We start from the raw sequence: 64,257 nt of genomic DNA on the forward strand, positions 1-64,257 counted from the left end.
TAGGTTTCAGTTTTGCGTCACAGCTTGGTACATAGAACATATAGATTTCCAATGAGGGCATGCTGTACTTATCACTTTGAATGAGACTGTATGATCTGTAATAATGATTATTTTTCTGTTTCTCCTTCAACAAAATGAAATGTTAGCCCCCATGTAATTTAGTTAGCTTACCTTCATTCTTTGCTATAAAAGATAGCAGAGAAAATATTGTTTTTAATTTCATCAACAACAACTTTCCCGGATATTCAAACGGAAAGCGTTTCTGATACACAATCTTTCTCGTTAATTCGAGTGTCACTGTTGACAATTTAGGGGATTTTCTTAGATGTCTTCTTAGAGATTCCCTATGGAAGAATTGCTATATTTCTATACATCCTTCCAGCAAGAAAACTAGTAAGCAGATTGCGGTGCCATCTGCAGACCATTTAGGAAATTGAGTTCTCAAAGGGTGTGCCAAATTTTGTTATTTACTGACGAGGGTAATCTCTCCTCCTTCAGGCTTCTTCTTCTTCTTTGGACTTTATATTGGGTTTGGCAATATACCACCACCAACTGGACTGGAGTGTGTCTTTCAATCGCCCACGTGGGTATATGCTCCTAAAAACCAATGAGGAGATTGGAGAGGTGGAACTTGCAGCGCGTCGAGCTTCACAAATCGAACCAAGTTATATTTTAGTGCCTGGCCATGCAGACGCTCGCTAACGCGCAATTAACTTGTTTCTATTTGTGGGGGAGGAGAATTAACGATGAGGCAGATCAAATGAACTTTGAACGCTTTTATTCAAATTCTTAAATTGCAAAAAAATAAAATAATCATAATCATGCCGCAAAAGGTACCGGATCCGGCCAAATAGGAATGAAACAGTGAGGATCCTGCTCAAATTAAGTACTGCTACTGACTCTGTAACAGTATTGCTTCCATCCCTCTCCTTGCCTCAACCTGGGCTCAAACCACAAACCCCACTTAACACATCGAGAACTTGTCACCTACAAAGCATCTTCTTCTTCTTCTTCTTCTTCTGTGGGCTTTATGGCAGACTACATCCAAAAGTTGTATTGCCACCAGCAACTGGACGATTTGAAACCAAAAATAAAATTAGAATAACTAAATCGATACTTAATAGTGATTCTAACAATCCACCCTAATAAAACTCCTTTGCTGTGAAATCTTTCAGCCCCAGGAACCGCTTGGCCACAATCACAATGATTTCAATCTTCCTAGATCTTTTCTCCACCTTAGCAGCACCATTTATCACCATTGCAATAAAGGCCACAAAGTCCACCTTTTTAACCTTTAAAATGTCAGGATCATCTTGGTGAAAGGCAACCCCTGCAGACTGCATTGAAGGCCTATCCACCACCATGCTCTTCAGGAGCACCATTCAAACCCTTTTAACCGCTGCTGCATAAGAAATGCTCTGTACAACCCTAACTTTGGCCACCTCATTTTCTTTCACGCTTGTCGGGCGTTCGAAAGACATGGCTTCATGGTTCCCACCACAATTGCAACATTTCACTTTTCTTCACTTTTATAACACATTAAATGATATTTTCCACAACTTGGACATCTCGGTTTCTCCCTTCTGCAAACCCCTGACACATGTCTTGGGATAAATGCTCTGACTTGTAGTTTATATACACCAACTGAACTTGAGTAGGGAGAGACTCCATATCAAAAAACAAAAGAACAGATCAACTCTTCACTTTTTCATCATTCACCACTCAATTCATCCTACGTGCATCAATCACTCCAGGAATATTTTTTGGATCTTTAACATTGACTTCCCACGAGACGCCAGATATTATCCCCTTGAGGGGTGCCCTGTTCTGAAGAGACACACATGTCAAACTTTTCAAATCGGGAGAGCAGCAACACACGTTCCTTCTGATCCTCAGAAGTACAAAAAATCTAAACAAACTCGCCTCTCGTGATCCTCACATCCTTCACTTTACACATCACTCTCTCCAACAGTTTGGATAGCTCAAATGGATTCTTCAAGATTGGTATTTCTATAAGCTGCTCCTCATTAATAAAGCTTACTCCTACAAGAGATAAAGGAACATTCTCATCACTGTACCCTACTTTGCTCCTTTTTCCATTCTTTTGAACAATATTCCAATCCTCCTTGATTCTACCGCCATTATATTCACAATCCACTTCATCGTCCGCCATCTTTTCCATCCTCGTCTCTAGTTACCCACCTGTCGTCGGGCTCTTCCCGACCCATCCTTACAAAGCATCGTTACCTATCACTCTACAAACGTCACGGCCCTTGCACCCTCATGCGCACGTACGCACGTTAATTCACTCACCACCATTCCTGCTGCTTATATTTATTACTATTTATTTGTATTGCTCACTTTAACTACTTGTTGATATAGCACATTTCATAGTAAATACCATTACTACTAGTTGTACCTTTTAAACCTTTTAATAGTTGTTTACCACTTGCCTTATTGTGTTAATGCTGTTATTTAGATATTTCACTAAACTGTTGGGAGGTAGCCCAATAATGGACCAAAGGAGCCTAATGTTACTCCTTATAGTCCAAGGACCTTACATGTTCTGTTAAAGACGAATTGGCTCTTTAATGAATCGATTCTCAATAGCAGTATGGTTATAGAAACATAAATCCCTCTACTTTCATATCACATCAAAATAATTTCACAAATGCAAAATATACACTTTTAACGTGTTTCTAACACAGTTGCAGCCGACAATATTTTTCAGTGACAACACGTTTGTGGTGTCCGTCTTCCGTTTACTCAGGTGTTAATAGACGCAGATATCTAATTAGAACATTATTTCTTGCTTATATGAAAGATAAGGTCCTTTTGCTTCCAAAACTGTAACACAAGCGATGCGTGTTAATGTTCAGACCGAGTGTCGGGGCTCTTAACAAAACTCCCCCGTACAGAAGACGCCTTCGTCCAATGGCTCTTATGTGTAATGCAATGGAACTGAGAGTCATGATCAAGGGCTATGTTGAGAAGTAGCTTGCAAGTAAGCATTTCATTGTACTGTTTATACCCCACTGTATCCTGAGTATATGAGAAAAAAACGTGGATTTGATTTAATTAAATTTTATTCGGTTTTTGAAGGTACAGATGCTTGCCATTTCAGGAGACAGTTCTAAAAGTAGAGTGCACCAGGGCTATGTCTCCAGTTAAATTCAGCCAGGAGGGATATACTCCTCAGACATGGCAAGCCAGCAAGCAGGGCACAGGTCAACACGGAATGCAGTTTAGCCTTTATAGGGAGCAGAAGTGGGTGGTTGAATATGCTCTGGCGTATGCTGGTGGCATTGATGCAGAGAGACTCGAGAATCTACCTCTCAGCCAGCTAGGAGTGATGCAAAAAAGCATTCTGCCAATAAGATGACTTTCAAGGAGTACCTGGAGCTCCCACCCCATCTGACAACATCCAGTCCTCACCTCTAACCGCATCAGTCAGTCTGCATTCCTACGGACCTCTACGTGCTACTCCACCACCTGGACCTCTGTCCTCCACACCTGTGCTATCCTCCACACCTGTGCTATCCTCCACACCTGTGATTTCCCACAGCCAGATGTCTGCCACTCCTAAATAATAATAGTACTAATTAAAATGGGATTTACAGCGACATCAAATCAAATCTAATTTTATTGGTCACATACACATATTTAGCAGATGTTATTGCGGGTGTAGCGAAATGCTTGTGTTCCTAGCTCCAACAGTGCAGTTGTATCTCCCGAGTGGCACAGTGGTCTAATGCACTGCATCGCAGTGCTAGCTGTGCCACTAGAGATCCTGGTTTGAATCAAGGCTCTGTCGTAGCCGGACGCGACCGGGAGACCCCCATGGGGCAGCGCACAATTGGCCCAGGGTAGGGGAGGGAATGGCAGGCAGGTATGTAGCTCAGTTGGTAGAGCATGGCGTTTGCAACGCCAGGGTTGTGGGTTCGATTCCCACGGGGGGCCAGTATGATTTTTTTTATTTTTTTATAAATGAATAAAACATTTTTTTTTAACAATAATAAAAAATATAATAATGTACCACTAACTGTAAGTCGCTCTGGATAAGAGCGTCTGCTAAATGACTAAAATGTAAATGTATCTAACAATTCACAACAATACACACAAATCTAAAGTCAAATAATGGAATTAAGAAATATATAAATATTAGGACGAGCAATGTCGGAGTGGCATTGACTAAAATACAGTATATACATATGAATACAGTATATACATATGAAATGAGTAAAGCAGTATGTAAACCTTATTAAAGTGACTTGTGTTCCATTATTAAAGTGACCAGTGATTCCATGTCTATGTATATAGGGCAGCAGCCTCTAAGGTGCAGGTTTGCGTAACCGGGTGGTAGCCGGATAGTGATGGCTATTTAACTGTCTGATGGCCTTGAAATAGAAGCTGTTTTTTCAGTCTCTCGCCATTCAAAAAACCCAAATACACTGTACAGTAAAGACTATAAAACAAGAATAATACAATAAAAGGAATAAAAGCTTCACCCCAACATGATTTGAACATGCAACCTTCTAATCTGGAGTCAGGCCCACTACTGTTGCAGCACGAGGTCTTGGTTGACCACCAGGTCTGCAGGGGAAGCATGGTTTCATGGAACTGTTCCATCAGACGATTCCTCCCCATCAGAACGGGCTTCCGCCTTGGCTTCCCCCCCTGATTAATGTCCTGAACTGGGCAAAGAAGGCAGAGTTTGCATGTGTAAAAAACTTTGCAGACAGCAAAGCGCTTAGTCAGAGTATGCTGTGCATATGCCACCCTTCAACCATGATCGCAACTTAGGCAGTGATTGTATTCAAGGAACTTATAAGCACTTAACTCCTTTTGAACAATTGATGGCGCAGCTACAGAAACGCCAGTACAAAAAAGTTAACCTGATTGTGACTCTGTAATGAAAAAAATAAACATTATTTTCTGACAATTGTTTTTTTTTGACATTGTGGATAAATCATAATTATTAGTAATAATAACAGATTCCAATAAACTAAAACTAATATGGTACCACTGTGGTAACACACTGAAATGTACACTTGATTTCTTAATAATTACTTTTTAAATGGCTGCATTGTAATACATTATTACTGTTAACAATTATCCTATTGCAAGTACCAAAACTTTTGCTCGGCAGACCATGAGGTTATACAGGTCTGTCTCAATTTTAAATAGACCCTTTGTCCCTTATCCTCTAGTCACACCTCGTACCCCTATCCCCTAGGCACTTCCCCCCAACCTTCAGCCCACTAATATTAGAACTGAAACATAAGATATGAAATATGGGGACAGCTCAACCTTGAGCTTGACTTGGTAGAATGGTCACCACATTCTTTACATCTATCCCATTTCAAGGTCAATCTCCACAAGTATATAGGGTTTTGGTGGTAGGAGAAAGGTGCTAGCTAGGGTGTAGGGGCTAGTTGTAGGGGCTATACTGAATAGGTTAAGGGGGGACTAACGTACCCATCTCTATGCTTGTCAATTTCACCAAATTATTACAACCGAAAAACAGACATGCTTTTTTTAATTGTCAGCATATCTAATAAACAAGGACATATGAAGTTCATCAGTGTTTTAGTTAAGGCAGTGGAAACCCTTGTTCAAACAAGTGACTGAGGTTGATTGTGTTTTGCTGTGGAATGGGAAAGCCATAGAGATATGAGAGCGATAGTAGTGTTCGTTGAGAGTATAAAAGAGTCCAGCAGCCTATGGAGCGATGTACAGAGTAACCATGGGCAAACTACTCATCTGCATCGGTAAGTGGAATTACTTTTAGGCTAATTTAGCTTATAACTGCACTAATGCTCTTTCTATCTGTCAAAGATTTTATTTTAATTTTCATTGTAATGGCAATTACCAACATTCAAACATACAAGGCTCTGTACTACAGCTTTGGCTCCCTGTGGAGAGAATAGGCCACTGACGAATGTCCTCTAGCTATGCATTTTGTCAATGCTACTGTGGTCAATGTTTCTAAGGACTGAGGTTGCCAGCCCCATTACCAGCCTATATTCATGTCTGAGGGGAAGAACTGCACTTTATATAATTATCATTACAGTTCTAAGTAATGCTGACTTTTTTAAAGTTTGATGTAACATAAACTCTCTCTCTTTCTCTTTCTCTTCCTCCCTTCTTTATTTCTGTCTCTCTCTTCCCCTCTTTCTCTCTCTCTAGGACTGGCTCTCCTGCTGCATGTGCAGCTAGGTATGTTTCAAGTACATTTATTTTACATGTAGCCAATCAGAGAACAATAACTCGACTTACAGAGCATGACAACCATGACTTTAAAACTGCCTCTCCTAACTCTACCATTACTACTACCGTTACATAGGGTCCTCCTACATCCTCTCCTGTTATTTCACTAACTGGGGCCAGTACCGGCCAGGAGCAGGCAAGTATTTCCCCACCAACGTGGACCCCTGTCTCTGTGACCATCTGATCTATGCCTTTGCCGGCATGGCCAACAACGAGATCAAGACCTACGAATGGGACGATGAGAAACTCTATGGACAGTTCCAGGCTCTCAAGAACCAGTGAGAGAGAGAGAGACACACACACACACAAACACATGCACAAACACACACTCAAGCAGGCATGCACACATGCACATACACATGCACGCATGCATGCAGGCACGCACAAAAATACACAAATGCAGTCAAACACATTCTCATTCAGGCATGTTCACACCACAGGAGTTTGGTGGCACTTTAATTGGGGAGGGCGTGCTCTTGGTAATGGCTGGAGCGGAATTAGTGGAATGTTATCAAATATATGAAACACATGGTTTCCATGTGTTTGATGCCATTCCATTTGCTCCATTCCAGACATTATTATGAGCTGTCCTCCCCTCAGCAGCCTCTGGTGGTACACACACATGCAAAAATAAGCCAGGACTAACCCTAAATCTTGTATTTGCTAACAGGAACAGCAACCTGAAGACTCTGTTGGCCATTGGAGGATGGAATTTTGGCACTCAGCCGTAAGTGGAGATACACACACACAAGTGCACACACACATGCCCACACATACCCTGTGTCTGAGCCGTGTGTGTGTACACAGGTTCACAGCGATGGTGTCCAGTGCAGCCAACCGCCAGACGTTCATCAACAGCGTGATCAAGTTCCTGAGGCAGTACCAGTTTGACGGCCTGGACATTGACTGGGAGTATCCCGGATCCAGAGGATCCCCGCCCGCAGACAAGGCCAGATTCACCACCCTGCTGCAGGTTAGACTCAAACACCCATACACACAAACACACACGTGAATGAACAAACACGGATGAACACACATTAATAAACACACACACACACACACACACAGATGAACACACGCACATACAGATACACAAATAAACATACGGACAAGAATGAACACATGAAGACCAAAATGAACACACACAACCCTCTGTGCGCGGTCTCCTTCTAGGAGCTGATGGCTGCCTTTGATGCTGAAGGAAAGAACACCAACCGTCCTCGTCTGATGCTGACTGCAGCTGTGGCTGCTGGAAAGGGAACCATTGACACTGGATACCAGATCGCCGAGATTGGATCGTCAGTACACACACACTGGGCATCATTCATATATTAGTTCTTATGAAGATTGTGTACACAAAAACATGCATGATCTATCAAATACTTATTGGCATATTGGAAACTCTCTCTCTGCCCCTCCCTTCCTCTCTCTCACTCCCTCTCAGGGTGTTGGACTACCTGCATGTGATGACCTATGACTTACATGGAGCTTGGGAACACAGCACTGGAGAAAACAGCCCTCTCTACAAAGGACCAGCTGATCAGGGAGACTACATTTACTTCAATGTGGTGAGTATCTCTCTCTCTCTCTCTCTCTCTCTACCTCTCTCTCTCTACCTCTCTCTCTCTACCTCTCTCTCTCTATCTCTTCCTCTGCTTATCTATCTGTCTCTTCCTGCCTATTTAGTTTTCAGTTGAGAATGAGTAGCACATATTTAAGTGATAATGCCCTCGAAGCCGGTGTTTGAAGGATATATTGGCATGGGTGTTGCCAATAAATCCTCCAAACACCGGCTTCGAGGGCATTATCACTTTTTTATTCTGTATCTATGGACGTGACACAATCATTTGTTCTAAATGTTCCATTGCCATACTGGCTGGCAAACGTTCTGATCCCTTGCTTGCTAGCTAGCCAATTACGGCTAATTTACAGTCACGTCAAAGAGTGCAGCCAGACTAACAGCAAAGTAGTGCATTTGCATTTGTTTAAGCTGTTTTCTAGTGACATTTATTTGGATACATCCATAACAATGAGCTAATGAGGTGTGATTTCGCCTGGCATAGAAAATGTGCTCTCTCGTCAGGACACTGATGTTCAGAAGAGCTAGCCAACAACACAGCTACAGTAACACAATCACTTCAATCTGAAGCTGGAAAGACTGCAAATTAGCTGTGTTTCGTTTAACCTTTTTTCAATTGAATTTTTTTTGTATATATTCATAAAAATTATGCCAGCTGATTCATGATTTCGACTGGCTGAGAAACGCTGCCTGCCTGTCTCGTCCCAACTCCTGACACATTCATTACTATGGGACAGCAGGAGATCGAATTTGAATATTGAAAATTGAAAATTGTTGCAGATGTCGGAGAGACAGACAGCAAGGTTTATATGAATCTCCGCTGTTGAAAAGGAAATGCTACTCTAAAAGAAATGACTACATGCTTTTTATAGTGGAGATCAAATGTATAAGTTGGCTGGCTGGGCTGATGAGACAGTGGATTGCGCAGTCAGATGGAACAGAGTAAATAGACATTTTAACATCATAGATTTAGCCGGTGGCAACTTGTGAAATAGACACCGGCTGGAATGCGGTTTTAACTAATTAGCATTCAGGATTAGACCCACCAGTTAAATAAATCTTAATAATTTTTCTCTCTCCAGTGTTCTCACTACCACATACTGTGTGTGTTCTCAGGACTATGCTATGAAGTACTGGAAGAGCAATGGTGCCCCCGCTGAGAAGCTCCTGGTTGGATTCCCCACCTACGGCCACACCTTCCAGCTGGCCAGTGGCTCTAACACTGGAGTGGGCGCTCCCGCCACCGGCCCCGGCCCCGCCGGACCATTCACCAGGCAGTCTGGGTTCCTGGCCTACTACGAGGTAACTGACAGGATTAGGATAGGTCTGAAATTACACCCTATTAAATTCCCAACACAGTGCGCTACATGTTTGCTCTGGTCAAAGGTAGTGTCCTATATGGGGAACAGGGTGTCAATTTGGATGCAAATCCAGTGTATGTTTTTGAGTGTTTTAAATCTACAGCTTCCTGAATCATGCAACTCCCAACCCTAACATAAGTGTGTGTGTGTCATTAGATCTGCACCTTCCTGAAGCAGGGAGCTACCCAGGCCTGGGACTCTACCCAGATGGTGCCCTACGCCTACAACCAGCAGAACCTGTGGGTCGGATATGACAACGTCAAGAGCTTCCAGGACAAGGTCTGTGTTTGTGTGGGTGTGTGTCTGTTGGGGGAAAGATATGACTAGGGGGTAATGGAGTAGCATCCTACTCTGTTTCAATGAGCCTAATAATATATGGAATTAAGCAGAAGCTTTTATCTACATGATTTACAGTAGTGAGTGCAAGCCTTTCTTATGGGTGACCACAGCGGGAATCAAATCCACGATCCTGGCATTGCATGCGCCATTCCCTACCAACTGAGCAACATGGAACAAATGATAACACTCTATCACCAACACAAATGTGTCCAATTTCACCCCCTTAAGTAAACCTTCCACTCCCCTACAGATCGAGTGGCTGAAGAACACTGGCTACGGAGGAGCCATGGTGTGGAGTCTGGATCTGGATGACTTCTCTGGAACCTTCTGTGGACAGGGCAGATACCCGCTGATCAACACTATCAAGTCTGGACTGGGAACTGGAGCCGGTGAGAGACACAGACACAAACGCAAGCCTGCATGCACACACAATCGTTCAACAACAACCCTCTCCAACACTCTCTCAAATAGTAGTAGAAATGTAGTTGAAAAGATCTCAACCCACTCTCTCTTCTATCTCCCCCCCCCACTCCTATGTCTTCCGTCTCTCCCAGGTTGTGCAGCCCGTAGTAACCCCATCGCCCCAGTGACTCCTACCCAGCACCCACTCAACCCCCCACAGCCCAGCGGTCAAGGTGGCAGCAGCGGGGGTGGCAGCAGCAGCGGTGGCAGTAGTAGCAACGGATCTGGCTTCTGCGCCGGGAAGGCTGACGGCATATACCCTGACCCCACCAATAACAACCACTTCTACAACTGTAGCAAGGGCGTGACCTACGACGAGCAATGTCCTGCCGGCCTGGTGTTTGACACCAGCTGCAAGTGCTGCAACTGGGCCTAAGAAACCATGCATCCCCCCGATTAATGAAGGAGCTGGGTCTAAAGGTTGTGTGGTTGTTAGGGCCACTGTTGTCATGGCCTATTTTAACATCAGCTCCATGTAACATGTCAAATCCACTCCAATAAACTTCCAACATTTGAACGCATCCTGCTGTCTCTGGAACATTAATTAATCTGCTCTGTTTGGGTTTGAGGTCAATTTCATTGCACTTTGAGCAGAATCACTGATCTACAAATAACCTTGCATCCCACATAACTAATCATTATGTGAACAAGATAAGCAATTCTGCTCTTCGCCTTTCTCAAACTGATTCCCTCAAACACCTTTTTTTAAAGTTTCGTTTTTATACAATTCATTCCACCACAGAGAATCGCAGTAAAAGATAAGTCCTTTATTGCTGTCAAACTTTACCAGGCTGACAGACACGGTATAAAGCACACAGAGCTTAGACTGACTCATCATTACCATGACATAATGATAGGCTCACCATTTAGTCTTTTTAACTACCATTTAATCCAATAGCAAAAATACAAAATACACATTTCAAAACTGTTCTTTTTGAGGTGCTGAATAGAAAGAATAGATGGTAAATATTATTTTCGATACAGTATTTGATTATTACTTGACATGCACCATTTTTTATAATTTGTATCCAATGGCAGGTTGTGAGCATGTTGAGAAATATGTCCGTCTTACAGTTTCATTATCCTTATACAGTACATACTGTCATGAATCCCGCTTCCTGAGTCTGTTTCCGCCTGAGTTGCCTGTTTTCTGTTCTGAAGTCTGTTTCCTGAGGTGACCTGAATGCTCCCTATCTGGTTGCCAGGCGACGAAGCTAGGCGGGAGATCTCTCTATTACCCGCACCTGCATCTCATCATCTATCTGCACACCTGGTCCTGATCATCACCTCTCCACTTCATAAGCTCTGACCTGACATCCTTTCCCTGCCGGATCGTTAGCCATGAACAGTATGTTGTGTCAGCGTATCAGCCTCAAGTTTACTAGAGTTAGTTTTGTTGTTCTGTACTTTTTGCTTGCCGTGTACTCTCCTCCGTTTACTCTGTCTACCGTCATTCTCCCGGAACAATCACCCCACCCCTGTCTGGTCGTCGGTGGCTTCTGTGACACCATTGGATCTGCCTATTCACTCCCACCAACTCACCTCTGCTGCCCGCGCCGTCTCCTGGATTATTCTGTTTCCACACTTGAGTCTGTAAATAAATACTCACCTTCGTTCTACTCACCTTGTCCTGGTCTGCTTCTGGGATCTGCTTTAGAGAATCGTGACACATACAGTACCAGTCAGAAGTTTGGACACACCTACTCATTCCAGGGTTTTTCTTTAATATTTTTTACATTGTAGAATAGTAGCGAAGACATCAAAACTATGAAATAACACATATGGAATCATGTAGTAACCAAAAAAGTGTTAAACAAATCAAAATATATTTGAGATTTGAGATTCTTCAAATAGCCACCCTTTGCCTTGATGACAGCTTTGCACACTTTGCTTTCTCTTTCCACTTTGTCCTATGATTTAGTATTTACAGACACTTCCATATATGATTTGGTTTTACCTTCCAACATTTTGGGGGGTAAAAATATAGAAATGTACAGTGTACAGCAGTTATCAAACTATATATGTTAACTAGGCACTATGTAATTGTGGTTCAGTAGTTATCAGTTTTGAGCAGTTTGATTAAGTGATAGTTAATTGTATTGTTAACAAATGACAAGAAAATCATATGTGTATGAATGAAATTCAGATAATGAGTGTAATATATTGTTATATATAATCCAGGTATTTCAGCTGTGCATTGTACACTTAATGAATCCTTCACAACCAACCTGCTCCGGGACAGGCTAACTCAGGGCTAACTCCATTTATCCTGAATGAAGTGTCTGAGCCACGAGTTGAGGACCAATGAAATCAGATACCCTCCCTCTCACAAAAATAGTCATGTTAAAATACCTATCATATTACACATTTAGCAAGGACAGCATTTGCTTTCCAAACTGTACATTTGTAGCACGATTGTATTTTGAAATTTGCAAAAGGCAAACTGACAGCCACAACCAACCATAGACAGATAAACTCTTCACTTTTTCTTCATTCACCACTCAATTCATCCTACGTGCATCAATCACTCCAGGAATATTTTTTGTATCTTTAACATCGACATCCCACGAGACGCCAGATATTATCCCGTTGAGGGGTGCCCTGTTCCGAAGAGACACACACGACACGTCAAACTGTTCAAATCGGGAGAGCCGCAACACACGTTCCTTCTGATCCTCAGAAGTACAAAAAATCTAAACAAACTCGCCTCTCGTGATCCTCACATCCTTCACTATACACATCACTCTCTCCACCAGTTTGGATAGCTCAAATGGATTCTTCAAGATTTGTATTTCTATAAGCTGCTCCTCACTAATAAACCTTACTCCTACTGTACCTTACTTTGCTCCTTTTTCCATTCTTTTGAACAATATTCCAATCCTCCTTGATTCTACCGCCATTATATTCACAATCCACTTCATCGTCCGCCATCTTTTCCATCCTCGTTTCTAGTTACCCACCTGTCGTCGGGCTCTTCCCGACCCATCCTTACAAAGCATCGTTACCTATCACTCTACAAACGTCACGGCCCTTGCACACTCATGCGCACGTACGCACGTTCATTCACTCACCACCATTCCTGCTGCTTATATTTATTACTATTTATTTGTATTGCTCACTTTAACTACTTGTTGATATAGCACATTTCATAGTACATACCATTACTACTAGTTGTACTCTTCGTTTTAAACCTTTTAATATTTGTTTACCACTTGCCTTATTGTGTTAATGTTGTTATTTAGATATTTCACTAAACTGTTGGGAGGTAGCCCAAAAATGGACCAAAGGAGCCTAATGTTACTCCTTATAGTCCAAGGACCTTACATGTTCTGTTAAAGATGAATTGGCTCTTTAATGAATCGATTCTCAATAGCAGTATGGTTATAGAAACATAAACCCCTCTAATTTCATATCACATCAAAATAATTTCACGAATGCAAAATACACACTTTTAACGTGTTTCTAACACAGTTGCAGCCGACAATATTTTTCAGTGACAACACGTTTGTGGCGTCCGTCTTCCATTTACACACAGGTGTTAGGAGACGCAGATATCTAATTAGAAAATTATTTCTTGCTTATATGAAAGATAAGGTTATTTTGCTTCCAAAATTGTAACACAAGCAATGCGTGTTAATGTTCAGACCGAGTGTCGGGGCTCTTACCAAAACTCCTCCGTACAGAAGACGCCTTCGTCCAATGGCTCTTATGTGTAATGCAATGGAACAGAGAGTCATGATCAAGGGCTATGTTGAGAAGTAGCTTGCAAGTAAGCATTTCATTGTACTGTTTATACCCCACTGTATCCTGAGTATATGATAAATATTGTGGATTTGATTTCATTACATTTGATTCTGTTTTTGAAGGTACAGATGCTTGCCATTTCAGGAGACAGTTCTAAAAGAGAGTGCACCAGGGCTATGTCTCCAAGTAAATTCAGCCAGGAGAGCTATACTTCTCAGACATGGCAAGCCAGCAAGAAGGGCACACTTGGTGGGTCAACACGGAATGCAGTTTAGCCTTTATAGGGAGCAGATCTTCAAGTGGGTGGTTGAATATGCTCTGGCGTATGCTGTTGGCATCGATGCAGAGAGATTCGAGAATCTACCTCTCAGCCAGCTAGGAGTGATGCAAAAAAGCATTCTGCCAATAAAATGACTTTCAAGGAGTACCTGGAGCTCCCACCCCATCTGACTGCATCCAGTCCTCACCTCTAACCGCATCAGTCAGTCTGCTGTCCTTCGAACCTCTACGTGCTACTCCACCACCTGGACCTCTGTCCTCCACAACTGTGCTATCCTCCACACCTGTGCTATCCTCCACACCTGCGCTGTCCTCCACACCTGTGATTTCCCACAGCCAGATGTCTGCCACTCCTAAATAATAGTCATAATAATAAAAATGGGATTTACAGCGCCTTCAAATCAAATCCAATTGTATTGGTCACATACACATATTTAGCATATGTTATTGTGGATGTAGCGAAATGCTTGTGTTCCTAGCTCCAACAGTGCAGTAGTATCATCAATACACACAAATCTAAAGTCAAATAATGGAATTAAGAAATATATAAATATTAGGACGAGCAATGTCGGAGTGGCATTGACTAAAATACAGTATATACATATGAATACAGTATATACATATGAAATGAGTAAAGCAGTATGTAAACCTTATTAAAGTGACTTGTGTTCCATTATTAAAGTGACCAGTGATTCCATGTCTATGTATATAGGGCAGCAGCCTCTAAGGTGCAGGTTTGCGTAACCAGGTGGTAGCCGGATAGTGATGGCTATTTAACTGTCTGATGGCCTTGAGATAGAAGCTGTTTTTTCAGTCTCTCGCCATTCAGAAAACCCAAGGACACTGTACAGTAAAGACTATAAAACAAGAATAATACAATAAAAGGAATAAAAGCTTCATCCCAACATGATTTGAACATGCAACCTTCTAATCTGGAGTCAGGCCCACTACTGTTGCAGCACGAGGTCTTGGTTGACCACCAGGTCTGCAGGGGAGCATGGTTTCATGGAACTGTTCCATCAGACGATTCCTCCCCATCAGAACGGGCTTCCCCCTTGGCTTCCCCCCCTGATTAATGTCCTGAACTGGGCAAAGAAGGCAGAGTTTGCATGTGTAAAAAACTTTGCAGACAGCAAAGCGCTTAGTCAGAGTATGCTGTGCATATGCCACCCTTCAACCATGATCGCAATTTAGGCAGTGATTGTATTCAAGGAACTTATAAGGACTGATACACTGTTTTAAATGTGATAAGGTAGATATCAGAGCACTTAACTCCTTTTGAACAATTGATGGCGCAGCTACAGAAACTCCAGTACAAAAAAGTTAACCTGATTGTGACTCTGTAATGAAAAAAAAAAAACATTATTTTCAGACAATAGTTTTTTTTGACATTGTGGAGAAATCATAATTATTAGTAATAATAACAGATACCAATAAACTAAAACTAATATGGTACCACTGTGGTAACACACTGAAATGTACACTTGATTTCTTAATAATTACTTTTTATACGGCTGCATTGTAATACATTATTACTGTTAACAATTATCCTATTGCAAGTACCAAAACTTTTGCTCGGCAGACCAATGAGTTTTTACAGGTCTGTCTCAATTTTAAATAGACCCTTTGTCCCTTATCCTCTAGTCACACCTCGTACCCCTATCCCCTAGGCACTTCCCCCCAACCTTCAGCCCACTAATATTAGAACTGAAACATAAGATATGAAATATGGGGACAGCTCAACCTTGAGCTTGACTTGGTAGAATGGTCACCACATTCTTTACATCTATCCCATTTCAAGGTCAATCTCCACAAGTATATAGGGTTTTGGTGGTAGGAGAAAGGTGCTAGCTAGGGTGTAGGGGCTAGTTGTAGGGGCTATACTGAAGAGGTTAAGGGGGGACTAACGTACCCATCTCTATGCTTATCAATTTCACCAAATTATTACAACCGAAAAACAGACATGCTTTTTTAAATTGTCAGCATATCTAAAAAACAAGGACATATTAACTTTATCAGTGTTTTAGTTAAGGCAGTGGAAACCCTTGTTCAAACAAGTGACTGAGGTTGATTGTGTTTTGCTGTGGAATGGGAAAGCCATAGAGATATGAGAGCGATAGTAGTGTTCGTTGAGAGTATAAAAGAGTCCAGCAGCCTATGGAGCGATGTACAGAGTAACCATGGGCAAACTACTCATCTGCATCGGTAAGTGGAATTACTTTTAGGCTAATTTAGCTTATAACTGCACTAATGCTCTTTCTATCTTTCAAAGATTTTATTTTAATTTTCATTGTAATGGCAATTACCAACATTCAAACATACAAGGCTCTGTACTACAGCTTTGGCTCCCTGTGGAGAGAATAGGCCACTGACGAATGTCCTCTAGCTATGCATTTTGTCAATGCTACTGTGGTCAATGTTTCTAAGGACTGAGGTTGCCAGCCCCATGACCAGCCTATATTCATGTCTGAGGGGAAGAATTGCACTTTCTATAATTATCATTACAGTTCTAAGTAATGCTGAGTTTTTTCAAGTTTTTCTCTTTCTCTTTCTCTTCCTCCCTTCTTTATTTATGTCTCTCTCTTCCCCTCTTTCTCTCTCTCTAGGACTGGCTCTCCTGCTGCATGTGCAGCTAGGTATGTTTTAAGTACATTTACTTTACATGTAGCCAATCAGAGAACAATAACTTGACTTACAGAGCATGACAACCATGACTCCAAAACTGCCTCTCCTAACTCTACCATTACTACTACCGTTCCATAGGGTCCTCCTACATCCTCTCCTGTTATTTCACTAACTGGGGCCAGTACCGGCCAGGAGCAGGCAAGTATTTCCCCACCAACGTGGACCCCTGTCTCTGTGATCATCTGATCTATGCCTTTGCCGGCATGGCCAACAACGAGATCAAGACCTACGAATGGGACGATGAGAAACTCTATGGACAGTTCCAGGCTCTCAAGAACCAGTGAGAGAGAGAGAGACACACACACACAAACACATGCACAAACACACACTCAAGCAGGCATGCACACATGCACATACACATGCATGCATGCATGCATGCAGGCACGCACACAAATACACAAATGCAGGCAAACACATTCTCATTCAGGCATGTTCACACCACAGGAGTTTGGTGGCACTTTAATTGGGGAGGGCGTGCTCTTGGTAATGGCTGGAGCGGAATTAGTGGAATGTTATCAAATATATGAAACACATGGTTTCCATGTGTTTGATGCCATTCCATTTGCTCCAATCCAGACATTATTATGAGCTGTCCTCCCCTCAGCAGCCTCCGGTGGTACACACACATGCACACATAAGCCAGGACTAACCCTAAATCTTGTATTTGCTAACAGGAACAGCAACCTGAAGACTCTGTTGGCCATTGGAGGATGGAATTTTGGCACTCAGCCGTAAGTGGAGATACACACACACAAGTGCACACACACATGCCCACACATACCCTGTGTCTGAGCCGTGTGGGTGTACACAGGTTCACAGCGATGGTGTCCAGTGCAGCCAACCGCCAGACGTTCATCAACAGCGTGATCAAGTTCCTGAGGCAGTACCAGTTTGACGGCCTGGACATTGACTGGGAGTACCCCGGATCCAGAGGATCCCCGCCCGCAGACAAGGCCAGATTCACCACCCTGCTGCAGGTTAGACTCAAACACCCATACACACAAACACACACGTGAATGAACAAACACGGATGAACACACATTAATAAACACACGCACACACACACACACACACAGATGAACACACGCACATACAGATACACAAATGAACATACGGACAAGAATGAACACATGAAGACCAAAATGAACACACACAACCCTCTGTGCGCGGTCTCCTTCTAGGAGCTGATGGCTGCCTTTGATGCTGAAGGAAAGAACACCAACCGTCCTCGTCTGATGCTTACTGCAGCTGTGGCTGCTGGAAAGGGAACCATCGACACTGGATACCAGATCGCCGAGATTGGATCGTCAGTACACACACACTGGGCATCATTCATATATTAGTTCTTATGAAGAATGTGTACACAAAAACATGCATGATCTATCAAATACTTATTGGCATATTGGAAACTCTCTCTCTCCCCCTCCCTTCCTCTCTCTCACTCACTCTCAGGGTGTTGGACTACTTGCATGTGATGACCTATGACTTACATGGAGCTTGGGAACACAGCACTGGAGAAAACAGCCCTCTCTACAAAGGACCAGCTGATCAGGGAGACTACATTTACTTCAATGTGGTGAGTATCTCTCTCTCTCTCTCTCTCTCTCTCTCTCTCTCTCTATCTCTACCTCTCTTCCTCTGCTTATCTATCTGTCTCTTCCTGCCTATTTAGTTTTCAGTTGAGAATGAGTAGCACATATTTAAGTGAAAATGCCCTCGAAGCCGGTGTTTGAAGGATATATTGGCATGGGTGTTGCCAATAAATCCTCCAAACACCGGCTTCGAGGGCATTATCACTTTTATACAACGGGTTACAAACATATTCAAATAATGATTGACATATAAAAAAACAAACATTATTTTGATTAATTTATTCATACTATTTCATCCTTCCACAAGATATAGTCCCGACACAAATCTAGGGTTGCTAGAGATGCGACCCAGTCGTTCAGTGTTTTTATTCTGTATCTATGGACGTGATACAATCATTTGTCTAAATGTTCCATTGCCATACTGGCTGGCAACGTTCTGATCCCTTGCTTGCTAGCTAGTCAACTACGGCTAATTTACAGTCCTGTCAAACAGTGCAGCCAGACTAACAGCAAAGTAGTGCATTTGCATTTGTTTAAGCTGTTTTCTAGTGACATTTATTTGGATACATCCAGAACAATGAGCTAATGAGTGGCATAGTGGTCTAAGGCACTGTGCCACTAGAGATCCTGGTTCGAATCCAGGCTCTGTCGCAGCCGGCCGCGACCGGGAGACTCATGGGCGGTGCACAATTGGCCCAGCGTCGTCCAGGGTAGGGGAGGGAATGGCCGGCAGGGATGTAGCTCAGTTGATAGAGCATGGCGTTTGCAACGCCAGGGTTGTGGGTTCGATTCCCATGGGGGGCCAGAATAATACAATAAAAATAACAATATGTATTCACTAACTGTAAGTCGCTCTGGATAAGAGCGTCTGCTAAATGACTAAAATGTAAATGTGTGATATCGCCTGGCATAGAAAATGTGCTCACTTGTCAGGACACTGATGTTCAGAGGAGCTAGCCAACAACACAGCTACAGTAACACAATCACTTCAATCTGAAGCTGGAAAGACTGCAAATTAGCTGTGTTTCGTTTAACCTTTTTTCAATTGAATTTTTTTTGTATATATTCAAAAAAATTATGCCAGCTGATTCATGATTTCGACTGGCTGAGAAACGCTGCCTGCCTGTCTCGTCCCAACTCCTGACACATTCATTACTATGGGACAGCAGGAGATCGAATTTGAATATTGAAAATTGTTGTAGATGTCGGAGAGACAGACAGCAAGGTTTATATGAATCTCCGCTGTTGAAAACCAAATGCTACTCTAAAAGAAATGACTACATGCTTTTTATGGTGGAGATCAAATGTATAAGTTGGCTGGCTGGGCTGATGAGACAGTGGATTGCGCAGTCAGATGGAACAGAGTAAATAGACATTTTAACATCATAGATTTAGCCGGTGGCAACTTGTGAAATAGACACCGGCTGGAATGCGGTTTTAACTAATTAGCATTCAGGATTAGACCCACCAGTTATATAAATCTTAATAATTTTTCTCTCTCCAGTGTTTTCACTACCACATACTGTGTGTGTTCTCAGGACTATGCTATGAAGTACTGGAAGAGCAATGGTGCCCCCGCTGAGAAGCTCCTGGTTGGATTCCCCACCTACGGCCACACCTTCCAGCTGGCCAGTGGCTCTAACACTGGAGTGGGCGCTCCCGCCACCGGCCCCGGCCCCGCCGGACCATTCACCAGGCAGTCTGGCTTCCTGGCCTATTACGAGGTAACTGACAGGATTAGGATAGGTCTGAAATTACACCCTATTCCATTCCCTACACAGTGCGCTACTTGTTTGCTAGTGTCCTATATGGGGAACAGGGTGTCAATTTGGATGCAAATCCAGTGTATGTTTTTGAGTGATTACATCTACAGCTTCCTGAATCATGCAACTCCCAACCCTAACATAAGTGTGTGTGTGTCATTAGATCTGCACCTTCCTGAAGCAGGGAGCTACCCAGGCCTGGGACTCTACCCAGATGGTGCCCTACGCCTACAACCAGCAGAACCTGTGGGTCGGATATGACAACGTCAAGAGCTTCCAGGACAAGGTCTGTGTTTGTGTGGGTGTGTGTCTGTTGGGGGAAAGATATGACTAGGGGGTAATGGAGTAGCATCCTACTCTGTTTCAATAAGCCTAATAATATATGGAATTAAGCAGAAGCTTTTATCTACATGATTTACAGTAGTGAGTGCAAGCCTTTCTTATGGGTGACCACAGCGGGAATCAAATCCACGATCCTGGCATTGCATGCGCCATTCCCTGCCAACTGAGCAACATGGAACAAATGATAACACTCTATCACCAACACAAATGTGTCCAATTTCACCCCCTTAAGTAAACCTTCCACTCCCCTACAGATCGAGTGGCTGAAGAACACTGGCTACGGAGGAGCCATGGTGTGGAGTCTGGATCTGGATGACTTCTCTGGAACCTTCTGTGGACAGGGCAGATACCCGCTGATCAACACTATCAAGTCTGGACTGGGAACTGGAGCCGGTGAGAGACACAGACACAAACGCAAGCCTGCATGCACACACAAACGTTCAACAACAACCCTCTCCAACACTCTCTCAAATAGTAGTAGAAATGTAGTTGAAAAGATCTCAACCCACTCTCTCTTCTATCTCCCCCCCGCCCACTCCTATGTCTTCCGTCTCTCCCAGGTTGTGCAGCCCGTAGTAACCCCATCGCCCCAGTGACTCCTACCCAGCACCCACTCAACCCCCCACAGCCCAGCGGTCAAGGTGGCAGCAGCGGGGGTGGCAGCAGCAGCGGTGGCAGTAGTAGCAATGGATCTGGCTTCTGCGCCGGGAAGGCTGACGGCATATACCCTGACCCCACCAATAACAACCACTTCTACAACTGTAGCAAGGGCGTGACCTACGACGAGCAATGTCCTGCCGGCCTGGTGTTTGACACCAGCTGCAAGTGCTGCAACTGGGCCTAAGAAACCATGCATCCCCCCGATTAATGAAGGAGCTGGGTCTAAAGGTTGTGTGGTTGTTAGGGCCACTGTTGTCATGGCCTATTTTAACATCAGCTCCATGTAACATGTCAAATCCACTCCAATAAACTTCCAACATTTGAACGCATCCTGCTGTCTCTGGAACATTAATTAATCTGCTCTGTTTGGGTTTGAGGTCAATTTCATTGCACTTTGAGCAGAATCACTGATCTACAAATAACCTTGCATCCCACATAACTAATCATTATGTGAACAAGATAAGCAATTCTGCTCTTCGCCTTTCTCAAACTGATTCCCTCAAACACCTTTTTTTAAAGTTTCGTTTTTATACAATTCATTCCACCACAGAGAATCGCAGTAAAAGATAAGTCCTTTATTGCTGTCAAACTTTACCAGGCTGACAGACACGGTATAAAGCACACAGAGCTTAGACTGACTCATCATTACCATGACATAAAGATAGTCTCACCATTTAGTCTTTTTAACTACCATTTAATTCAATAGCAAAAATACAAGATACACATTTCAAAACTGTTCTTTTTGAGGTGCTGAATAGAAAGAATAGATGGTAAATATTATTTTCGATACAGTATTTGATTATTACTTGACATGCACCATTTTTTATAATTTGTATCCAATGGCAGGTTGTGAGCATGTTGAGAAATATGTCCGTCTTACAGTTTCATTATCCTTATACAGTACATACTGTCATGAATCCCGCTTCCTGAGTCTGTTTCCGCCTGAGTTGCCTGTTTTCTGTTCTGAAGTCTGTTTCCTGAGGTTCCTGAATGCTCCCTATCTGGTTGCCAGGCGACGAAGCTAGGCGGGAGATCTCTCTATTACCCGCACCTGCATCTCATCATCTATCTGCACACCTGGTCCTGATCATCACCTCTCCACTTCATAAGCTCTGACCTGACATCCTTTCCCTGCCGGATCGTTAGCCATGAACAGTATGTTGTGTCAGCGTATCAGCCTCAAGTTTACTAGAGTTAGTTTTGTTGTTCTGTACTTTTTGCTTGCCGTGTACTCACCTCCGTTTACTCTGTCTACAGTCATTCTCCCGGAACAATCACCCCACCCCTGTCTGGTCGTCGGTGGCTTCTGTGACACCATTGGATCTGCCTATTCACTCCCACCAACTCACCTCTGCTGCCCGCTCCGTCTCCTGGATTATTCTGTTTCCACACTTGAGTCTGTAAATAAATACTCACCTTCGTTCTACTCACCTTGTCCTGGTCTGCTTCTGGGATCTGCTTTAGAGAATCGTGACACATACAGTACCAGTCAGAAGTTTGGACACACCTACTCATTCCAGGGTTTTTCTTTAATATTTTTTACATTGTAGAATAGTAGCGAAGACATCAAAACTATGAAATAACACATATGGAATCATGTAGTAACCAAAAAAGTGTTAAACAAATTTGAGAGATTTGAGATTCTTCAAATAGCCACCCTTTGCCTTGATGACAGCTTTGCACACTCTTTGCTTTCTCTTTCCACTTTGTCCTATGATTTAGTATTTACAGACACTTCCATATATGATTTGGTTTTACCTTCCAACATTTTGGGGGGTAAAAATATAGAAATGTACAGTGTACAGCAGTTATCAAACTATATATGTTAACTAGGCACTATGTAATTGTGGTTCAGTAGTTATCAGTTTTGAGCAGTTTGATTAAGTGATAGTTAATTGTATTGTTAACAAATGACAAGAAAATCATATGTGTATGAATGAAATTCAGATAATGAGTGTAATATATTGTTATATATAATCCAGGTATTTCAGCTGTGCATTGTACACTTAATGAATCCTTCACAACCAACCTGCTCCGGGACAGGCTAACTCAGGGCTAACTCCATTTATCCTGAATGAAGTGTCTGAGCCACGAGTTGAGGACCAATGAAATCAGATACCCTCCCTCTCGCAAAAATAGTCATGTTAAAATACCTATCATATTACACATTTAGCAAGGACAGCATTTGCTTTCCAAACTGTACATTTGTAGCACGATTGTATTTTGAAATTTGCAAAAGGCAAACTGACAGCCACAACCAACCATAGACAGATAAACTCTTCACTTTTTCTTCATTCAGCACTCAATTCATCCTACGTGCATCAATCACTCCAGGAATATTTTTTGTATCTTTAACATCGACATCCCACGAGACGCCAGATATTATCCCGTTGAGGGGTGCCCTGTTCCGAAGAGACACACACGACACGTCAAACTGTTCAAATCGGGAGAGCCGCAACACACGTTCCTTCTGATCCTCAGAAGTACAAAAAATCTAAACAAACTCGCCTCTCGTGATCCTCACATCCTTCACTTTACACATCACTCTCTCCACCAGTTTGGATAGCTCAAATGGATTCTTCAAGATTGGTATTTCTATAAGCTGCTCCTCACTAATAAACCTTACTCCTACTGTACCTTACTTTGCTCCTTTTTCCATTCTTTTGAACAATATTCCAATCCTCCTTGATTCTACCGCCATTATATTCACAATCCACTTCATCGTCCGCCATCTTTTCCATCCTCGTTTCTAGTTACCCATCCTTACAAAGCATCGTTACCTATCACTCTACAAACGTCACGGCCCTTGCACCCTCATGCGCACGTACGCACGTTCATTCACTCACCACCATTCCTGCTGCTTATATTTATTACTATTTATTTGTATTGCTCACTTTAACTACTTGTTGATATAGCACATTTCATAGTACATACCATTACTACTAGTTGTACTCTTCGTTTTAAACCTTTTAATATTTGTTTACCACTTGCCTTATTGTGTTAATGTTGTTATTTAGATATTTCACTAAACTGTTGGGAGGTAGCCCAAAAATGGACCAAAGGAGCCTAATGTTACTCCTTATAGTCCAAGGACCTTACATGTTCTGTTAAAGACGAATTGGCTCTTTAATGAATCAATTCTCAATAGCAGTATGGTTATAGAAACATAAACCCCTCTAATTTCATATCACATCAAAATAATTTCACTAATGCAAAATACACACTTTTAACGTGTTTCTAACACAGTTGCAGCCGACAATATTTTTCAGTGACAACACGTTTGTGGCGTCCGTCTTCCATTTACACACAGGTGTTAGGAGACGCAGATATCTAATTAGAAAATTATTTCTTGCTTATATGAAAGATAAGGTTATTTTGCTTCCAAAATTGTAACACAAGCAATGCGTGTTAATGTTCAGACCGAGTGTCGGGGCTCTTACCAAAACTCCTCCGTACAGAAGACGCCTTCGTCCAATGGCTCTTATGTGTAATGCAATGGAACAGAGAGTCATGATCAAGGGCTATGTTGAGAAGTAGCTTGCAAGTAAGCATTTCATTGTACTGTTTATACCCCACTGTATCCTGAGTATATGATAAATATTGTGGATTTGATTTCATTACATTTGATTCTGTTTTTGAAGGTACAGATGCTTGCCATTTCAGGAGACAGTTCTAAAAGAGAGTGCACCAGGGCTATGTCTCCAAGTAAATTCAGCCAGGAGAGCTATACTTCTCAGACATGGCAAGCCAGCAAGAAGGGCACACTTGGTGGGTCAACACGGAATGCAGTTTAGCCTTTATAGGGAGCAGATCTTCAAGTGGGTGGTTGAATATGCTCTGGCGTATGCTGTTGGCATCGATGCAGAGAGATTCGAGAATCTACCTCTCAGCCAGCTAGGAGTGATGCAAAAAAGCATTCTGCCAATAAAATGACTTTCAAGGAGTACCTGGAGCTCCCACCCCATCTGACAGCATCCAGTCCTCACCTCTAACCGCATCAGTCAGTCTGCTGTCCTTCGAACCTCTACGTGCTACTCCACCACCTGGACCTCTGTCCTCCACACCTGTGCTATCCTCCACACCTGTGCTATCCTCCACACCTGTGCTATCCTCCACACCTGTGTTATCCTCCACACCTGTGCTGTCCTCCACACCTGTGATTTCCCACAGCCAGATGTCTGCCACTCCTAAATAATAGTCATAATAATAAAAATGGGATTTACAGCGCCTTCAAATCAAATCCAATTGTATTGGTCACATACACATATTTAGCATATGTTATTGTGGATGTAGCGAAATGCTTGTGTTCCTAGCTCCAACAGTGCAGTAGTATCATCAATACACACAAATCTAAAGTCAAATAATGGAATTAAGAAATATATAAATATTAGGACGAGCAATGTCGGAGTGGCATTGACTAAAATACAGTATATACATATGAATACAGTATATACATATGAAATGAGTAAAGCAGTATGTAAACCTTATTAAAGTGACTTGTGTTCCATTATTAAAGTGACCAGTGATTCCATGTCTATGTATATAGGGCAGCAGCCTCTAAGGTGCAGGTTTGCGTAACCAGGTGGTAGCCGGATAGTGATGGCTATTTAACTGTCTGATGGCCTTGAGATAGAAGCTGTTTTTTCAGTCTCTCGCCATTCAGAAAACCCAAGGACACTGTACAGTAAAGACTATAAAACAAGAATAATACAATAAAAGGAATAAAAGCTTCATCCCAACATGATTTGAACATGCAACCTTCTAATCTGGAGTCAGGCCCACTACTGTTGCAGCACGAGGTCTTGGTTGACCACCAGGTCTGCAGGGGAAGCATGGTTTCATGGAACTGTTCCATCAGATGATTCCTCCCCATCAGAACGGGCTTCCCCCTTGGCTTCCCCCCCTGATTAATGTCCTGAACTGGGCAAAGAAGGCAGAGTTTGCATGTGTAAAAAACTTTGCAGACAGCAAAGCGCTTAGTCAGAGTATGCTGTGCATATGCCACCCTTCAACCATGATCGCAATTTAGGCAGTGATTGTATTCAAGGAACTTATAAGGACTGATACACTGTTTTAAATGTGATAAGGTAGATATCAGAGCACTTAACTCCTTTTGAACAATTGATGGCGCAGCTACAGAAACTCCAGTACAAAAAAGTTAACCTGATTGTGACTCAGTAATGAAAAAAAAAAAACATTATTTTCAGACAATAGTATTTTTTTGACATTGTGGAGAAATCATAATTATTAGTGATAATAACAGATACCAATAAACTAAAACTAATATGGTACCACTGTGGTAACACACTGAAATGTACACTTGATTTCTTAATAATTACTTTTTATACGGCTGCATTGTAATACATTATTACTGTTAACAATTATCCTATTGCAAGTACCAAAACTTTTGCTCGGCAGACCAATGAGTTTTTACAGGTCTGTCTCAATTTTAAATAGACCCTTTGTCCCTTATCCTCTAGTCACACCTCGTACCCCTATCCCCTAGGCACTTCCCCCCAACCTTCAGCCCACTAATATTAGAACTGAAACATAAGATATGAAATATGGAGACAGCTCAACCTTGAGCTTGACTTGGTAGAATGGTCACCACATTCTTTACATCTATCCCATTTCAAGGTCAATCTCCACAAGTATATAGGGTTTTGGTGGTAGGAGAAAGGTGCTAGCTAGGGTGTAGGGGCTAGTTGTAGGGGCTATACTGAAGAGGTTAAGGGGGGACTAACGTACCCATCTCTATGCTTGTCAATTTCACCAAATTATTACAAACGAAAAACAGACATGCTTTTTTTAATTGTCAGCATATCTAAAAAACAAGGACATATTAACTTTATCAGTGTTTTAGTTAAGGCAGTGGAAACCCTTGTTCAAACAAGTGACTGAGGTTGATTGTGTTTTGCTGTGGAATGGGAAAGCCATAGAGATATGAGAGCGATAGTAGTGTTCGTTGAGAGTATAAAAGAGTCCAGCAGCCTATGGAGCGATGTACAGAGTAACCATGGGCAAACTACTCATCTGCATCGGTAAGTGGAATTACTTTTAGGCTAATTTAGCTTATAACTGCACTAATGCTCTTTCTATCTTTCAAAGATTTTATTTTAATTTTCATTGTAATGGCAATTACCAACATTCAAACATACAAGGCTCTGTACTACAGCTTTGGCTCCCTGTGGAGAGAATAGGCCACTGACGAATGTCCTCTAGCTATGCATTTTGTCAATGCTACTGTGGTCAATGTTTCTAAGGACTGAGGTTGCCAGCCCCATGACCAGCCTATATTCATGTCTGAGGGGAAGAATTGCACTTTCTATAATTATCATTACAGTTCTAAGTAATGCTGAGTTTTTTCAAGTTTTTCTCTTTCTCTTTCTCTTCCTCCCTTCTTTATTTATGTCTCTCTCTTCCCCTCTTTCTCTCTCTCTAGGACTGGCTCTCCTGCTGCATGTGCAGCTAGGTATGTTTTAAGTACATTTACTTTACATGTAGCCAATCAGAGAACAATAACTTGACTTACAGAGCATGACAACCATGACTCCAAAACTGCCTCTCCTAACTCTACCATTACTACTACCGTTCCATAGGGTCCTCCTACATCCTCTCCTGTTATTTCACTAACTGGGGCCAGTACCGGACAGGAGCAGGCAAGTATTTCCCCACCAACGTGGACCCCTGTCTCTGTGACCATCTGATCTATGCCTTTGCCGGCATGGCCAACAACGAGATCAAGACCTACGAATGGGACGATGAGAAACTCTATGGACAGTTCCAGGCTCTCAAGAACCAGTGAGAGAGAGAGAGACACACACACACAAACACATGCACAAACACACACTCAAGCAGGCATGCACACATGCACATACACATGCATGCATGCATGCATGCAGGCACGCACACAAATACACAAATGCAGGCAAACACATTCTCATTCAGGCATGTTCACACCACAGGAGTTTGGTGGCACTTTAATTGGGGAGGGCGTGCTCTTGGTAATGGCTGGAGCGGAATTAGTGGAATGTTATCAAATATATGAAACACATGGTTTCCATGTGTTTAATGCCATTCCATTTGCTCCATTCCAGACATTATTATGAGCTGTCCTCCCCTCAGCAGCCTCCGGTGGTACACACACATGCACACATAAGCCAGGACTAACCCTAAATCTTGTATTTGCTAACAGGAACAGCAACCTGAAGACTCTGTTGGCCATTGGAGGATGGAATTTTGGCACTCAGCCGTAAGTGGAGATACACACACACAAGTGCACACACACATGCCCACACATACCCTGTGTCTGAGCCGTGTGGGTGTACACAGGTTCACAGCGATGGTGTCCAGTGCAGCCAACCGCCAGACGTTCATCAACAGCGTGATCAAGTTCCTGAGGCAGTACCAGTTTGACGGCCTGGACATTGACTGGGAGTACCCCGGATCCAGAGGATCCCCGCCCGCAGACAAGGCCAGATTCACCACCCTGCTGCAGGTTAGACTCAAACACCCATACACACAAACACACACGTGAATGAACAAACACGGATGAACACACATTAATAAACACACGCACACACACACACACACACACACACAGATGAACACACGCACATACAGATACACAAATGAACATACGGACAAGAATGAACACATGAAGACCAAAATGAACACACACAACCCTCTGTGCGCGGTCTCCTTCTAGGAGCTGATGGCTGCCTTTGATGCTGAAGGAAAGAACACCAACCGTCCTCGTCTGATGCTGACTGCAGCTGTGGCTGCTGGAAAGGGAACCATCGACACTGGATACCAGATCGCCGAGATTGGATCGTCAGTACACACACACTGGGCATCATTCATATATTAGTTCTTATGAAGAATGTGTACACAAAAACATGCATGATCTATCAAATACTTATTGGCATATTGGAAACTCTCTCTCTGCCCCTCCCTTCCTCTCTCTCACTCCCTCTCAGGGTGTTGGACTACCTGCATGTGATGACCTATGACTTACATGGAGCTTGGGAACACAGCACTGGAGAAAACAGCCCTCTCTACAAAGGACCAGCTGATCAGGGAGACTACATTTACTTCAATGTGGTGAGTCTCTCTCTCTTTCTCTATCTCTGCCTGTCTCTTCCTCTATCTCTTCCTCTGCTTATCTATCTGTATCTTCCTGCCTATTTAGTTTTCAGTTGAGAATGAGTAGCACATATTTAAGTGAAAATGCCCTCGAAGCCGGTGTTTGAAGGATATATTGGCATGGGTGTTGCCAATAAATCCTCCAAACACCGGCTTCGAGGGCATTATCACTTTTATACAACGGGTTACCAACATATTCAAATAATGATTGACATATATAAAAAAAAACATTATTTTGATTAATTTATTCATACTATTTCATCCTTCCACAAGATATAGTCCCGAGACAAATCTAGGGTTGCTAGAGATGCGACCCAGTCGTTCAGTGTTTTTATTCTGTATCTATGGACGTGATACAATCATTTGTCTAAATGTTCCATTGCCATACTGGCTGGCAACGTTCTGATCCCTTGCTTGCTAGCTAGCCAACTACGGCTAATTTACAGTCATGTCAAACAGTGCAGCCAGACTAACAGCAAAGTAGTGCATTTGCATTTGTTTAAGCTGTTTTCTAGTGACATTTATTTGGATACATCCAGAACAATGCGCTAATGAGTGGCGTAGTGGTCTAAGGCACTGTGCCACTAGAGATCCTGGTTCGAATCCAGGCTCTGTCGCAGCCGGCTGCGACCGGGAGACTCATGGGCGGCGCACAATTGGCCCAGCGTCGTCCAGGGTAGGGGAGGGAATGGCCGGCAGGGATGTAGCTCAGTTGATAGAGCATGGCGTTTGCAACGCCAGGGTTGTGGGTTCGATTCCCATGGGGGGCCAGAATAATACAATAAAAATAACAATATGTATTCACTAACTGTAAGTCGCTCTGGATAAGAGCGTCTGCTAAATGACTAAAATGTAAATGTGTGATTTCGCCTGGCATAGAAAATGTGCTCACTCGTCAGGACACTGATGTTCAGAGGAGCTAGCCAGTAACACAATCACTTCAATCTGAAGCTGGAAAGACTGCAAATTAGCTGTGTTTCGTTTAACCTTTTTTCAATTGACATTTTTTTGTATATATTCAAAAAAATTATGCCAGCTGATTCATGATTTCGACTGGCTGAGAAACGCTGCCTGCCTGTCTCGTCCCAACTCCTGACACATTCATTACTATGGGACAGCAGGAGATCGAATTTGAATATTGAAAATTGTTGTAGATGTCGGAGAGACAGACAGCAAGGTTTATATGAATCTCCGCTGTTGAAAACCAAATGCTACTCTAAAAGAAATGACTACATGCTTTTTATGGTGGAGATCAAATGTATAAATTGGCTGGCTGGGCTGATGAGACAGTGGATTGCGCAGTCAGATGGAACAGAGTAAATAGACATTTTAACATCATAGATTTAGCCGGTGGCAACTTGTGAAATAGACACCGGCTGGAATGCGGTTTTAACTAATTAGCATTCAGGATTAGACCCACCAGTTATATAAATCTTAATAATTTCACTACCACATACTGTGTGTGTTCTCAGGACTATGCTATGAAGTACTGGAAGAGCAATGGTGCCCCCGCTGAGAAGCTCCTGGTTGGATTCCCCACCTACGGCCACACCTTCCAGCTGGCCAGTGGCTCTAACACTGGAGTGGGCGCTCCCGCCACCGGCCCCGGCCCCGCCGGACCATTCACCAGGCAGTCTGGGTTCCTGGCCTACTACGAGGTAACTGACAGGATTAGGATAGGTCTGAAATTACACCCTATTCCATTCCCTACACAGTGCACTACTTGTTTGCTAGTGTCCTATATGGGGAACAGGGTGTCAATTTGGATGCAAATCCAGTGTATGTTTTTGAGTGTTTTAAATCTACAGCTTCCTGAATCATGCAACTCCCAACCCTAACATAAGTGTGTGTGTGTCATTAGATCTGCACCTTCCTGAAGCAGGGAGCTACCCAGGCCTGGGACTCTACCCAGATGGTGCCCTACGCCTACAACCAGCAGAACCTGTGGGTCGGATATGACAACGTCAAGAGCTTCCAGGACAAGGTCTGTGTTTGTGTGGGTGTGTGTCTGTTGGGGGAAAGATATGACTAGGGGGTAATGGAGTAGCATCCTACTCTGTTTCAATAAGCCTAATAATATATGGAATTAAGCAGAAGCTTTTATCTACATGATTTACAGTAGTGAGTGCAAGCCTTTCTTATGGGTGACCACAGCGGGAATCAAATCCACGATCCTGGCATTGCATGCGCCATTCCCTGCCAACTGAGCAACATGGAACAAATGATAACACTCTATCACCAACACAAATGTGTCCAATTTCACCCCCTTAAGTAAACCTTCCACTCCCCTACAGATCGAGTGGCTGAAGAACACTGGCTACGGAGGAGCCATGGTGTGGAGTCTGGATCTGGATGACTTCTCTGGAACCTTCTGTGGACAGGGCAGATACCCGCTGATCAACACTATCAAGTCTGGACTGGGAACTGGAGCCGGTGAGAGACACAGACACAAACGCAAGCCTGCATGCACACACAAACGTTCAACAACAGCCCTCTCCAACACTCTCTCAAATAGTAGTAGAAATGTAGTTGAAAAGATCTCAACCCACTTTTTCTTCTATCTCCCCCCCCCACTCCTATGTCTTCCGTCTCTCCCAGGTTGTGCAGCCCGTAGTAACCCCATCGCCCCAATGACTCCTACCCAGCACCCACTCAACCCCCCACAGCCCAGCGGTCAAGGTGGCAGCAGCGGGGGTGGCAGCAGCAGCGGTGGCAGTAGTAGCAATGGATCTGGCTTCTGCGCCGGGAAGGCTGACGGCATATACCCTGACCCCACCAATAACAACCACTTCTACAACTGTAGCAAGGGCGTGACCTACGACGAGCAATGTCCTGCCGGCCTGGTGTTTGACACCAGCTGCAAGTGCTGCAACTGGGCCTAAGAAACCATGCATCCCCCCGATTAATGAAGGAGCTGGGTCTAAAGGTTGTGTGGTTGTTAGGGCCACTGTTGTCATGGCCTATTTTAACATCAGCTCTATGTAACATGTCAAATCCACTCCAATAAACTTCCAATATTTGAACGTATCCTGCTGTCTCTGTAACATTAATTAATCTGCTCTGTTTGGGTTTGAGGTCAATTTCATTGCACTTTGAGCAGAATCACTGATCTACAAATAATATACAATTCATTCCACCACAGAGAATCGCAGTAAAAGATAAGTCCTTTATTGCAGTCAAACTTTACCAGGCTGACACACGGTATAAAGCACACAGAGCTTAGACTGACTCATCATTACCATGACATAATGATAGGCTCACCATTTAGTCTTTTTAACTACCATTTAATCCAATAGCAAAAATACAAGATACACATTTCAAAACTGTTCTTTTTGAAGTGCTGAATAGAAAGAATAGATGGTAAATATTATTTTCGATACAGTATTTGACTATAACTTGACATGCACCATTTTTTATAATTTGTATCCAATGGCAGGTTGTGAGCATGTTGAGAAATATGTCCGTCTTACAGTTTCATTATCCTTATACAGTACATACTGTCATGAATCCCGCTTCCTGAATCTGTTTCTGCCTGAGTTGCCTGTTTTCTGTTCTGAAGTCTGTTTCCTGAGGTTCCTGAATGCTCCCTGTCTGGTTGCCAGGCGACGAAGCTAGGCGGGAGATCTCTCTATTACCCGCACCTGCATCTCATCATCTATCTGCACACCTGGTCCTGATCATCACCTCTCCACTTCATAAGCTCTGACCTGACATCCTTTCCCTGCCGGATCGTTAGCCATGAACAGTATGTTGTGTCAGCGTATCAGCCTCAAGTTTACTAGAGTTAGTTTTGTTGTTCTGTACTTTTTGCTTGCCGTGTACTCACCTCCGTTTACTCTGTCTACAGTCATTCTCCCGGAACAATCACCCCACCCCTGTCTGGTCGTCGGTGGCTTCTGTGATACCATTGGATCTGCCTATTCACTCCCACCAACTCACCTCTGCTGCCCGCTCCGTCTCCTGGATTATTCTGTTTCCACACTTGAGTCTGTAAATAAATACTCACCTTCGTTCTACTCACCTTGTCCTGGTCTGCTTCTGGGATCTGCTTTAGAGAATCGTGACACATACAGTACCAGTCAGAAGTTTGGACACACCTACTCATTCCAGGGTTTTTCTTTAATATTTTTTACATTGTAGAATAGTAGCGAAGACATCAAAACTATGAAATAACACATATGGAATCATGTAGTAACCAAAAAAGTGTTAAACAAATCAAAATATATTTGAGATTTGAGATTCTTCAAATAGCCACCCTTTGCCTTGATGACAGCTTTGCACAATCTTTGCTTTCTCTTTCCACTTTGTCCTATGATTTAGTATTTACAGACACTTCCATATATGATTTGGTTTTACCTTCCAACATTTTGGGGGGGTAAAAATATAGAAATGTACAGTGTACAGCAGTTATCAAACTATATATGTTAACTAGGCACTATGTAATTGTGGTTCAGTAGTTATCAGTTTTGAGCAGTTTGATTAAGTGATAGTTAATTGTATTGTGAACAAATGACAAGAAAATTATATGTGTATGAATGAAATTCAGACAATGAGTGTAATATATTGTTATATATAATCCAGGTATTTCAGCTGTGCATTGTACACTTAATGAATCCTTCACAACCAACCTGCTCCGGGACAGGCTAACTCAGGGCTAACTCCATTTATCCTGAATGAAGTGTCTGAGCCACGAGTTGAGGACCAATGAAATCAGATACCATCCCTCTCGCAAAAATAGTCATGTTAAAATACCTATCATATTACACATTTAGCAAGGACAGCATTTGCTTTCCAAACTGTACATTTGTAGCACGATTGTATTTTGAAATTTGCAAAAGGAAAACTGACAGCCACAACCAACCATAGACAGATAAACTCTTCACTTTTTCTTCATTCACCACTCAATTCATCCTACGTGCATCAATCACTCCAGGAATATTTTTTGTATCTTTAACATCGACATCCCACGAGACGCCAAATATTATCCCATTGAGGGGTGCCCTGTTCCGAAGAGACACACACGACACGTCAAACTTTTCAAATCGGGAGAGCCGCAACACACGTTCCTTCTGATCCTCAGAAGTACAAAAAATCTAAACAAACCCACCTCTCGTGATCCTCACATCCTTCACTTTACACATCACTCTCTCCACCAGTTTGGATAGCTCAAATGGATTCTTCAAGATTGGTATTTCTATAAGCTGCTCCTCACTAATAAACCTTACTCCTACAAGATATAAAGGAACATTCTCATCACTGTACCTTACTTTGCTCCTTTTTCCATTCTTTTGAACAATATTCCAATCCTCCTTGATTCTACCGCCATTATATTCACAATCCACTTCATCGTCCGCCATCTTTTCCATCCTCATCTCTAGTTACCCACCTGTCGTCGGGCTCTTCCCGACCCATCCTAGCAAAGCATCGTTACCTATCACTCTACAAACGTCACGGCCCTTGCACCCTCACGCGCACGTACGCACGTTCATTCACTCACCACCATTCCTGCTGCTTATATTTATTACTATTTATTTGTATTGCTCACTTTAACTACTTGTTGATATAGCACATTTCATAGTACATACCATTACTACTAGTTGTACTCTTCGTTTTAAACCTTTTAATATTTGTTTACCACTTGCCTTATTGTGTTAATGTTGTTATTTAGATATTTCACTAAACTGTTGGGAGGTAGCCCAATAATGGACCAAAGGAGCCTAATGTTATTCCTTATAGTCCAAGGACCTTACATGTTCTGTTAAAGACGAATTGGCTCTTTAATGAATCGATTCTCAATAGCAGTATGGTTATAGAAACATAAATCCCTCTACTTTCATATCACATCAAAATAATTTCACGAATGCAAAATACACACTTTTAACGTGTTTCTAACACAGTTGCAGCCGACAGTATTTTTCAGTGACAACACGTTTGTGGCGTCCGTCTTCCGTTTACACACAGGTGTTAGGAGACGCAGATATCTAATTAGAAAATTATTTCTTGCTTATATGAAAGATAAGGTTATTTTGCTTCCAAAATTGTAACACAAGCAATGCGTGTTAATGTTCAGACCGAGTGTCGGGGCTCTTACCAAAACTCCTCCGTACAGAAGACGCCTTCGTCCAATGGCTCTTATGTGTAATGCAATGGAACAGAGAGTCATGATCAAGGGCTATGTTGAGAAGTAGCTTGCAAGTAAGCATTTCATTGTACTGTTTATACCCCACTGTATCCTGAGTATATGATAAATATTGTGGATTTGATTTCATTACATTTGATTCTGTTTTTGAAGGTACAGATGCTTGCCATTTCAGGAGACAGTTCTAAAAGAGAGTGCACCAGGGCTATGTCTCCAAGTAAATTCAGCCAGGAGAGCTATACTTCTCAGACATGGCAAGCCAGCAAGAAGGGCACACTTGGTGGGTCAACACGGAATGCAGTTTAGCCTTTATAGGGAGCAGATCTTCAAGTGGGTGGTTGAATATGCTCTGGCGTATGCTGTTGGCATCGATGCAGAGAGATTCGAGAATCTACCTCTCAGCCAGCTAGGAGTGATGCAAAAAAGCATTCTGCCAATAAAATGACTTTCAAGGAGTACCTGGAGCTCCCACCCCATCTGACAGCATCCAGTCCTCACCTCTAACCGCATCAGTCAGTCTGCTGTCCTTCGAACCTCTACGTGCTACTCCACCACCTGGACCTCTGTCCTCCACACCTGTGCTATCCTCCACACCTGTGCTATCCTCCACACCTGTGTTATCCTCCACACCTGTGCTGTCCTCCACACCTGTGATTTCCCACAGCCAGATGTCTGCCACTCCTAAATAATAGTCATAATAATAAAAATGGGATTTACAGCGCCTTCAAATCAAATCCAATTGTATTGGTCACATACACATATTTAGCATATGTTATTGTGGATGTAGCGAAATGCTTGTGTTCCTAGCTCCAACAGTGCAGTAGTATCATCAATACACACAAATCTAAAGTCAAATAATGGAATTAAGAAATATATAAATATTAGGACGAGCAATGTCGGAGTGGCATTGACTAAAATACAGTATATACATATGAATACAGTATATACATATGAAATGAGTAAAGCAGTATGTAAACCTTATTAAAGTGACTTGTGTTCCATTATTAAAGTGACCAGTGATTCCATGTCTATGTATATAGGGCAGCAGCCTCTAAGGTGCAGGTTTGCGTAACCAGGTGGTAGCCGGATAGTGATGGCTATTTAACTGTCTGATGGCCTTGAGATAGAAGCTGTTTTTTCAGTCTCTCGCCATTCAGAAAACCCAAGGACACTGTACAGTAAAGACTATAAAACAAGAATAATACAATAAAAGGAATAAAAGCTTCATCCCAACATGATTTGAACATGCAACCTTCTAATCTGGAGTCAGGCCCACTACTGTTGCAGCACGAGGTCTTGGTTGACCACCAGGTCTGCAGGGGAAGCATGGTTTCATGGAACTGTTCATCAGACGATTCCTCCCCATCAGAACGGGCTTCCCCCTTGGCTTCCCCCCCTGATTAATGTCCTGAACTGGGCAAAGAAGGCAGAGTTTGCATGTGTAAAAAACTTTGCAGACAGCAAAGCGCTTAGTCAGAGTATGCTGTGCATATGCCACCTTTCAACCATGATCGCAATTTAGGCAGTGATTGTATTCAAGGAACTTATAAGGACTGATACATTGTTTTAAATGTGATAAGGTAGATATCAGAGCACTTAACTCCTTTTGAACAATTGATGGCGCAGCTACAGAAACGCCAGTAGAAAAAAAGTTAACCTGATTGTGACTCACTGAAATGTACACTTGATTTCTTAATAATTACTTTTTATACGGCTGCATTGTAATACATTATTACTGTTAACAATTATCCTATTGCAAGTACCAAAACTTTTGCTCGGCAGACCATGAGGTTATACAGGTCTGTCTCAATTTTAAATAGACCCTTTGTCCCTTATCCTCTAGTCACACCTCGTACCCCTATCCCCTAGGCACTTCCCCCCAACCTTCAGCCCACTAATATTAGAACTGAAACATAAGATATGAAATATGGGGACAGCTCAACCTTGAGCTTGACTTGGTAGAATGGTCACCACATTCTTTACATCTATCCCATTTCAAGGTCAATCTCCACAAGTATATAGGGTTTTGGTGGTAGGAGAAAGGTGCTAGCTAGGGTGTAGGGGCTAGTTGTAGGGGCTATACTGAAGAGGTTAAGGGGGACTAACGTACCCATCTCTATGCTTGTCAATTTCACCAAAATATTACAACCGAAAAACAGACATGCTTTTTTTAATTGTCAGCATATCTAAAAAACAAGGACATATTAACTTTATCAGTGTTTTAGTTAAGGCAGTGGAAACCCTTGTTCAAACAAGTGACTGAGGTTGATTGTGTTTTGCTGTGGAATGGGAAAGCCATAGAGATATGAGAGCGATAGTAGTGTTCGTTGAGAGTATAAAAGAGTCCAGCAGCCTATGGAGCGATGTACAGAGTAACCATGGGCAAACTACTCATCTGCATCGGTAAGTGGAATTACTTTTAGGCTAATTTAGCTTATAACTGCACTAATGCTCTTTCTATCTTTCAAAGATTTTATTTTAATTTTCATTGTAATGGCAATTACCAACATTCAAACATACAAGGCTCTGTACTACAGCTTTGGCTCCCTGTGGAGAGAATAGGCCACTGACGAATGTCCTCTAGCTATGCATTTTGTCAATGCTACTGTGGTCAATGTTTCTAAGGACTGAGGTTGCCAGCCCCATGACCAGCCTATATTCATGTCTGAGGGAAGGAACTGCACTTTATATAATTATCATTACAGTTCTAAGTAATGCTGACTTTTTTCAAGTTTGATGTAACATAAACTCTCTCTCTTTCTCTTTCTCTTCCTCCCTTCTTTATTTCTGTCTCTCTCTTCCCCTCTTTCTCTCTCTCTAGGACTGGCTCTCCTGCTGCATGTGCAGCTAGGTAAGTTTTAAGTACATTTACTTTACATGTAGCCAATCAGAGAACAATAACTCGACTTACAGAGCATGACAACCATGACTCTAAAACTGCCTCTCCTAACTCTACCATTACTACTACCGTTCCATAGGGTCCTCCTACATCCTCTCTTGTTATTTCACTAACTGGGGCCAGTACCGGCCAGGAGCAGGCAAGTATTTCCCCACCAACGTGGACCCCTGTCTCTGTGACCATCTGATCTATGCCTTTGCCGGCATGGCCAACAACGAGATCAAGACCTACGAATGGGACGATGAGAAACTCTATGGACAGTTCCAGGCTCTCAAGAACCAGTGAGAGAGAGAGAGACACACACACACAAACACATGCACAAACACACACTCAAGCAGGCATGCACACATGCACATACACATGCATGCATGAAGGGACGCACACAAATACACAAATGCAGGCAAACACATTCTCATTCAGGCATGTTCACACCACAGGAGTTTGGTGGCACTTTAATTGGGGAGGGCGTGCTCTTGGTAATGGCTGGAGCGGAATTAGTGGAATGTTATCAAATATATGAAACACATGGTTTCCATGTGTTTGATGCCATTCCATTTGCTCCATTCCAGACATTATTATGAGCTGTCCTCCCCTCAGCCTCTTCCAGTGGTACACACACATGCAAAAATAAGCCAGGACTAACCTTAAATCTTGTATTTGCTAACAGGAACAGCAACCTGAAGACTCTGTTGGCCATTGGAGGATGGAATTTTGGCACTCAGCCGTAAGTGGAGATACACACACACAAGTGCACACACACATGCCCACACATACCCTGTGTCTGAGCCGTGTGTGTGTACACAGGTTCACAGCGATGGTGTCCAGTGCAGCCAACCGCCAGACGTTCATCAACAGCGTGATCAAGTTCCTGAGGCAGTACCAGTTTGACGGCCTGGACATTGACTGGGAGTATCCCGGATCCAGAGGATCCCCGCCCGCAGACAAGGCCAGATTCACCACCCTGCTGCAGGTTAGACTCAAACACCCATACACACAAACACACACGTGAATGAACAAACACGGATGAACACACATTAATAAACACACACACACACACACACAGATGAACACACGCACATACAGATACACAAATGAACATACGGACAAGAATGAACACATGAAGACCAAAATGAACACACACAACCCTCTGTGCGCGGTCGCCTTCTAGGAGCTGATGGCTGCCTTTGATGCTGAAGGAAAGAACACCAACCGTCCTCGTCTGATGCTGACTGCAGCTGTGGCTGCTGGAAAGGGAACCATTGACACTGGATACCAGATCGCCGAGATTGGATCGTCAGTACACACACACTGGGCATCATTCATATATTAGTTCTTATGAAGATTGTGTACACAAAAACATGCATGATCTATCAAATACTTATTGGCATATTGGAAACTCTCTCTCTGCCCCTCCCTTCCTCTCTCTCACTCCCTCTCAGGGTGTTGGACTACCTGCATGTGATGACCTATGACTTACATGGAGCTTGGGAACACAGCACTGGAGAAAACAGCCCTCTCTACAAAGGACCAGCTGATCAGGGAGACTACATTTACTTCAATGTGGTGAGTATCTCTCTCTCTCTCTCTCTCTCTCTCTCTCTCTCTCTCTCTCTCTCTCTCTCTCTCTCTCTCTATCTACCTCTCTCTCTCTACCTCTCTCTCTCTACCTCTCTCTCTCTATCTCTTCCTCTGCTTATCTGTCTGTCTCTTCCTGCCTAGTTAGTTTTCAGTTGAGAATGAGTAGCACATATTTAAGTGATAATGCCCTCGAAGCCGGTGTTTGAAGGATATATTGGCATGGGTGTTGCCAATAAATCCTCCAAACACCGGCTTCGAGGGCATTATCACTTTTATACAACGGGTTACCAACATATTCAAATAATGATTGACATATTAAAAAAACAACATTATTTTGATTAGTTTATTCATACTATTTCATCCTTCCACAAGATATAGTCCCGACACAAATCTAGGGTTGCTAGAGATGCGACCCAGTCGTTCAGTGTTTTTATTCTGTATCTATGGACGTGACACAATCATTTGTTCTAAATGTTCCATTGCCATACTGGCTGGCAACGTTCTGATCCCTTGCTTGCTAGCTAGCCAATTACGGCTAATTTACAGTCACGTCAAAGAGTGCAGCCAGACTAACAGCAAAGTAGTGCATTTGCATTTGTTTAAGCTGTTTTCTAGTGACATTTATTTGGATACATCCATAACAATGAGCTAATGAGGTGTGATTTCGCCTGGCATAGAAAATGTGCTCTCTCGTCAGGACACTGATGTTCAGAAGAGCTAGCCAACAACACAGCTACAGTAACACAATCACTTCAATCTGAAGCTGGAAAGACTGCAAATTAGCTGTGTTTCGTTTAACCTTTTTTCAATTGAATTTTTTTTGTATACATTCATAAAAATTATGCCAGCTGATTCATGATTTCGACTGGCTGAGAAACGCTGCCTGCCTGTCTCGTCCCAACTCCTGACACATTCATTACTATGGGACAGCAGGAGATCGAATTTGAATATTGAAAATTGAAAATTGTTGCAGATGTCGGAGAGACAGACAGCAAGGTTTATATGAATCTCCGCTGTTGAAAAGGAAATGCTACTCTAAAAGAAATGACTACATGCTTTTTATAGTGGAGATCAAATGTATAAGTTGGCTGGCTGGGCTGATGAGACAGTGGATTGCGCAGTCAGATGGAACAGAGTAAATAGACATTTTAACATCATAGATTTAGCCGGTGGCAACTTGTGAAATAGACACCGGCTGGAATGCGGTTTTAACTAATTAGCATTCAGGATTAGACCCACCAGTTAAATAAATCTTAATACTTTTTCTCTCTCCAGTGTTCTCACTACCACATACTGTGTGTGTTCTCAGGACTATGCTATGAAGTACTGGAAGAGCAATGGTGCCCCCGCTGAGAAGCTCCTGGTTGGATTCCCCACCTACGGCCACACCTTCCAGCTGGCCAGTGGCTCTAACACTGGAGTGGGCGCTCCCGCCACCGGCCCCGGCCCCGCCGGACCATTCACCAGGCAGTCTGGCTTCCTGGCCTACTACGAGGTAACTGACAGGATTAAGATAGGTCTGAAATTACACCCTATTAAATTCCCTACACAGTGCGCTACTTGTTTGCTCTGGTCAAAGGTAGTGTCCTATATGGGGAACAGGGTGTCAATTTGGATGCAAATCCAGTGTATGTTTTTGAGTGTTTTAAATCTACAGCTTCCTGAATCATGCAACTCCCAACCCTAACATAAGTGTGTGTGTGTCATTAGATCTGCACCTTCCTGAAGCAGGGAGCTACCCAGGCCTGGGACTCTACCCAGATGGTGCCCTACGCCTACAACCAGCAGAACCTGTGGGTCGGATATGACAACGTCAAGAGCTTCCAGGACAAGGTCTGTGTTTGTGTGGGTGTGTGTCTGTTGGGGGAAAGATATGACTAGGGGGTAATGGAGTAGCATCCTACTCTGTTTCAATAAGCCTAATAATATATGGAATTAAGCAGAAGCTTTTATCTACATGATTTACAGTAGTGAGTGCAAGCCTTTCTTATGGGTGACCACAGCGGGAATCAAATCCACGATCCTGGCATTGCATGCGCCATTCCCTACCAACTGAGCAACATGGAACAAATGATAACACTCTATCACCAACACAAATGTGTCCAATTTCACCCCCTTAAGTAAACCTTCCACTCCCCTACAGATCGAGTGGCTGAAGAACACTGGCTACGGAGGAGCCATGGTGTGGAGTCTGGATCTGGATGACTTCTCTGGAACCTTCTGTGGACAGGGCAGATACCCGCTGATCAACACTATCAAGTCTGGACTGGGAACTGGAGCCGGTGAGAGACACAGACACAAACGCAAGCCTGCATGCACACACAAACGTTCAACAACAACCCTCTCCAACACTCTCTCAAATAGTAGTAGAAATGTAGTTGAAAAGATCTCAACCCACTTTTTCTTCTATCTCCCCCCCCCACTCCTATGTCTTCCGTCTCTCCCAGGTTGTGCAGCCCGTAGTAACCCCATCGCCCCAGTGACTCCTACCCAGCACCCACTCAACCCCCCACAGCCCAGCGGTCAAGGTGGCAGCAGCGGGGGTGGCAGCAGTAGCGGTGGCAGTAGTAGCAATGGATCTGGCTTCTGCGCCGGGAAGGCTGACGGCATATACCCTGACCCCACCAATAACAACCACTTCTACAACTGTAGCAAGGGCGTGACCTACGACGAGCAATGTCCTGCCGGCCTGGTGTTTGACACCAGCTGCAAGTGCTGCAACTGGGCCTAAGAAACCATGCATCCCCCCGATTAATGAAGGAGCTGGGTCTAAAGGTTGTGTGGTTGTTAGGGCCACTGTTGTCATGGCCTATTTTAACATCAGCTCCATGTAACATGTCAAATCCACTCCAATAAACTTCCAATATTTGAACGTATCCTGCTGTCTCTGTAACATTAATTAATCTGCTCTGTTTGGGTTTGAGGTCAATTTCATTGCACTTTGAGCAGAATCACTGATCTACAAATAACCTTGCATCCCACATAACTAATCATTATGTGCACAAGATAAGCAATTCTGCTCTTCGCCTTTCTCAAACTGATTCCCTCAAACACCTTTTTTTAAAGTTTCGTTTTTATACAATTCATTCCACCACAGAGAATCGCAGTAAAAGATAAGTCCTTTATTGCAGTCAAACTTTACCAGGCTGACAGACACGGTATAAAGCACATAGAGCTTAGACTGACTCATCATTACCATGACATAAAGATAGTCTCACCATTTAGTCTTTTTAACTACCATTTAATCCAATAGCAAAAATACAAGATACACATTTCAAAACTGTTCTTTTTGAGGTGCTGAATAGAAAGAATAGATGGTAAATATTATTTTCGATACAGTATTTGATTATTACTTGACATGCACAATTTTTTATAATTTGTATCCAATGGCAGGTTGTGAGCATGTTGAGAAATATGTCCGTCTTACAGTTTCATTATCCTTATACAGTACATACTGTCATGAATCCCGTTTCCTGAGTCTGTTTCCGCCTGAGTTGCCTGTTTTCTGTTCTGAAGTCTGTTTCCTGAGGTTCCTGAATGCTCCCTATCTGGTTGCCAGGCGACGAAGCTAGGCGGGAGATCTCTCTATTACCCGCACCTGCATCTCATCATCTATCTGCACACCTGGTCCTGATCATCACCTCTCCACTTCATAAGCTCTGACCTGACATCCTTTCCCTGCCGGATCGTTAGCCATGAACAGTATGTTGTGTCAGCGTATCAGCCTCAAGTTTACTAGAGTTAGTTTTGTTGTTCTGTACTTTTTGCTTGCCGTGTACTCACCTCCGTTTACTCTGTCTACAGTCATTCTCCCGGAACAATCACCCCACCCCTGTCTGGTCGTCGGTGGCTTCTGTGACACCATTGGATCTGCCTATTCACTCCCACCAACTCACCTCTGCTGCCCGCTCCGTCTCCTGGATTATTCTGTTTCCACACTTGAGTCTGTAAATAAATACTCACCTTCGTTCTACTCACCTTGTCATGGTCTGCTTCTGGGATCTGCTTTAGAGAATCGTGACACATACAGTACCAGTCAGAAGTTTGGACACACCTACTCATTCCAGGGTTTTTCTTTAATATTTTTTACATTGTAGAATAGTAGCGAAGACATCAAAACTATGAAATAACACATATGGAATCATGTAGTAACCAAAAAAGTGTTAAACAAATCAAAATATATTTGAGATTTGAGATTCTTCAAATAGCCACCCTTTGCCTTGATGACAGCTTTGCACATTCTTTTCTTTCTCTTTCCACTTTGTCCTATGATTTAGTATTTACAGACACTTCCATATATGATTTGGTTTTACCTTCCAACATTTTGGGGGGTAAAAATATAGAAATGTACAGTGTACAGCAGTTATCAAACTATATATGTTAACTAGGCACTATGTAATTGTGGTTCAGTAGTTATCAGTTTTGAGCAGTTTGATTAAGTGATAGTTAATTGTATTGTTAACAAATGACAAGAAAATCATATGTGTATGAATGAAATTCAGATAATGAGTGTAATATATTGTTATATATAATCCAGGTATTTCAGCTGTGCATTGTACACTTAATAAATCCTTCACAACCAACCTGCTCCGGGACAGGCTAACTCAGGGCTAACTCCATTTATCCTGAATGAAGTGTCTGAGCCACGAGTTGAGGACCAATGAAATCAGATACCCTCCCTCTCGCAAAAATAGTCATGTTAAAATACCTATCATATTACACATTTAGCAAGGACAGCATTTGCTTTCCAAACTGTACATTTGTAAAACGATTGTATTTTGAAATTTGCAAAAGGCAAACTGACAGCCACAACCAACCATAGACAGATAAACTCTTCACTTTTTCTTCATTTACCACTCAATTCATCCTACGTGCATCAATCACTCCAGGAATATTTTTTGTATCTTTAACATCGAAATCCCACGAGACGCCAGATATTATCCCGTTGAGGGGTGCCCTGTTCCGAAGAGACACACACGACACGTCAAACTTTTCAAATCGGGAGAGCCGCAACACACGTTCCTTCTGATCCTCAGAAGTACAAAAAATCTAAACAAACTCGCCTCTCGTGATCCTCACATCCTTCACTTTACACATCACTCTCTCCACCAGTTTGGATAGCTCAAATGGATTCTTCAAGATTGGTATTTCTATAAGCTGCTCCTCACTAATAAACCTTACTCCTACTGTACCTTACTTTGCTCCTTTTTCCATTCTTTTGAACAATATTCGAATGCTCCTTGATTCTACCGCCATTATATTCACAATCCACTTCATCGTCCGCCATCTTTTCCATCCTCGTTTCTAGTTACCCACCTGTCGTCGGGCTCTTCCCGACCCATCCTTACAAAGCATCGTTACCTATCACTCTACAAACGTCACGGCCCTTGCACCCTCATGCGCACGTACGCACGTTCATTCACTCACCACCATTCCTGCTGCTTATATTTATTACTATTTATTTGTATTGCTCACTTTAACTACTTGTTGATATAGCACATTTCATAGTACATACCATTACTACTAGTTGTACTCTTCGTTTTAAACCTTTTAATATTTGTTTACCACTTGCCTTATTGTGTTAATGTTGTTATTTAGATATTTCACTAAACTGTTGGGAGGTAGCCCAAAAATGGACCAAAGGAGCCTAATGTTACTCCTTATAGTCCAAGGACCTTACATGTTCTGTTAAAGACGAATTGGCTCTTTAATGAATCGATTCTCAATAGCAGTATGGTTATAGAAACATAAACCCCTCTAATTTCATATCACATCAAAATAATTTCACTAATGCAAAATACACACTTTTAACGTGTTTCTAACACAGTTGCAGCCGACAATATTTTTCAGTGACAACACGTTTGTGGCATCCGTCTTCCATTTACACACAGGTGTTAGGAGACGCAGATATCTAATTAGAAAATTATTTCTTGCTTATATGAAAGATAAGGTTATTTTGCTTCCAAAATTGTAACACAAGCAATGCGTGTTAATGTTCAGACCGAGTGTCGGGGCTCTTACCAAAACTCCTCCGTACAGAAGACGCCTTCGTCCAATGGCTCTTATGTGTAATGCAATGGAACAGAGAGTCATGATCAAGGGCTATGTTGAGAAGTAGCTTGCAAGTAAGCATTTCATTGTACTGTTTATACCCCACTGTATCCTGAGTATATGATAAATATTGTGGATTTGATTTCATTACATTTGATTCTGTTTTTGAAGGTACAGATGCTTGCCATTTCAGGAGACAGTTCTAAAAGAGAGTGCACCAGGGCTATGTCTCCAAGTAAATTCAGCCAGGAGAGCTATACTTCTCAGACATGGCAAGCCAGCAAGAAGGGCACACTTGGTGGGTCAACACGGAATGCAGTTTAGCCTTTATAGGGAGCAGATCTTCAAGTGGGTGGTTGAATATGCTCTGGCGTATGCTGTTGGCATCGATGCAGAGAGATTCGAGAATCTACCTCTCAGCCAGCTAGGAGTGATGCAAAAAAGCATTCTGCCAATAAAATGACTTTCAAGGAGTACCTGGAGCTCCCACCCCATCTGACAGCATCCAGTCCTCACCTCTAACCGCATCAGTCAGTCTGCTGTCCTTCGAACCTCTACGTGCTACTCCACCACCTGGACCTCTGTCCTCCACACCTGTGCTATCCTCCACACCTGTGCTATTCTCCACACCTGTGTTATCCTCCACACCTGTGCTGTCCTCCACACCTGTGATTTCCCACAGCCAGATGTCTGCCACTCCTAAATAATAGTCATAATAATAAAAATGGGATTTACAGCGCCTTCAAATCAAATCCAATTGTATTGGTCACATACACATATTTAGCATATGTTATTGTGGATGTAGCGAAATGCTTGTGTTCCTAGCTCCAACAGTGCAGTAGTATCATCAATACACACAAATCTAAAGTCAAATAATGGAATTAAGAAATATATAAATATTAGGACGAGCAATGTCGGAGTGGCATTGACTAAAATACAGTATATACATATGAATACAGTATATACATATGAAATGAGTAAAGCAGTATGTAAACCTTATTAAAGTGACTTGTGTTCCATTATTAAAGTGACCAGTGATTCCATGTCTATGTATATAGGGCAGCAGCCTCTAAGGTGCAGGTTTGCGTAACCAGGTGGTAGCCGGATAGTGATGGCTATTTAACTGTCTGATGGCCTTGAGATAGAAGCTGTTTTTTCAGTCTCTCGCCATTCAGAAAACCCAAGGACACTGTACAGTAAAGACTATAAAACAAGAATAATACAATAAAAGGAATAAAAGCTTCATCCCAACATGATTTGAACATGCAACCTTCTAATCTGGAGTCAGGCCCACTACTGTTGCAGCACGAGGTCTTGGTTGACCACCAGGTCTGCAGGGGAAGCATGGTTTCATGGAACTGTTCATCAGACGATTCCTCCCCATCAGAACGGGCTTCCCCCTTGGCTTCCCCCCCTGATTAATGTCCTGAACTGGGCAAAGAAGGCAGAGTTTGCATGTGTAAAAAACTTTGCAGACAGCAAAGCGCTTAGTCAGAGTATGCTGTGCATATGCCACCTTTCAACCATGATCGCAATTTAGGCAGTGATTGTATTCAAGGAACTTATAAGGACTGATACACTGTTTTAAATGTGATAAGGTAGATATCAGAGCACTTAACTCCTTTTGAACAATTGATGGCGCAGCTACAGAAACGCCAGTAGAAAAAAAGTTAACCTGATTGTGACTCTGTAATGAAAAAAAAAAACTTTATTTTCAGACAATATTTTTTTTTTGACATTGTGTAGAAATCATAATTATTAGTAATAATAACAGATTCCAATAAACTAAAACTAATATGGTACCACTGTGGTAACACACTGAAATGTACACTTGATTTCTTAATAATTACTTTTTATACGGCTGCATTGTAATACATTATTACTGTTAACAATTATCCTATTGCAAGTACCAAAACTTTTGCTCGGCAGACCATGAGGTTATACAGGTCTGTCTCAATTTTAAATAGACCCTTTGTCCCTTATCCTCTAGTCACACCTCGTACCCCTATCCCCTAGGCACTTCCCCCCAACCTTCAGCCCACTAATATTAGAACTGAAACATAAGATATGAAATATGGGGACAGCTCAACCTTGAGCTTGACTTGGTAGAATGGTCACCACATTCTTTACATCTATCCCATTTCAAGGTCAATCTCCACAAGTATATAGGGTTTTGGTGGTAGGAGAAAGGTGCTAGCTAGGGTGTAGGGGCTAGTTGTAGGGGCTATACTGAAGAGGTTAAGGGGGACTAACGTACCCATCTCTATGCTTGTCAATTTCACCAAATTATTACAACCGAAAAACAGACATGCTTTTTTAAATTGTCAGCATATCTAAAAAACAAGGACATATTAACTTTATCAGTGTTTTAGTTAAGGCAGTGGAAACCCTTGTTCAAACAAGTGACTGAGGTTGATTGTGTTTTGCTGTGGAATGGGAAAGCCATAGAGATATGAGAGCGATAGTAGTGTTCGTTGAGAGTATAAAAGAGTCCAGCAGCCTATGGAGCGATGTACAGAGTAACCATGGGCAAACTACTCATCTGCATCGGTAAGTGGAATTACTTTTAGGCTAATTTAGCTTATAACTGCACTAATGCTCTTTCTATCTTTCAAAGATGTTATTTTAATTTTCATTGTAATGGCAATTACCAACATTCAAACATACAAGGCTCTGTACTACAGCTTTGGCTCCCTGTGGAGAGAATAGGCCACTGACGAATGTCCTCTAGCTATGCATTTTGTCAATGCTACTGTGGTCAATGTTTCTAAGGACTGAGGTTGCCAGCCCCATGACCAGCCTATATTCATGTCTGAGGGAAGGAACTGCACTTTATATAATTATCATTACAGTTCTAAGTAATGCTGACTTTTTTCAAGTTTGATGTAACATAAACTCTCTCTCTTTCTCTTTCTCTTCCTCCCTTCTTTATTTCTGTCTCTCTCTTCCCCTCTTTCTCTCTCTCTAGGACTGGCTCTCCTGCTGCATGTGCAGCTAGGTATGTTTTAAGTACATTTACTTTACATGTAGCCAATCAGAGAACAATAACTCGACTTACAGAGCATGACAACCATGACTCTAAAACTGCCTCTCCTAACTCTACCATTACTACTACCGTTCCATAGGGTCCTCCTACATCCTCTCTTGTTATTTCACTAACTGGGGCCAGTACCGGCCAGGAGCAGGCAAGTATTTCCCCACCAACGTGGACCCCTGTCTCTGTGACCATCTGATCTATGCCTTTGCCGGCATGGCCAACAACGAGATCAAGACCTACGAATGGGACGATGAGAAACTCTATGGACAGTTCCAGGCTCTCAAGAACCAGTGAGAGAGAGAGAGACACACACACACAAACACATGCACAAACACACACTCAAGCAGGCATGCACACATGCACATACACATGCATGCATGAAGGGACGCACACAAATACACAAATGCAGGCAAACACATTCTCATTCAGGCATGTTCACACCACAGGAGTTTGGTGGCACTTTAATTGGGGAGGGCGTGCTCTTGGTAATGGCTGGAGCGGAATTAGTGGAATGTTATCAAATATATGAAACACATGGTTTCCATGTGTTTAATGCCATTCCATTTGCTCCATTCCAGACATTATTATGAGCTGTCCTCCCCTCAGCAGCCTCTGGTGGTACACACACATGCACACATAAGCCAGGACTAACCCTAAATCTTGTATTTGCTAACAGGAACAGCAACCTGAAGACTCTGTTGGCCATTGGAGGATGGAATTTTGGCACTCAGCCGTAAGTGGAGATACACACACACAAGTGCACACACACATGCCCACACATACCCTGTGTCTGAGCCGTGTGTGTGTACACAGGTTCACAGCGATGGTGTCCAGTGCAGCCAACCGCCAGACGTTCATCAACAGCGTGATCAAGTTCCTGAGGCAGTACCAGTTTGACGGCCTGGACATTGACTGGGAGTATCCCGGATCCAGAGGATCCCCGCCCGCAGACAAGGCCAGATTCACCACCCTGCTGCAGGTTAGACTCAAACACCCATACACACAAACACACACGTGAATGAACAAACACGGATGAACACACATTAATAAACACACACACACACACACACAGATGAACACACGCACATACAGATACACAAATGAACATATGGACAAGAATGAACACATGAAGACCAAAATGAACACACACAACCCTCTGTGCGCGGTCGCCTTCTAGGAGCTGATGGCTGCCTTTGATGCTGAAGGAAAGAACACCAACCGTCCTCGTCTGATGCTGACTGCAGCTGTGGCTGCTGGAAAGGGAACCATTGACACTGGATACCAGATCGCCGAGATTGGATCGTCAGTACACACACACTGGGCATCATTCATATATTAGTTCTTATGAAGATTGTGTACACAAAAACATGCATGATCTATCAAATACTTATTGGCATATTGGAAACTCTCTCTCTGCCCCTCCCTTCCTCTCTCTCACTCCCTCTCAGGGTGTTGGACTACCTGCATGTGATGACCTATGACTTACATGGAGCTTGGGAACACAGCACTGGAGAAAACAGCCCTCTCTACAAAGGACCAGCTGATCAGGGAGACTACATTTACTTCAATGTGGTGAGTCTCTCTCTCTTTCTCTATCTCTGCCTGTCTCTTCCTCTATCTCTTCCTCTGCTTATCTATCTGTCTCTTCCTGCCTATTTAGTTTTCAGTTGAGAATGAGTAGCACATATTTAAGTGATAATGCCCTCGAAGCCGGTGTTTGAAGGATATATTGGCATGGGTGTTGCCAATAAATCCTCCAAACACCGGCTTCGAGGGCATTATCACTTTTATACAACGGGTTACCAACATATTCAAATAATGATTTACATATTTTTTATAGAAAACATTATTTTGATTAATTTATTCATACTATTTGATCCTTCCACAAGATATAGTCCCGACACAAATCTAGGGTTGCTAGAGATGCGACCCAGTCGTTCAGTGTTTTTATTCTGTATCTATGGACGTGACACAATCATTTGTTCTAAATGTTCCATTGCCATACTGGCTGGCAACGTTCTGATCCCTTGCTTGCTAGCTAGCCAACTACAGCTAATTTACAGTCACGTCAAACAGTGCAGCCAGACCAACACAAAGTATTGCATTTGCATTTGTTTAAGCTGTTTTCTAGTGACATTTATTTGGATACATCCATAACAATGAGCTAATGAGGTGTGATTTCGCCTGGCATAGAAAATGTGCTCACTCGTCAGGACACTGTTGTTCAGAGGAGCTAGCCAACAACACAGCTACAGTAACACAATCACTTCAATCTGAAGCTGGAAAGACTGCAAATTAGCTGTGTGTCGTTTAACCTTTTTTCAATTGACATTTTTTTTATATATTCATAAAAATGATGCCACCTGATTCATGATTTCGACTGGCTGAGAAACGCTGCCTGCCTGTCTCGTCCCAACTCCTGACACATTCATTACTATGGGACAGCAGGAGATCGAATTTGAATATTGAAACAATGTTGTAGATGTCGGAGAAACAGACAGCAAGGTTTATATGAATCTCCGCTGTTGAAAAGGAAATGCTACTCTAAAAGAATGTCTACATGCTTTTTATAGTGGAGATCAAATTTATAAGTTGGCTGGCTGGGCTGATGAGACAGTGGATTGCGCAGTCAGATGGAACAGAGTAAATAGACATTTTAACGTCATAGAATTAGCCGGTGGCAACTTGTGAAATAGACACCAGCTGGAATGCGGTTTTAACCAATTAGCATTCAGGATTAGACCCACCAGTTATATAAATCTTAATAATTCTTCTCTCTCCAGTGTTCTCACTACCACATACTGTGTGTGTTCTCAGGACTATGCTATGAAGTACTGGAAGAGCAATGGTGCCCCCGCTGAGAAGCTCCTGGTTGGATTCCCCACCTATGGCCACACCTTCCAGCTGGCCAGTGGCTCTAACACTGGAGTGGGCGCTCCCGCCACTGGCCCCGGCCCCGCCGGACCATTCACCAGGCAGTCTGGCTTCCTGGCCTACTACGAGGTAACTGACAGGATTAGGATAGGTCTGAAATTACACCCTATTAAATTCCCTACACAGTGCGCTACTTGTTTGCTCTGGTCAAAGGTAGTGTCCTATATGGGGAACAGGGTGTCAATTTGGATGCAAATCCAGTGTATGTTTTTGAGTGATTACATCTACAGCTTCCTGAATCATGCAACTCCCAACCCTAACATAAGTGTGTGTGTGTCATTAGATCTGCACCTTCCTGAAGCAGGGAGCTACCCAGGCCTGGGACTCTACCCAGATGGTGCCCTACGCCTACAACCAGCAGAACCTGTGGGTCGGATATGACAACGTCAAGAGCTTCCAGGACAAGGTCTGTGTTTGTGTGGGTGTGTGTCTGTTAGGGGAAAGATATGACTAGGGGGTAATGGAGTAGCATCCTACTCTGTTTCAATAAGCCTAATAATATATGGAATTAAGCAGAAGCTTTTATCTACATGATTTACAGTAGTGAGTGCAAGCCTTTCATATGGGTGACCACAGCGGGAATCAAATCCACGATCCTGGCATTGCATGCGCGATTCCCTACCAACTGAGCAACATGGGACATCACCAACACAAATGTGTCCAATTTCACCCCATTAAGTAAACCTTCCACTCCCCTGCAGATCGAGTGGCTGAAGAACACTGGCTACGGAGGAGCCATGGTGTGGAGTCTGGATCTGGATGACTTCTCTGGAACCTTCTGTGGACAGGGAAGATACCCGCTGATCAACACCATCAAGTCTGGACTGGGAACTGGAGCCGGTGAGTGACACAGACACAAACGCAAGCCTGCATGCACACACAAACGTTCAACAACAACCCTCTCCATCACTCTCTCAAATAATAGTAGAAATGTAGTTGAAAAGATCTTAACCCACTCTCTCTTCTATCTCCCCCCCCCGCCCCCACTCCTATGTCTTCCGTCTCTCCCAGGTTGTGCAGCCCGTAGTAACCCCATCGCCCCAGTGACTCCTACCCAGCACCCACTCAACCCCCCACAGCCCAGCGGTCAAGGTGGCAGCAGCGGGGGTGGCAGCAGTAGCGGTGGCAGTAGTAGAAACGGATCTGGCTTCTGCACCGGGAAGGCTGACGGCATATACCCTGACCCCACCAATAACAACCACTTCTACAACTGTAGCCAGGGCAAGACCTACGGCGAGCAATGTCCTGCCAGCCTGGTGTTTGACACCAGTTGCAAGTGCTGCAACTGGGCATAAGAAACAATGGTTCCCGCCGATTAATGAAGGAGCTGGGTCTAAAGGTTGTGTGGTTGTTAGGGCCACCGTTGTCATGGCCTATTTTAACATCAGCTCCATGTAACATGTCAAATCCACTCCAATAAACTTCCAACATTTGAACGCATCCTGCTGTCTCTGGAACATTAATTCATCTGCTCTGTTTGGGTTTGAGGTCAATTTCATTGCACTTTGAGCAGAATCACTGATCTACACATAACCTTGCATCCCACATAACTAATCATTATGTGAACAAGATAAGCAATTCTGCTCTTCGCCTTTCTCAAACTGATTCCCTCAAACACCTTCTTTTTCAGTTTAGTTTTTATACAATTCATTCCACCACAGAGAATCGCAGTAAAAGATAAGTCCTTTATTGCAGTCAAACTTTACCAGGCTGACAGACACGGTATAAAGCACACAGAGCTTAGACTGACTCATCATTACCATGACATAAAGATAGTCTCACCATTTAGTCTTTTTAACTACCATTTAATCCAATAGCAAAAATACAAGATACACATTTCAAAACTGTTCTTTTTGAGGTGTTGAATAGAAAGAATAGATGGTAAATATTATTTTCGATACAGTATTTGATTATTACTTGACATGCACCATTTTTTATCATTTGTATCCAATGGCAGGTTGTGAGCATGTTGAGAAATATGTCAGTCTTACAGTTTCATTATCCTTATACAGCACATACAGCACCAGTCAAAGGTTTGGACACACCTACTCATTCCAGGGTTTTTCTTTAATATTTTTTACATTGTAGAATAGTAGCGAAGACATCAAAACTATGAAATAACACATATGGAATCATGTAGTAACCAAAAAAGTGTTAAACAAATCAAAATATATTTGAGATTTGAGATTCTTCAAATAGCCACCCTTTGCCTTGATGACAGCTTTGCACACTCTTTGCATTCTCTTTCCACTTTGTCCTATGATTTAGTATTTACAGACACTTCCATATATGATTTGGTTTTACCTTCCAACATTTTTGGGGGGTAAAAATATATAAATATACAGTGTACAGCAGTTATCAAACTATATATGTTAACTAGGCACTTTGTAATTGTGGTTCAGTAGTTATCAGTTTTGAGCAGTTTGATTAAGTGATAGTTAATTGTATTGTTAACAAATGACAAGAAAATCATATGTGTATGAATGAAATTCAGATAATGAGTGTAATATATTGTTATATATAATCCAGGTATTTCAGCTGTGCATTGTACACTTAATGAATCCTTCACAACCAACTTGCTCCGGGACAGGCTACTCTAGTATTTTTATCTACCATTTCATCCAATAGCAAAAATACAAGATACACATTTCAAAACTGTTCTTTTTGAAGTGCTGAATAGAAAAATAGATGGTAAATATTATTTTAGATACAGTATTTGACTATAACTTGACATGCACCATTTTCTATAATTTGTATCCAATGGCAGGTTGTGAGCATGTTGAGAAATATGTCCGTCTTACAGTTTCATTATCCTTATACAGCACATACAGTACCAGTCAAAGGTTTGGACACACCTACTCATTCCAGGGTTTTTCTTTATTTTTAATATTTTTTACATTGTACAATAATAGTGAAGACATTAAAACTATGAAATAACACATATGAAATATATGATTTGTTTTTACCTTCCAACATTTATTTGGGGGTAAAAATATAGAAATGTACAGTGTTCAGCAGTTATCAAACTGTATATGTTAACTAGGCACTATATCATTGTGGTTCAGTAGTTATCCGTTTTGGGCAGTTTGATTAAGTGATAGTTAATTGTATTGTTAACAAATGACAAGAAAATCATGTGTATGAATGAAATTCAGATAATGAGTGTAATATATTGTTATATAAAATCCAGGTATTTCAGCAGTGCATTGTACACTTAAGCAATAAAGTACGAGGGGGTGTGGCATTTAAGTGATAATGCCCTCGAAGCCATGTGTTTGGAGGGAAAATGAAAATATGTGTCGTATCGGGTGAATGGTGGCAATTATTGCTGTCAACAAAGAGTCCGCTTAGGCTGCACCGTGTTTTAGAGGCTTTTATTAATATCCCATGGTTACAGCATAAGTGACAGATGTCATGACATCCGGAGAGCGACGCCTCAGAATGGCCGCTCTGCCTTTCTTCTTCGTTTAGCCCCTACTTATAAACAATGCAAAAAGATGGGCTCCCTCTTCTGGCCAATCACCAGTCTCCCCTGTCTACAACACACTTCCTGTCTGTTGTATGTGGCGTTACACTAAAACATTCCCTCTTGATACTAAAATCAACATTCTTTCAGTTCCACTTAAAAACATTTAACAAAGGCATAATCCCAATACACGACATATGTAAATCTTATTTGAATATGTTGGTAACCCGTTGTATAAAAGTGATAATGCCCTCGAAGCAGGTGTTTGGAGGATATATTGGCACGGTTATACAATGGGTTACCAACATATTCAAATAATGATAGACATATTTTCATTAAAAACATTATTTTGATGAATTTATTCATACTATTTCATCCTTCCACGAGATATAGTCCCGACACAAATTTAAGGATGCTACCCAAGCCGGCTAGTTGTTCGTTCTATCAGTTCAGTTGCCAGAGACGCGACCCTGTCGTTAAGTATTTTTGTTCTGTATCCATGAACGTGACACAGTCATTCGTTCTAAATGTTCCATTTCCATACTGGCGGGCAACGTTCTGATCCCTTGCTTGCTTGCCAACTACGGCTAATTTACAGTCACGTCAGAAAGTGCAGCCAGAATAAGAGCAAAGTAGCTGCAATTGTGTTTCTTTAAGCTGTTTTCTAGTGACATTTATTTGGATACATCCATAACAGTGAGCTAATGAGGTGCGATTTCGCCTGGCATAGAACATGTGCTCTCTCAGGACACTGATGTTCAGAGGAGCTAGCCAACATCACAGCTAACACAATCACTTCAAACTGAAACTGGAAAGACTGCAAACTAGCTGCATTTTGTTTAGTTTGACCTGTTTTCTATTGACATTTCTTTGTAAATATCCATACAAATAATGCCAGCTGATTCATGATTTCGACTGGATGAGAAACGCTGCCTGTCTGTCTCATCCCGACTCCTGACACATTCATTACTATTGGACAGCAGGAGATCGAATTTCAAAATTGAAACAATGTTGCAGATGTCGAAGAGACAGACAGCAAGGTTTATATGAATCTCCACTGTTGAAAACCAAATGCTAGTCTAAAGGAAATGGGAGATAATGTCTAGATGCTTTTTATAGTGGAGATCAAGTTTATAATTTGCCTGGCTGGGCTGATGAGACAGTGGATTGCGCAGTGAGATGGAACAGAGTAAATAGGCATTTCAACATCATAGCTTTAGCCAGTGGTAACTTGTGGAATAGAAACCGGTTGGAATGTGATTTTAACCAATCCGCATCCAGTATTAGATCCACCCGTTGTATAAATGGCCAATATACCAGGCTAAGGGCTGTTCTTACGCACGATGCAACACGGAGTGCCTGTATACAACCCTTAGCCGTGGTGTATAGGCCATACAGTGGGGAGAACAAGTATTTGATACACTGCCGATTTTGCAGGTTTTCCTACTTACAAAGCATGTAGAGGTCTGTAATTTTTATCATAGGTACACTTCAACTGTGAGAGACGGAATCTAAAACAAAAATCCAGAAAATCACATTGAATGATTTTTAAGTAATTAATTTGCATTTTATTGCATGACATAAGTATTTGATACATCAGAAAAGCAGAACTTAATATTTGGTACAGAAACCTTTGTTTGCAATTACAGAGATCATACGTTTCCTGTAGGTCTTAACCAGGTTTGCACACACTGCAGCAGGGATTTTGGCCCACTCTTCCATACAGACCTTCTCCAGATCCTTCAGGTTTCGGGGCTGTCGCTGGGCAATACGGACATTCAGCTCCCTCCAAAGATTTTCTATTGGGTTCAGGTCTGGAGACTGGCTAGGCCACTCCAGGACCTTGAGATGCTTCTTACGGAGCCACTTCTTAGTTGCCCTGGCTGTGTGTTTCGGGTCGTTGTCATGCTGGAAGACCCAGCCATGACCCATCTTCAATGCTCTTACTGAGGGAAGGAGGTTGTTGGGCAAGATCTCGCGATACATGGCCCCATCCATCCTCCCCTCAATACGGTGCAGTCGTCCTGTTCCCTTTGCAGAAAAGCATCCCCAAAGAATGATGTTTCCACCTCCATGCTTCACGGTTGGGATGGTGTTCTTGGGGTTGTACTCATCCTTCTTCTTCCTCCAAACACGGCGAGTGGAGTTTAGACCAAAAAGCTCTATTTTTGTCTCATCAGACCACATGACCTCCTCCCATTCCTCCTCTGGATCATCCAGATGGTCATTGGCAAACTTCAGACGGGCCTGGACATGCGCTGGCTTGAGCAGGGGGACCTTGTGTGCGCTGCAGGATTTTAATCCATGACGGCGTAGTGTGTTACTAATGGTTTTCTTTAAAACTGTGGTCCCAGCTCTCTTCAGGTCATTGACCAGGTCCTGCCGTGTAGTTCTGGGCTGATCCCTCACCTTCCTCATGATCATTGATGCCCCACGAGGTGAGATCTTGCATGGAGCCCCAGACCGAGGGTGATTGACCGTCATCTTGAACTTCTTCCATTTTCTAATAATTGCACCAACAGTTGTTGCCTTCTCACCAAGCTGCTTGCCTATTGTGCTGTAGCCCATCCCAGCCTTGTGCAGGTCTACAATTTTATCCCTGGTGTCCTTACACAGCTCTCTGGTCTTGGCCATTGTGGAGAGGTTGGAGTCTGTTTGATTGAGTGTGTGGACAGGTGTCTTTTATACAGGTAACGAGTTCAAATAGGTGCAGTTAATACAGGTAATGAGTGGAGAACAGGAGGGCTTCTTAAAGAAAAACGAACAGGTCTGTGAGAGCCGGAATTCTTACTGGTTGGTAGGTGATCAAATACTTATGTCATGCAATAAAATGCAAATTAATTACTTAAAAATCATACAATGTGATTTTCTGGATTTTTGTTTTAGATTCCGTCTCTCACAGTTGAAGTGTACCTATGATAAAAATTACAGACCTCTACATGCTTTGTAAGTAGGAAAACCTGCAAAATCGGCAGTGTATCAAATACTTGTTCTCCCCACTGTATGCCACAATCCCCTGAGGTGCCTTATTGCTATTATAAACTGGTTACCAACGTAATTAGAATAGTAAAAATAAACGTTTTGTCATACCCGTGGCATACGGTCTAATATAACATGGCTTTCAGCACAATCAGCATTCAGGGCTTGAACTACCCAGTTTATAGCACACTATAATTCCAAATGGTAGCACATGAGTGACTCTTGCTACTTTGTCCAATTGAAGCACACTGGCAGATGGAGAATGATGATGTAGTGCAGCCACATCCATGTATGATTTGGTTCCCTTGAGCAAGGCACTTAACCCTAATTGCTTCTGTAAGTCGCTCTGGATAAGAGCGTCTGCTAAATGACTAAAATGTAAATGTAAAATGTAAACATACATTTATGTCAATTTGATACATTTATGATGTATAAAATATAGAAATGTACAGTGTTCATGCCCAGACGCAACCCCCATACATTAGCCCTTGATCAACACTATAGTCTCGTTCACCCAACCAACACCTTTCACAACATGTCGCACACAGACACACGGACCCCCTCCTAACTAACCCATCACATCCACACTACAATAATCAGAACAGTGGGGTGAGATGTTTACGTACAACATGTGGTAAAAAAATGTATAACATGAGGGTGTGATATTCACATCCTGATGTGAAGTCACATGGGTGAGATATTTGCAACCTAGTGTGAATCCCTTCTTTCTTTTCTCTCCAAATCTCTTGAGCGTGCCGTCTTTAGCCAACTCTCTTGCTATCTCTCTCAGAATTACCTTCTTGTTCCAAACCAGTCAGGTTTCAAGACTGGTCTTTCAACTGAGACTGCTCTTCTCTGTGTCACGGAGGCTCTCCGCACTGCTAAATCTAACTCTCTCTCCTCTGCTCTCATCCTTCTAGACCTATCTGCTGCCTTTGATACTGTGAACCATCAGATCCTCCTCTCCACCCTCTCCGAGTTGGGCATCTCCGGCGCGGCTCACTCTTGGATTGTGTCCTACCTCATAGGTCGCTCCTACCAGGTGGCGTGGCGAGAATCTGTCTCCGCACCACGTGCTCTCACCACTGGTGTCCCCCAGGGCTCAGTTCTAGGCCCTCTCCTATTCTCTCTATACACCAAGTCACTTGGCTCTGTCATATCCTCACATGGTCTCTCCTATCATTGCTACGCAGACGACACACAATTAATCTTCTCCTTTCCCCCTTCTGATAACCAGGTGGCGAATCGCATCTCTGCATGTCTGGCAGACATGTGTGGATGACGGATCACCACCTCAAGCTGAACCTTGGCAAGACGGAGCTGCTCTTCCTCCCGGGGAAGGACTGCCCGCTCCATGATCTCGCCATCAGGGTTGAAAACTCTGTTGTGTCCTCCTCCCAGAGTGCAAAGAACCTTGGCGTGACCCTGGACAACACCCTGTCGTTCTCCGCTAACATCAAAGCGGTGACTGCAGAAGCACAGTTCCCGCTCAGCCCAGTCAAAACTGTTCGCTGCTCTGGCACCCCAATGGTGGAACAAGCTCCCTCACGACGCCAGGACAGCGGAGTCACTCACCACCTTCCGGAGACACTTGAAACCCCACCTCTTTAAGGAATACCTGGGATAGGATAAAAGTAATCCTTCTATCCAGGGAATGTGCACCGCTACATACGAGCAGATAAGGGGCCAGGTTTAGGAGAGAGAGAGACCGCGTCCCTCCCTGCCTGTTGATGTACACCACCACTGTCCTGTTGTCGGACCTTACCAACACATGCTTGCCCTCCAACATCGGAAGGAAACGTCTCAGTGCTAGCAAAACAATCAGTAGCTCTAGGTAATTCATATGCAGTGCCCTTTGCGCTGTTGACCAAATCCCTCTTTCCAAGTAGCCCACACACAGCGCTCCCCATCCCAGTAAGGATGTGTCTGTCATGGTCACCCTGCGGTACACTACCCGGCCCATGAGAACCCCCTGCAACAACAGTCACGTGGATAGCGGGTGAAGTGTAAGCATTTTGAACTTGCAATCTTGAGGCGCTTGTTTAAAACACGCAAGTCCAGGATGTTATGCAACGTTACATCACTCTTGAGAACTAAGAAGTACCAGCTGTACCAACCGCTCTGTACTTCTGACACGGGGACCAACCGAATAGGCTACTTTTGAAGGAGAGAGGAAATCTCCTCTCTCAAGACAGGCGCTGGGACCTTGGGGACCAATGATGTTATCATACCACGAAAAGGAGGAGGACGCACAGCGAACTACAGACCCTACCCCCTCGTCTTCATCACCCACAGTGAAACTGTGCATGCCCGCCACTGGACAGAGCACGCTGCCAGTCTCCCATATTAATTAATTTCAATTAATATGCCATTTAGCAGACGCTTTTATCCAAAGCGACTTACAGTCATGCGTGCATACATTTTTTTTTGTGTATGGGTGGTCCCGGGGATCGAACCCACTACCTTAGCGTTACAAGCGCCGTGCTCTACCAGCTGAGCTACAGAGGACCACATATATTATCTCCTGAAGGGGCAGAAGGCCATCCTGACTACTGGGATAATATATATTTTTTGTCATGCTTGTTTTCATATCCACCACTCTTGACAACTGTGTGTCCAAACGTGGGGAAGGAACTGTGCGTTCTGTTACCCGGTGAACACCGGGTTTGGGGACCTCGACAACCAGTAACTTGCCCCCATTGACCGAGCCATTTGGAAGCACTGTTGCCACAGTAAATGCTTGGGGATGAGGGCTAGCTAGCTATGTTTCAAAACGATAGGTGGTCATTGGACCAAGATACAATCAATCAAGTGAACACCGCCCGTCTCATCGGCTTGTAATTATGTTGTGTCTTCATGGCTAAAAATGTTTCTGTATCGGATATACCTAAGGCAGAATGATCAAAGAAAGGCTGGTTACCTTCTGGAGTGTCTGAGGAATAAATAGGAATCTAACTTGACTGGCTGAAACAAGGTTTGGCTTTCAATTTTCACAGATTTCTTTCTTTGCAAGTTGAACGAGTGGGAATACAACATCGATCATGCATACAACATGGATCGTGTTAGGATATAAAAGTAGGTTTTATCAAACAGAACTACGCTATATTTTATCTCTGGGACCCTCAGGATGACAAATCAGAGCAAGATTACTGAATGTAAGTACATTATTTATCTTCAGATGTGAATGAATCAAACCTGTCGCCGTGATAAGTGTTTTGTTGTTGTGCACTATCCTCAAACAATAGCATGGTATTTTTTCGCTATAATAGCTACTGTCGATTGGACACTGCAGTTAGATTAACGATAATTTAAGCTTTCTGCCCATATAAGACACGTATATGTCCCGGAAAAGTGGCTGTTGTTTACAACATAGTTGTAGTCACATTATACATATTGAGTAACAACTGTCCCATTCACGGGACACCCATCCAGAGGTTAACAGACACCTAAGTCAGAGCCGAACCTTGTAGCCTTTGTGTGCTTGAAAAGTTTGTAAATTGCGTGACAAGTTCTTCCTTCAAGCGAGCTGAAAAGCGAATAATTTAGGAAATGGATGCGAGCCCTGGTATTATAACCAGGAAGTTGTGGCTTCCGAGGGCGGGCTCGGCATCCATTGGCCTGTTGGGCGTGATTTCAGTTTGCTTCAATTGAATAGGATTGGTCGTTGACTCCCCATAGTATGTGATACCGTGTGACTGACTGAAAGGGAGCACAGTAAACATCATGTAGACAACAGTAAATAGAAAACTACTTCAACTTCATGTAAAATCTGTGGTTTTATGAATTAAAACATTAAAAACAACAGGCAAGACCACAGTGCAAAGTGAAACTAAGAATTCCTAATTAAATAATTAATAAGTAAATCACAAGAATTCATAATGATCACACACACGTATGAAATACACACATACACTCCCCTACATATTTATTTGGACAGTGAATTTAAAACTTTTAATTTGGCTATATACTCAAATGTTTTACATGTGGCGACAGTACAGAATGTCTCCTTTTATTTGAGCGTATTCTCATACATATCCGTTTTACCGTTTAGAAAAAAAAAGCACTTTATGTATCTAGTCTGCCCATTTGAAGGTGTCAAGTATTTGGAGAAATTCACTTATATGTGTATTAAAGTAGTCAAAACTTTCTTACTCATCATTATTCACTATTAATCATGGTAGCAGCCACATTAATTTAGAAGTGTTCAGAAACATATTCTATTCTTATTTACAATAAAAGTTACTCCAGAATGACACAATACATTATTTACCATTAATTTCTATTGGGCACAACATTCTGAAACAACCAAAACAAACTGCAAATGCATCCAACAAGGTTGTAGAGGGCGGCAAGTAGCCTAGAGGTTACATCATTTAGAGCATTGGTTGCTATTTCAAATCCCGGAGCCGACAAGGTAAAAAATCTGTTGATCTGCCCTTGAGCAATGCACTTAACACTAATTGCGCCAGGGTCACCGTCAATAATGGCTGATCCCTGGCTGTGACCCGACTCTCAGGGGGAGTTGGGATATGCAAAAAAAACATTTCCATTTCACACTTGTACATGCAGGACAAATATAAGTACCCCCTATTTGACCTTTTGAGTATCACAAGCTTGATGTAGTCATTGCGTGCTAGGAATATGTGACCAAATATTAAACTCAATACAAGTTAATTTGTCCAAATATTTATGACACCTTCAAATGGGGGAACTCAATACATAAAGTGTATTCAGAAATAAATGGTAAAACAGATATGTATGAAAATACCCTCAAATAAAAGGTGACATTCTGTGACGAAGGTCAAATATAAAACATAGAGCAAAATTAAACATTTTAGCTTTACTGTCAAAATAAATACATAGGGGAGTGTACGTATAAAACGTTTATAAAATCTTATTAAAAGTGGAGATACCACATTTACATTTTAGTCATTTAGCAGACGCTCTTATCCAGAGCGACTTACATGAGCAATTAGGGTTATGTGACTTGCTCAAGGGCACAATGACAGATTTGTCACCTAGTGTGCACACGTGCGCACGCACGCAGACACGTGCGCACGCACACAGTTGGTGGCACCTTAATTGGGGAGGACGGGCTCGTGGTAATGACTGGAGTGGAAGTAGTGGAATGGTATCAAATACATCAAACACATTCACTCCATTTCAGCAAGTATTATGAGCCATCCTCCCCAGTAGCTTCCACTGACACACACACACACACATACAGTGGGGAAAAAAAGTATTTAGTCAGCCACCAATTGTGCAAGTTCTCCCACTTAAAAAAATGAGAGGCCTGTAATTTTCATCATAGGTACACGTCAACTATGACAGACAAATTGAGAATATTTTTTCCAGAAAATCACATTGTAAGATTTTTAATTAATTTATTTGCAAATTATGGTGGAAAATAAGTATTTGGTCACCTACAAACAAGCAAGATTTCTGGCTCTCACAGACCTGTAACTTCTTCTTTAAGAGGCTCCTCTGTCCTCCACTCGTTACCTGTATTAATGGCACCTGTTTGAACTTGTTATCAGTATAAAAGACACCTGTCCACAACCTCAAACAGTCACACTCCAAACTCCACTATGGCCAAGACCAAAGAGCTGTCAAAGGACACCAGAAACAAAATTGTAGACCTGCACCAGGCTGGGAAGACTGAATCTGCAATAGGTAAGCAGCTTGGTTTGAAGACATCAACTGTGGGAGCAATTATTAGGAAATGGAAGACATACAAGACCACTGATAATCTCCCTCGATCTGGGGCTCCATGCAAGATCTCACCCCGTGGGGTCAAAATGATCACAAGAACGGTGAGCAAAAATCCCAGAACCACACGGGGGGACCTAGTGAATGACCTGCAGAGAGCTGGGACCAAAGTAACAAAGCCTACCATCAGTAACACACTACGCCGCCAGGGACTCAAATCCTGCAGTGCAAGACGTGTCCCCCT

At 42.7% G+C, this 64,257-nt stretch overlaps 5 protein-coding genes across 5 annotated transcripts; all 5 read left to right on the top strand.

The window, feature by feature from the left end:
• Positions 1–5,731: 5,731 nt before the first annotated feature.
• Positions 5,732–10,484, top strand: LOC311138142 (acidic mammalian chitinase-like; the record flags this gene model as incomplete). Its single annotated transcript, XM_084172811.1, has 11 exons — positions 5,732–5,771; positions 6,190–6,219; positions 6,347–6,548; positions 6,941–6,997; positions 7,078–7,243; positions 7,444–7,568; positions 7,715–7,838; positions 8,966–9,151; positions 9,367–9,489; positions 9,800–9,938; positions 10,104–10,484. 11 exons carry the CDS (start codon positions 5,732–5,734, stop codon positions 10,385–10,387), a joined length of 1,476 nt encoding a protein of 491 aa, XP_084028937.1. The 3' UTR covers positions 10,388–10,484.
• Positions 10,485–16,199: 5,715 nt separating this feature from the next.
• LOC311138174 (acidic mammalian chitinase-like) lies at positions 16,200–21,357 on the top strand (the record flags this gene model as incomplete). The annotated part of the gene is made up of 11 exons (XM_084172844.1): positions 16,200–16,239; positions 16,641–16,670; positions 16,798–16,999; positions 17,394–17,450; positions 17,531–17,696; positions 17,901–18,025; positions 18,172–18,295; positions 19,850–20,035; positions 20,238–20,360; positions 20,671–20,809; positions 20,977–21,357. 11 exons carry the CDS (start codon positions 16,200–16,202, stop codon positions 21,258–21,260), a joined length of 1,476 nt encoding a protein of 491 aa, XP_084028970.1. The 3' UTR covers positions 21,261–21,357.
• Positions 21,358–27,077: 5,720 nt separating this feature from the next.
• Positions 27,078–32,171, top strand: LOC311138221 (acidic mammalian chitinase-like; the record flags this gene model as incomplete). Its single annotated transcript, XM_084172897.1, has 11 exons — positions 27,078–27,117; positions 27,519–27,548; positions 27,676–27,877; positions 28,272–28,328; positions 28,409–28,574; positions 28,785–28,909; positions 29,056–29,179; positions 30,694–30,879; positions 31,083–31,205; positions 31,516–31,654; positions 31,820–32,171. The coding sequence occupies 11 exons, from the start codon at positions 27,078–27,080 to the stop codon at positions 32,101–32,103; spliced, it is 1,476 nt and encodes a 491-aa protein (XP_084029023.1). The 3' UTR covers positions 32,104–32,171.
• A 5,567-nt stretch (positions 32,172–37,738) lies between these two features.
• LOC311138841 (acidic mammalian chitinase-like) lies at positions 37,739–42,665 on the top strand (the record flags this gene model as incomplete). Its single annotated transcript, XM_084173645.1, has 11 exons — positions 37,739–37,763; positions 38,182–38,211; positions 38,339–38,540; positions 38,927–38,983; positions 39,064–39,229; positions 39,428–39,552; positions 39,699–39,822; positions 41,147–41,332; positions 41,548–41,670; positions 41,981–42,119; positions 42,285–42,665. 11 exons carry the CDS (start codon positions 37,739–37,741, stop codon positions 42,566–42,568), a joined length of 1,461 nt encoding a protein of 486 aa, XP_084029771.1. The 3' UTR covers positions 42,569–42,665.
• Positions 42,666–48,398: 5,733 nt separating this feature from the next.
• On the top strand, positions 48,399–53,185 carry LOC311138439 (acidic mammalian chitinase-like; the record flags this gene model as incomplete). The annotated part of the gene is made up of 11 exons (XM_084173120.1): positions 48,399–48,438; positions 48,857–48,886; positions 49,014–49,215; positions 49,602–49,658; positions 49,739–49,904; positions 50,103–50,227; positions 50,374–50,497; positions 51,743–51,928; positions 52,143–52,265; positions 52,561–52,699; positions 52,871–53,185. 11 exons carry the CDS (start codon positions 48,399–48,401, stop codon positions 53,152–53,154), a joined length of 1,476 nt encoding a protein of 491 aa, XP_084029246.1. The 3' UTR covers positions 53,155–53,185.
• Positions 53,186–64,257: the final 11,072 nt, after the last annotated feature.

Source organism: Coregonus lavaretus (genome assembly GCF_964263955.1).
Source record: "Coregonus lavaretus genome assembly, chromosome: 12".
Taxonomy (NCBI): domain Eukaryota; kingdom Metazoa; phylum Chordata; class Actinopteri; order Salmoniformes; family Salmonidae; genus Coregonus; species Coregonus lavaretus.